Source organism: Pungitius pungitius, chromosome 4, assembly GCF_949316345.1.
Source record: "Pungitius pungitius chromosome 4, fPunPun2.1, whole genome shotgun sequence".
NCBI classification, from domain to species: domain Eukaryota; kingdom Metazoa; phylum Chordata; class Actinopteri; order Perciformes; family Gasterosteidae; genus Pungitius; species Pungitius pungitius.
The window spans coordinates 20,466,957-20,539,045 of NC_084903.1; positions in this window are offsets into that span (position 1 = coordinate 20,466,957).

The following is a 72,089-nucleotide window of genomic DNA, read 5'->3' on the forward strand; positions in this document are numbered from 1 at the left end:
ACTCACCACAGTGGCACAAACAAACTGTAAAATCCATATTTTGTGCACCAAAATGATGATAAAGAACTCGATTTTAAACTCACAATTGAAGCAATGTGGTTTTACCTTTTGTATTTTCCAAATTCTGTGTGTGTGTGTACCTGCTTTGATACAAAAATAATAATAATAGAAACTGCATGATGTTACAGCACAGGGTAACAGAGGTCCCACTGACACAAAAAGAAAGATAATGATCTTCTTCCTCTCAGCACGGAACGGCCTCTAAAATGCAAATCGCATTGACTCATATTCAAATGTGCCTCCGCAAACCACAAAACAGATGAGACCCGAAGGCTGAAACAAATTCTCGATTCCACATCGTGGACGGTTCACATTTCTCTGGAGGTGACATCTTCAACGAGATGCTCGCACATGTGTGATCCTAACAGCTTTTGGCACGCAGAGAGGACTTTTCGTGAAGATCAGTGTGGACTCCAGAGTACACATCCAGGAACAAAAATAGCCGAGTAGAGCAGAGTGATGGGCCGTCTTTGTTGCGGGTTAATCATCATCTTATAGGGCGTATTGATTTGATGTTGGAACAGTGCTTGGTGGGTTTGAGTGGGCCAGTGTGTGTTTGTGTGCGTGTCTAAGCTTACATGCCTGCAGCACTAATTGCTTGTGATAAGGAGATCTACTTGTTTTCTGGAGAGCGCTGTGAGAACGTGGAGGACATCGGAGGACATCAGCGCGTATCCTCACGCTGCGTTTCGTTCTCTTCTAAAATTGCGACCGTCCACAAACACAAGCGGTTTCTCTCATCATAAATGGTAAAAAAAAGAGCGCGCTGATTGTCGATCAAACCAGCCTTCCTATGACCTGAATTGTGTAAAACATGAAAAATGTGCACAAAACCGGAACAGGCCAAAGGCTAAATGTTCTTCCTTTGACACTCGCCCGAACTTTATGTTAAATCGTTACGCTCCAGAGAGAGCGCATGATGCAATATCTGAACATAACTCAGCAATATAACCACAATTAAAAGCAGGAGCACCATCCTAGCGTCTCGTCCCCCCTGACCCCCCCCCCCCCCCCCCCCCCCCCGTTCAGTGACGTTGCTTTCCTATTCACATCTAAATAATTCCCTCTCATGGGTCCAACCTCGGTGAGGACGGGCTCCTTCGGGGAGCTTGACTCAGGGGTTTCTCCAGAGTGAGTGAGAGCGCCACATGTTAGCATGCTAGCTAGCATGCTAGCAAGGGTGCGCATGACGAGGACGCGGTTTGGCCGACCTAGGTAAGACACGCAGGTACCTGCACTGCGTGTGTGTGTGTGTGTTTTTGTGTGTGTGTGTGTTGAGCAGAGATGGGCCAGAGAGCTCAACCCCCCCCCCCCCCCCTCTCAGGCCTCTAATGAGGGTCTCCACCCCAGAGATCCCTTCACACCCACGGTGAAGACTGACCCAGTCGGTGGAATGACTGCTTCCTGTATTGCTTCTGCCATGACTTTGTCTTTGATGTAGCGCGTGTGTGTGTGTCTGTGTGCGTGTGTGTGAAACCTTTTTAAGGCCGTGATTAAAACAGACAGATTTAGCTGGTACGCTGATGTAAGACAGGACAAACTGTTTGGATTTGAGGATTGCCGGGCTAATTGGGACCCTGTAACACGACGTGACCTGTCACACCACCTTCTTTTCAAAGGGCCACAGTTTTGCTGGTGGAGTTTCTTCCCCCTTTTGTTTTATTTCGCCCCCCCCCCCAACCTGTAAATGTCTACGACTATAAACCCCAAACTAGAGGGCAGCATGGATAGTAGAAGATGTAGATTTCTTTAAGATAAGAGATAAGATAAGTCCCACCGCGGGGAAATTAGCAGTATTAGAGCATCAAAGGGAATACGCATTGGTATAAAACAAAAGTATTTATATAATAAAAAAGTATAATAATGTCATAAAACAACAAGAAATAAGTAAATGAACAGAGGATGTAGAAAATATCAGTAAACAGCAAAGAGCTAAAGTGTAAAATATAATTGTTGCCAGGCTATAAGTTTACACTTTGTTGCACATGAAATAGGAAATGTTAATATTTCAAAGAATAATGATGATTGCAAACTGGTATAACACTGAAATTGATATTGCACATGAATAAATGAATAATTTAGTCACTCCTGGTGTTTGAGGTCTATTGATGATTACGGAGGTTTGTCGAGGATTAAAGAGTCGTGCAAAGCATGAAGGGATGAATGCAAGCCTCTTTTCTGGCGACGATTGATTTGACTTGATTTGAAGTTGTTGAAAAACAAGTTTGCTTCGACAAAAGATCAATTGCTCCGTTTCAAACACACAACCTGTCTTTTGGAATAAAAGTCCTCAACCCCTGGTCCTTATCTTTCTACCTCTTCAGCCAAGAATTCCCCGCAGGTCAATGATTGTGAGACTGTTTATCTCCTCTCTCTCTCTGCGCCGTTTAACTTTAAAGTTAAACCATTACCCGACTCTGTCCCCTGATAAACTATCCTGTACCATCTTTCCCCGTCTCAAATGCTTTACCAGCGTCAAGTTACTGCGGCACGGGAAACAAGAGCAAAACGCAAATATAGATATACAGGTGAAACTCGAAAAATTAGAATATCATGCAAAAGCTCATTACTTAACTTAAAGAGTGAAACTAATATATATACATTATATAGCCATAATCATCAAAATTATATCAAATAAAGGCTTGAAATATCTCACTTTGCATGTAATGAGTCTATATAAGATATTAGTTCACCTTTTAAGTTGAATTACTGAAAGTAATGAGCTTTTTGCACGATATTCTAATTTTTTGAGTTTCACCTATAGATGCAGATAGCAAATACCAAAACACAGAACAACAAACACTGTTAATTCACGTGCAATTGATCAATAAAACTACCTTCCCTCTGTGACCGTCCTTGATTTGATTAACATAAAATGAAGCGATAAGACCGGAGAGGCCGTGGTCTGCAGGGGACTTGAGAACATCTAGTGTGCTGCTACGTGCACTCGGTGTGACTCACAGCCTTTAGTGGCTAATTGCTTTGTGTACAATACCTAACACACACCTGGTAATGTTTCATAAAATAAACGCACAGCAACAAAACAATCATCGACGATGACCAAGCAGTGTTCTTCGGCGACATCGGCAAAACAGTTGCCAAGCAACACACAGACGAAGCAGCACACAGACCCGGGGGAGGACAACATGCTTAAAGGTTGGGGTTATTATCCACATTTGTCTGGATGCAGTCGTCATTTGGTTTTCCAGCAGCCATCAGTGTGCACACCACTCGCAAACGAGAAAAATACTACATGTCAGGACCAGATCTGAAATTTTGAAGCACCAAGTGGCGCCGTAATGCAAAATGAACGCGCCCCCCCCCCCCCCGTGCTGTGTGTTCATAAAGTTTTATGTATAGAGTTTATATTATAAGTGACAACCAGAAATATCGGTGTTATAACAGCTGGATTAAAGCATTTTTCACGTGTTACGCCTCCATTGTCGCCCCCTCCCTTTAGCAAATTGCTGAATTGATGTACAAGCCGGGGTGATGTATTATTGGTTTAGCGTGCTGAAATAAAAGAGAAACCTTGCCGCCATTAAGCATTGAGGAAACCGCATTTATCATTCTTTAATGAAACGTGATTTCATTTCACTCTTAAATGAACGTCCTTCATTGTTTGTGAATGTGAAACAAGAGCCCCCCCCAGCCGCTCGTCTCTCTATTTTGGCTCTCTGTCCTCTTTGTCTCGTCTCTGACCACAAGCGCACTCACTCACGCACACACACACTCACTCACACACAACTGTGACGCGCACACACTCGACTCACAGAGAGGCTTTCGGGCCCAAAAGTGGCCCGAAAGTGTTCCATTGTGTTTTTCCTCCCCTAATCTGAAACATCTGGTGATTGTAAAGACGTCGGCTGGAGCCAGAGCCGAGTGGCTGGTGGAGGATTTACAACGTTGTGCGTTTAGACGTGGTTAAATACACACAAGTGTAGAACGTGAGCTGCGGATAAATAATGATCGCCGGCTATTCTTGGACAGGGTTAGGAAACACTTTTTGAGGCGGTTAATGTCTAAGCTGCAGAAACAGAGCAGGTCAGGGGTCGCAGGGCCCCAATCTTCCCCCCCTCCCCCCCTCCTTTAAGTCAAACTCTAGGAATCGAGAACCAATGGTTAACAGGAAACGCAGAGGGAGGAATCAGAGGTGAAGCAGTTTGGAGACTGTTAATAGAATCATCACGTGTTGCCCCGACATTTTAATGCAGCAATTTCCTAAGGTTCTACTTTGCTCTAGTTGTGCAGTCAATTCATTCACCGCAGCTATTTCTACTACGTTTTTAACCTTATCTTAAGGCAGCATTAATAGAGCGGAAAATAAACACTCCATGTGAGATGGCATTTGAATTTACAGTAAGGGTGATTTAGCACGTACCGATTAAATGGACAAGATTATTTTCATTATTATTATTATAACCATTAGCAGTAGTGCTGCATGTCTCATGATGCCGATGTGGTATTAAATGTGCTCTAGTAGGTCATTCCATTCTCTGCTTAGCATGCATGCCGCGTGTGTGTAGAGTTAATTCTTCATAGTGTACATTTAAAAACATTTATCTGTGGAAAAAAACGGTTTGTTCTCAATCAAATGAAAACTTGTCAAATTCACCCACTTTTCTCAGTAGATTAAATCATAAGCCGGGAGATGTGACTACTCTCCCATCTCTCCGGGGTCAAGGGTCACATCATAGGAGTTTATCTTAAGTGGGCCCGAGATGAGCAGAGCAGCGGTCGATTGTGATGAAACAACTTTTGGTTCAATCAAATGATCTGCTCAGTGACAAAAACACAGCATAGAACTACGCCTGCCTTCACCTTTCTCACCTCAATTATTTCCCCTACCAACCTCCCGAGTGTGTCTGCTCCCAACACGCACACACACACACGCACACACTCACACACGCACACACTCCAATTAGTTCCTCCAACACATTTTTCTAGTGCCCCATTGACCCCTTTCCGTCCTCCCTAATAAGAACCGCGCGACCCGGCAGTGGTATGAAATCTGATGTAATCACAAGTCAAGAGAGCCAAACAGTCCAGTGTGTGCGTGAGTAGATTCACGGGGAGCAGCCGGAGTTATTTAATCAGCAAAACCGAAAAAACGAGGCCGAGAGAATACGGAATGAAAAGATCTACAGAGCCGCGCTTCATTTGCTCGTGACGCGGCGGACGCACTTTTGCAAGATTTTCTCCTTGTGTTCACGCCGGGGACAAAACTTTAATCAAAATGTTCTAATGCCAAATACCACCATGCATTCGCAGATCCTGCCTGATTTAAGACATTTCACTTATTTCATCACAGCTCGACTTGGAGTTAAAATAAAAAAAACTCACTTGTTTTGGTTAGAAATCCCTTAACAAAAAGAGTGCAAGTAATGAGACAGACACTTGTATTGAGGCAGGGAAACAACAAGGCCGTTTCATTCTCCGTTGTCTGAGACTGCAACAGCTGCACGACTCTTCACCGCGCTGCCTGGAGAGATCGTCCTCGGTCCTGCTGAGACTCTCTCCCAGCTGCGCGCTGACAGGCCGAGTCCACACACCGCGAAAAGGTGTCTTCCCTCCAGATGCACGCTGCAAATGGCTCTTTCTCATATTTGGCTCTTGTCTCTTATTGAGCTGTCCAAGGAGAAATTGCGAGTCGTCGTTTGTAAAATCTTCACGTACTGCAAAAAACCACAGACATTTACAAACAATGTATGGGAGTTTTTTCCCACTTGGGTGCATGCAAACATTTATCCGTTTGCATGTTTACATTATGGAACTTCTAAGAGCAAAGCGTGGTCAGTGCAACACAAGTATTGCCTTCATTTCATATCATGAATAACAAATGTAGTGGCGTAAGCAGCAAACTTCATTATTCACCAACGTGAACGCTTTGCAAATGAGGCTGATGAGGCAGAGGTTTAAATTTAGCTCGCTAATTTGCTGTGTAAATGGGAAGTTTCCAAATAACCAAACCCCATTACGAAGCGCCATCGAGACTCAGTGTGGGAAAAGAGAGAGAGAGAGAGAGAGATGGAAACATAATTTGGTGCTATCTTATAATTTTACTGGTGTCCCCGCTGCTTCACAGACACGATACACGCGGCCTTTCGAGGCCGAATTAATTTTTTTTATTTCAACAGCTTTCCTCAAACAATGAGCTCCTGCGAGGGTAGCTTTCACACTTTGACGGCCTTCGAGATGGACCTTCAGGCACTGACACACTGCGAAACGGCAGCATGGAGGGAAGCATGGCGACGGTAGGAACAACGCTGCCATGAAGCGATGCAGCGGATGGAAACGGTAACATCAGTAGCAACAGTCCACGGTGGTGAAGTGACCTGAAGCACGGCCATGTGAGCTGTATATGCACACGTAAACTAATAGGTGATCTTTACTTTTATTTTTTGGGGGGAAGAGAGCACCTGCCGGAGCACGGAGGCTGTGTCTCGGCTGTGTGGATTTTTTTCCATCCAGTCGGCTTTTTTTTTTGTTGTTGCACTGAACATTGCTGCTGGATCCGTCAACACGCTGACAGGTAGAACGTTCGCCTGCATCGAAGCCCGATCCCAAATCATGTTCCTGTCTTTTTGAGTGGCCTTCACTTTTTTTTTTTGTTCGAGAGGCTGTTCTCAAGCCGACGCTTGTCTAGACCCGTTCTCGCAAAAATGATGTTTCATACAATGAAACCGCACTGTCAGTTTTAATGTTTTTTAAAATACACTTTCACCCAAGAGGCCGTTATGCTTTTTAATTTAATAAAAATCAAACCTCTTTTCTTTTCTCCTTAAAAAGTGACCATTGCTTGGGAGGAAATATGTCTCCCCTGAAATGTTCTTGATAATGCAATCCAGTGTAATAGGAAAATAATTTAGCAGGAGACAGGCTTATTTTTGTCCATCCCATTTGGTTTATTTTATGTGCACCTTGCAGAGGGTTGGAGCTCCAGAGAGGGGCTCTAGCAGAAAACTACAATAACAATTCACTTTCAACTCTAATAATGTTAAATGGAGATGGAAAACTAACTTCATTTAAACCTTCCCGAGGGCTCTGCCCGTGCACGCGCCCTGGTCTATAGACGGGTTTGATTATAATTGAGAACAATTCGATCTGTGAAGTGCATCGTGTCCTCTGCTTGCACCAAGTTGGGCTGCATGGTACATTTCAGCACCACAGTACAGTACAATTTCAGAAAGAGTTAACAGAACAGTTATTAAATCCCACCAACAATCGGTGTGTTTACACCCACCAATATGTATGAACATATTGATGTGTGTCAGTAAGCACTGCTGGCCCGGCTGGCAGGTTAAGCCTGACAAAGATGCTCATGCAAATGCATCATGGGCCAGGAAAGCAATAACCGTTAGGTAGGATTGCTGCGCCATCTTGGAAGACCTCATCCAAAACTCACATTACATCCATTATTAGGAAAGCCGTCAAGAAAACACACTCCCTGCTACCTTGCGTTTTATGTACTTTTGCAACATCCGAGAATAATTCATTCTACCCTCCATGTCAAGAGAATGTGTTCTCTGTACCGAGGTTTTTGTAAATATGGGATGTATGAGATGATTCACACAGCCAAGTAGTCATTGTACCCAAAGGAATAAGCATGTTATTAGTGGTATCGGAAGCAGCCCATAAACCTCATTCAAAGGATTCTAGAAATGCATTATTGTTAGCAGCCTCATTGCTATTTCTGCAATTCATTTTTGGTAATTCGATTTTTGGTGGTTCTGCCCAGATAGTCCTGTTGCGGTGGAATATTAACATCACGATGCTTTCGCTTCTTCTGCTTAATCAATGCATTCATGAGAAAAACTCACTTTTCCCCACGATGTAAACTAAAACAATTTTACGGTTCTCAACATTCCTGACGTATTTCCCTCACAGCATTGGCCTCCACGTCGTCATGTTTGCTTCATCACGAAGCGGTGAAAGCTAATGAGAAGAGCGCGGCTCAGCTTCCCATCAGGCTGACATTGTGAGCACAGTGACTCATTGCTGATCCGCTGCTCCGGCTCTGCTCTGCTCAAGAAGGAAAGAAAGAAATGCATTTCGTGTTCCTGGTGGTGCACGGCGGCACGCTCACATCCATTGTGCCCACACATGTGTGAAATTAAAGCCATCACGACCTCACATCTGACTGAGAACGCTATTTCTCTCGGTAAAACATTTCGGTCGCGGAAGTATCGGCGGAGACACATTTTCTTGCTTTGATTGTCACGAGGAGGGCAATAGCAACAAGATGCATCTACATGCACCGTGGGTGGTGTCATCGGGATGCGGGTGTGCGTGTGTTTTTCCATATGTGTGTGTGTGTGTGTGTACACTAGCTGGCGTGTATGTGTATCCATATTCATTAGAAGTACGAGGGAGATTCCAATAACGGTTGTGTCAGTTGAGATTAAAGAGATTGACCTTTGGTGACTTCAAGTGGAGCATGTGTGTATTTGTGTGTGTATCTGTGTGTGTGTTTGTGTGTGTGTGTGTGTGTGTATGTGTGTGTGTGTGTGTGAGACAGGGAGAGACAGAGAGAAATTCTGAAGATGAAGGAGGGGAGGAAATAAAAGGAGGAGGTAAGGAAGTGGAAAGGCACACAGGAGTGTCACCCGCAGGTACAGGACGTATCCTAGGCAACGCTGGCTAGTTTTGTTTCCCGCAGGTGCGATGCAAGCTGTTCTGTCGACAACTGTGGAAAACACAGAGAATTGACCGAATGGCCTCACATTTATTCCGGGGCGGAGTGACAAATTATAACGCAGGGGACATTTACATCGTTAATTGATTGTTTTTTTTGGCTTTGGATCAAGCGGTAAACACAACGTTGTTATCACCTCGTACAGTTCTTACGAAGAAAAGGTTTGAAGAACAGGTCGCCTGTTACGCATTCCACACGCGGGAGGCGGTATTAGCATTCATCCCAGTTGTGTTTCTGGCCACCTGATTGATCTACACCCAATATCGACTTTATTCAAAGCTCCGTTCTGACCTCGGACAACTCTTGGGGGAAATATCTGACTGTTTAGACGCTCCGTCGTGTTTGCCAGCCCGTCGCTAACTTCGTCAGCGTGACACGCGGCGGCTTTATCAGAGCTTTTTCACTCAATACAGCTGCCTGCTGCAGCTGAAAGGGAAGTTGATGAGAGAAGTGTCTGAAAACCAAACAATGAGCTGAAAGATGACGAAACACTCCCACAATCTTGAGTACATAGAGTTGGGTGGTAATTGTGATCATCCCGGGGAGCCGACACTTTTGCACTGCGTGATTAGTTTGGCTTTAAACAGATTACATGCAATGCGTTCTCATCATTTCCCATTGCTTTTGCTTCTTTGGTAGATATTCTTTCTAGTACCATTTGTGAACATTTGCATTACATTTCACTAACATTTGTTAACTCGATATCTAACGGCTTTGGAAATTCCCGCTGCAGCCGAACCCATTCATTTTCAACCTCTTTCCATTCTGCTCCATGAACACGGCGGGGCACGTTGGAAGCCAGTCTATTCTGGGAATAGTTAATGCAGTTTCAGCTTAGATCTCACACGCACAAACACACACACACACACACGCACATGAATGCCGGGATGACGTTACTCTTCCATCAGAGGCAAAGTACTTTTGAGCGTTGTGCCGAGGCCCAAATTGGCACTCAGTTAATCGAATGGTCTGTGTGTTTGTCTGAGTCAGTTGACCGGGTCGAAACGGGGTGGTCATTATTTTGTGGTGTGCAGAAAGAGAAGGGGGGGGGGGGGGGGGGGGGGGCAGAGTGAAAGAGCGTCAGACGGGCCCAGATGTAAGTGGTGATGTAAGTGGTGAAATGTGGCGACCGTGGTGTAAACACTCCCCTTGGTGCTCCTCGGTGTTCCAGCACACAAATGGCACCCAAGGCTCTCTGTCTTTTTTTTTTTTTTTGCTCCTACCTACCTGTGACCTCTACCTGCCCTGCTCTTCTACCGCAGAGCCAAAGCGGTGGGAGGGGTGGGGGGGGGATGAATGGCCTCCCTCCGTCATCCGTCACACACACACACACACACACACATTACGAAGTCCAAACCGACGCGCACACTCGCGTCACGCCGATGCAGCAGGTGGGGGACATGGAGTCGGCGCTTGTCACCCCCGGCGTCCCCTCCCCCCCCCCCAGCAGCCGGTGTGTCCTCTGTCAGACGGCCCGACATTCAGCACAGCGGCGGGCTCATCGACCCACGTACAACGGGGAGGGAGAGAGAGAGAGAGAGACACCGCTGTGGAGGGTCAAGGAGGTTGTGGAGGAGGGAGAGGATCCGCTGCGGGTGCTGATGGAACGATAGCCGGCTGAACGACAGATAGAGAGCTATCAGGGAGAAGGCGGAGAGGGGGGGTGGGGGGGGCTACCGCTGTAAAAGCTGACCGAGCGTTTCACTGGTGAGAGCAGGACGGCCTGTCACCGGGCTGACAGGGAGGCTGTCAGCTCCGAACAAAGCACCTGGCTGTTGCATCAGAAATACTGGCTGCTGGGATGTTTTTTTTTTTTTTTTCTGTCTTGTGTCGTCCAGATGAGTGACGCGTCGTGTAGGTTACGCTGGCTTGGCTTCTCTGTGGTACTGTAAACAAGCTCATGTATGTTTAAGAGCAGTGTTTCACAGTAAAAAGGAATGTGTACGTTTATTTTACGGTGCTGTTGAACTCCAGCCTGCTTCTGGCCTTCAAAGGGTGCTCGTGCAAAGCTAAGAATGCTGCATCTCTGCAACTAAAAGGTGTATCTGAGAATGTATTTTGGTCCTAGGATAAAAAAAATGTGTAAAGATGTGTCTGTCCTTTGCAAGACAGAGACATTGAGCACAGAATAATCTGTACAAAGGGGTCAAAACCTCCACAGAGTACCTGTAAGTACACAAGAGGATAATGTAGAACAAGGTCTGAATTCTTTTTTTTTACCTCTAGACCAAACTTGTTGACATTTACAAATACACTGATTCCATATCTTATATGTCTGGCTCCTTATGTGTAAATGTATAAATTTGCACTCACATCTCCATGGTTTTTCCTCCCAATGTCACTACTACCATTAATTAATTTCCCTGGCTATATTATATATCTCGTTGTTTTTGGAGTGTATTTCATCATGCTGGATTCTATTACAATTCAGACTTCATCCACTCTGTTGAGCCTTTGCTTTTACCCTTGATCTTTTCTGTTGCTGTTTTGTCTGTTTGTAGTTTTCAGAGAAATGCTTTCGACTGTTCGGAGGTTTTCTCTTCCACACACTTATTATTGATCACGTCTCTCCACTCTGCAGGTTTTACCATCATGATTGAGCACTTTTTTTTAGCTCTGTCATTTCTTTGTGCAAATGTGCCACGCCATTGAAAAGGACGCATTCATCTTTTTCTTTTTACACCAGATTCGATTTGACCAATTAACAAATAACACAGAGGATGGTCATTTAAACACAGTCCAGTCTTTTTTTATATCTTGCCTTCTCATCAGCCTGCACAACCTTCCATTTGAGCTAAAACTTGTTCTTGTCATCCTTTCCTGGTTCAGCTGCAGACAGAGGGCTGCTAATGACTGCTGCTCTCAAAATCATCCTGGATTATTAGGACTCTGACCTTTAGCAGAGCCTGATGATTCAGAGCTTACTGATTTTCATCCTTCTCTAAATTCTGACAGTGAGAGATAGAGGGAAAGAGACGGGCACATCGGAGCTTATCAGAAAGGAGGAGGGATCAGATCGGAGAAACAAGGTGAAGAGGAGAGGACGAGGAGAGAAACAAAAAGGGTGGGGAGGGGGGGGGGGGGGGTGATCTCACTGTGCCACTCACCCCCGAAGGCACTGACATTATCTGGGATGGACCGGCACCAGGGAGAGGGACTGCGATGAAAGGAGAAAGGGAGGAGCGAAACGGTGGACTAAAAGAGAGTCAAATGTAGTTTCTGACGGACCATTTGACATTGATCTGTTGGTCACGTGTTGGGGACGGACAGTTGGAGTCCAGTAAATGCCAGTAAAGTCTCTCTTCTCGCATGTCTGCTGTGTCCATTCCCTTTTCATTCAAACAACCGGAGTGGTTTGTCACGGATTTAGACCAGCCGGAGAACAGGAGGGTCTCGTTATTTCATAAGCGAGGCCAGGACGAGTGAGAAGTGCCGATGAATGTGTCGCTTCAGTGAGTGTGATACGTTGCTTCCAATCGGAGTGGCTGCACACCACTGACTTGTGACTTTTCAAGGTTTTATAATTGCAAAAGAAACAACATATGAAAAGAAAGGAATGTACTGTATGTAACAAACCGAGAAAAGAAAAGGCATCGCACAAATGAGATGCACCCACCCGCTAACCTTCAAATCAGACGCATAAAGCATTTATTTTGCATGACCCTTTATTATAAACCGCGTCCTTCCGCGCCCCAAATTGACGGCCCAGGTCTGATGAATCAGCAGTTGTGGACGGATCTGTGGAGGAGAGCAGCTTCACCTCAACCTGCTCGAGCAAACATCATTTCATCGTGATTGGAACTCAGTGGTTTGAGACCCTGTCAGATGCCACACAATTAGCCTATACGGCAAACTGCCAAGTGCGCAGCATGTGTGTGTGTGTGTGTGTGTGGTCGGGCACATGTACAATTGTGCATGCATGTGTGTGTGTCTGCCATAAGGAAAGCCTGCACTCCTCCGATAAATGCTGATTGTCAATCTTGGCTGTCGCTGAGAGGAGAAAAATGTTAGAAATGAGGGCAACTGGTGGGAAGAAATAAGAGGTGTTGAGTCACGGTTTGGTCGTGTTCTGCAGCTACTGTACATCTCAGTGAACCCAACCGCTGATGCAACGTCAATAATTTACCCGACAACAGCGACACCGTGATGTACAGATGTATGGGCGGGTGACTTGAGATGAGCCACGTCGCCGTAGTCCTTATGTTAGCGACAGGCATTTTGTCTGACAGAAGAGAGACAATAGCAAGCAGATTCCGAAAAAAAAACATAACAATGTTTAATGCTGATGGAATATATGTCTGCGGTGAGGAGATGGAGCTGGAATGGCTGTAACTTGGTTAGTTGCACTCATGATATGATGGATGTTACCTTTGGTGCATTACGTAGGCAAAACACAACAAAGATATACATATTAAAAGAAGGGGGGGGGGGAAACTGCTCCAAGCCGTTGAAATATAAATTTAAAAGGGCATAAAATACATGTTATGACTGATCGGCTTATTATTGGAAATCATTGGTGAATTGAAACAATGTTCATAACACTGTTTTGCTTTGATATCCCGCTCTTGCACAGCCCAAATCCCTCCAGTGCCCCTGAGTCACAGAGCCCTTTATTTGACACAAACAACAAAGTTACACAGAAGAAAAGGGAGCCTGTTAATTGGAAAAACACATTAAACAGCAATGTCGGGAGAATGAAATATATTACAGTGCAAAATAGCAAAACTTCGCTCCCTCGTTTTGGCTTTTAAGTGAAATGCCTCATGAAGTTCAGGGGGGGGGGGCGAGCACGTGGTCTCCATCATCGATCTGCTAAATGTTGCAGTGCCTAACGAGTTAATGCGAACACTCAAACGTTTGGTCACATTCAACAACGGCGGAACTGCGACTGAAACACAACTGAAATCACCCAGAATGACAATATATGACTATTCTCCATCGGATACGGCTTCATTTCCATCTCGTTTTACCCTTCACTCCGTTTCAAATGAGCTGTGTGTGTGTGTGCGCGCGCGTGTGTGTGTGTGCGTGTGTGTGTGTGTGCGACCTCAACAGCAAGTTCATTGTGTTCTGTCGAGGTTTATTTTAAAAAAAAGGGAAGCCAGAGGAGATGAGAGTCAAATATCCGAGTTGACCTGTGAGTGTGCGTCTCTCCGAGTGCTGGCGCCGCGCCATCTGCAGCCGCCCACTCGGTGAGACCCTACCAACGCCGAGAGCCCCCCCCCCCCCTCCAGCCGCTTCAATAATTCATGGATTATACAGCCAAAATCCTTCCCTTATTGACCGGCCAGGTGCAGCGGAGTGAAGCCGGCGCAAAAAGAGAGAGAGATGATGATGATGTAATCCAAAACTTTGGAAACAGCGTGGCGGAAGAGAAGATTCGGTTTGTTGCCTTTCCCTCTCGGAGCGAAGGGAAGGAAAGGCACAAACGACAAGAGACACACTTTCTTATGCATCCCCCCCCCCTCCCCCCCCCCCCCCCCCCCCCCGTGGCATGTAGCCATGCGGACAGTTCGGATTTGACTTCCCCTCCGCTGTTGAAACGCCAGCCTCTACGTGTTGTTGCGAGCGTTGAAAAAGTGCTTTGAAAAAAAAAAATGGCGCAGCTCCTCGAGGTCTCATCTTTCTACAAAAACACCAAGAACAGCAACGTTGCATGCGTCCTGATTGCATCGCAGGGGCAGCAGAAATGTCAAGTATCTTTCGGGGGCAAATAAAAAACCCAACCCGTCTGGCTGTGGTGGAAGTGGAAGCGGCCTTGTTGTTTTTGTAAAGTTAACGCCGAGGCTTAACATTCCAGGGGAAATGGAGCCTCGCCAGCTAAACTTAGCCATGAGACCATCACTCTCCTTTCGACATCTTTTTTTTCGACAATATTTTGTTACTAAATTACAAACAAAAAAAACCCATCCGACCGTCACACCAATGGATTTGTGGGAGACGGCTGCTAAACGACCATTGAGTGGTGCATACGTTGAATACTCTCATAAACGCTGCTAGGCCCGACTGCTAATATAAACAGTATTTATCTTTCTCTCCATCCGTAGAACAACCTTGTACTCTGTGTGTGTGTGCGTGTGTGTGTGTGTGCGCGCATGGCACAGAGTGAGAGAGAGAGAGAGAGAGTGTAGAGATTGATGCAATTGACACCACTGGTATGGGTTTGTCTGGGATCCAGTAACATTTGGTTCATTAACCTCCCTGACACATGATTGGTTAAAGATGTCCGTCTGCTGGTTCTTCAGAACCAATTCGCCCCCCACCAATCAAAAGCCGTTAGCCTCCCTCCCTCGGCGACAACTCAGCTGTCACGGTGAGATCTCACCGCCCTCTGCTCTGATCCCAAAACCTTCCCCATTACTGGTAATTTGGACCGTTAGATCGGGAGTGCCATATGGGTCCCGTAATTATCCTCTTATGTTTCCCAGCTCCTCTGAGCCGTTCCCGCCTCGTCTTCGTCTTCCTCTCATTCTGTGTGAACACAGTTTTAGGCCACGGGAGGGAGGGGGGGGGATCAAAGTGCTGAAGGTGAGCGACGTTTCGGAAAAGCGAAGAGAGGGGAAGTGGAAGGAATGAGATTTGATGAAATTACAAACGGGAAGATGAAACTGATCATCACCTGGTTTCCCCCCCCCCGGGCTGCCTGCGCTGTTTGCTCATGGCTTGTCGGATGATGTCATGGGAACCCACACATCAAACTACATGGTAAAAAGAGAGCAGGCTCTGTACATGCTTCATTAAAAGGGGCCCTTTCTGTGTGATATTATGGGGTTTTTTAAATAAAGAATTTGTGTCATTGATGTTCGAAATATTACACACACACACACACACACACAGACACACACACCAGCAAGCAAACAAAACAGCGCTTTCTGGCTTGTGGACAGCCGACGGAATCATCATTCCAGAGCAAACCAATCATTATGTGTTCATCATGAAGCAAACGATGAGCAGCAACTAAACCAACATTTAGAGGGGGGGATCATGTCGGGGGGGGGGCAAACTGCCTAGATTGAAATGTGTTCGATGTTAGCTCTACTCAGCTGGCTCACCTTTGGCTCTCCAACAGCTTGTAAGTGAGATATGTGACTGTACAGTAGGTAAATAGCACTTTGAAGAGCACTGAGCTAAATCAAGCTTTGTTGCTAAAAAGAGAAGTTGCTTGCTGCAGTTAAAAATTTGACTTTTTTAATAGAGGTGAGAACCAAAAACAGTACAAACCAAAAACAACAAAAAACTGAAAGACAATGAAATGCTTTCAGGAAGCCGAGAGGCGCGTCAGTCAATGGTCTTTATTCACACAAACAGCGACAACTAAGTCACTTGAATTTGATTGTCCAAATGCTGATAAGTGTAACTCTATGTTGCGTCTCTCTGTTCCCCAAATTGGGTTTTGACATATGCGATATGAGAAAAGTCTACTTTGATATGATGAACTAAAAGTCCTTTATCTACAGATTAATAAATGACCTCTTTCTCTCATTCATATTTTGGGCCCATGGTTAAAAACCTTATTTAAAAAGTTTCACGAATAGCTTTTTTTCCACTTCCAGAGCAATGCAATTCAAAGAAATGATTTGGAGGGGAGTACGGGCACTTATTATTATTTTTTTTTTACACTTCTAGCACTCAAAGCTCAGAGAAACAGTTAAATTGATTCAAATTCAAGGTAACAAGCGCCAGCGTACCCGAGGCGTCAGCTTTCCTGACAAGCAGCTCGCCGTGTCTCTTTGTGCCCAATTGTCTGCTTCAAACCAGATGGATTGGGGTGGAGAGGAACACTGTTGGATCAATGTGATGTCTAGGAGAAAAAAAACGTGGGGGAATGAAAGTGATAATGGTAAGAAGTGTACAAGACACACACACACACACACACACACACACACACACACACAGACAGTCATTTTTTCAGGCCACAGTCTCACATGCCGACTGAAAGACTCGCTGTTCTTTTCAATCACCCACTCGGCTTGTCGTACCTTCACACATCCACACACACACACACACACACACACCGACACAGAAGTGGGTTCAGTCTTGATTTGAGCTGTTATGTCAGTCTCTCACAACTGATTTTTTATTCCAGCTTTTGTGCTGCCAAGAAAACAACAAAAGTTTTTTTTCCGCGCTCTCCTTTTTATTCTCTCAGACAAACAGCTGTCTGTCACCCATGCACGCACACACACACACACACACGCACACACACACACACACACACACACACACGCGCGCGTCGACACACGCTGATGAATTCCCCTGGTTGCCTTATTGCATCTGCCAATCAAATCCCCCTTCATTCTTGTGGCGTTTTGCATCCGGGAACCAAAGGATTTGTTTTGTGTGGGTGGACAAAGCAGCAATGTTACTATTTCTTTTTTTTTTTTTTGATTCACCGTAACCCCCCCGACCCCTCCATCATATACGTTCTGTTGGCCTCTTCCCCTCTACGTGGAAGCCGTAAGCTACAGAGCTCAATGCCTGTCCGTGGGAGGGAAGGGGTTGCGTACATTCATGAATTTTTGTCTCTTCTCGCGCCGCTGTCACATTGTACCTCTCAGTTTATCTGCTTTTTTCTGCATTTGTGACACCAGTGACAGCACAACAGGCACCAGCACCGTGTCACAGCGGCAGATCGTTACATTATTGAAGCTTTTTTTTTTTTTTTTTCTCAAAGGAGCGGGCCATAACGGTTTGAACTCGCCCTCGGATCCTGACAGTCACACACCCTTTATCTCTCTCGCGGATGCCCCCCCCGCTCCCCCCCCGGGGCGGCTCTGCTATCATACAGGCGGAGGGAGCATCGAGCTGGGAAAGAATACAGAAAGTCCAGTGAAAAGTCTCTGAGAGAGAGAGAGAGTGAGAGAGAGAGAGAGGAAAAAGAGCAGCTTTGTTCACCGATCCACAAAGCGGCACAAACACACAGAAACACGGGCAAATAAAAAAATGATTTTTTTGAGTTTGTGAGCTTTAGAGCGTCTCTGTGTATCGACGCAACTCACCTGCTCCCTCTGCTGGGATTATTTTTTACAGAACGTGACCCACCGGGGTGGGGGGGGGTTGGCTGCATTTGTTTATTTACTCTGAGCCGTAACAGGAGAGAGTGGCCCGATACTTGGGGCCTCGATCAAAGAGCCCAAGCTGTTTTTTGTTTTTTTTCAAGGATAACTACCCGTAAAGATGTGAGGCCAGGGGCTGTAATGGTGTGCAGGGCGGGGGGGGGGGAGTTAAGACATCAGAGGTTTGCGGCTTAAAGACGCTGCCAGGACGCACAGCTGTTGGCTGGTTGGGCCAGTGGGAGATTTTTTTGTACCTTTTGTGTAAAACGTGCATATTTTTGGAGCGACTGTGTTTTTGGACACACGAGGCCGTCCACATTAACGGTTATGGAGATTTAGAGCATCTCTTGAGCCTGGACGGGGGGGGGGGGGGGGGGTGAAAACCAAGCTGCGTTTCCTGCAGCTTCACGGCGTTACAGTATAGTATCTGCAGCACAAGTGTAATCAGGGGTGTGTTTGTGTGTGTGTGTGTGTGTCCTCTGGGGCTCTAAGTGAGGGATGCTGTCATTCTATACAGAGCCGGGGCCGGCTAGTTTTTGCCAGAGATGGCCTGATCATTTACATTGACACTGATGGCTCCATTAGCCAGCTGCTAGGAAGCCCGTCAGACATGTTTCACGAGGCACAGCGAGCCTCTCAACTCGCCCCCTTTTTTTTTCCCGCTCTGTGTGTGTGTGTGTCTTTCCTGTTGGTTTATTTAACAATTTGAAGGTCGGGATTCAATGAAAGCAGCTTCGCCGTGAGAAAGACGTGCCGTTACGACAGCAGACTTGTCATTTTCAAAATGTCAGAAGAGATTGGTTATCATCACCGCTGGAGGCCTCTGTTTACCGATTACTGACAAACAGCAGCTCGGGTCTTGATGTGAAGGCGCAAATGTGGTCTTAATGAAACAGTCACGGAGTACTGCGCTGAATTTTGATTGGTCAATCCGAAAGTTAGTCTCGCTCTATTTCCCTCAACTCAAAGCCAATGGGATATTTCCTTTGGATTTTGGACTATTGAAGGATATAAGCTCTGTGGCAAAAAAAAAAAAAGCGGGTCTGATACTTCAGCGGGATTAATCACAAATGAGGACCACTTAGATGATTTTTGAAGCGTGGACGGATTTGTTGGGAGTAAAAAGTGATGATGTTTAGTATTCTCATTCTGCTGCTTGTCAGTCAGCAAAACAGCTTTTCAAGAGGGGCTAAAAAGTTTTTATTTTTTTTTACAGACATATTTTATATTTTAGAATATTAAGTTGATCTCTTAAGCTTTAGTGGAGAACATACCTTATTTCAGGTATAATAGAAAACTCAATCAGAAAAAGCGTGACTCTGAGATGAAGGAACTGGAAGTGCTAGAATCATTTTCGGATTGCAGGACTCGTATCTGCAGCTTTCTCCAACTCGTCGAGCAGATATGTGACTGAAAAAAACAAAACTGAAGCACTCTATGGATTTATCTTTAAAATGAAATCGTTGCAAACAACACTACAGGAACATTAAAGCCCATCAACAAAGCGTATTCTCCCCTCTTAAATGACAAGTCTCTTTAAGGTTGCCTCCTCAGATCTCCAAACCATCTGCTTAATGCTAGATTACATCTCAAAATGCCAACATGCAGAACTGATGCTGTAAACGACGGTACCTCGGAGGGGGGAGGGGGGGGTCCTCCCTCAGTCACTAAGTCTGGCCACATTGCAAGTATATAACAAAGCAGCCAAATACTTGAAAGGCAGATCTCCCTGTGACAGATCACAGGATGATATGTGTGTCTGAGTATGTGTTAGTTAATGGTGGGGAGATAAAGATGAGAGGAGAAACCTTAATGCGGCGCACTTTCGAGGAATCTCATTTTGATCACCACCTTTTGATGTATGTGACAAGATACAAGATACAAGTCAGGAAAGTTCAGCGTGGCTTTTTCTCACACGTTGCTGATTAAATTGGCTGCAAAAGCTCACATTGGTGGATTCTGCGTTACAGCAAGACTGGCAGCGCAGTTGAGTTTTCTCCACGGGTGTTTGTACAGCAGCCCACTGCTCCTAAATGCCAGGGGTGGATTGAATGCAGAGGTCAAATGTCATGTGAGTACCGGAAGCTCTGGAGTCAAAGCGGCTCACAGATGTTTGAGGACCTTTTGGCCAAATGTGGTTTTAAAGGTGAGGCTTTACCAGAAAACAGGACATTTTGTAGCAAGGCTTGGGTACCCATTCACTTGGGTTCATATGATGCATAAATTATTATGTTGTAAAACATAATATGTGACAAATGTAAACCCAGTTAGCCGATTTGTCGGAGTATACTCTGGCTTGGAACGGTTACCAGGCAACCAGCGGAGATGCCTGGAAATGACTGGTTAAGAAATATAAATCAACCAAACTAAATATTAAATTGTTAAGATTATTATTTTTTTGCTTACAGATGTTATGGTTTTGTACCTGAAACTAAGCCTCTTTTTCTCAATGCATGTGCTCAACAGTTTCAAAGTAATTTCCATCAGGCCAAAGTCAATTAGTTCTTTTGTTAAGTTAATGTCAGTCACCCAGACACAGCAAATAACCGCTCTTTTAATTGGAAACGCCGCAACCTTTGTGGGAGGATTTATGTACGGGGGGAGTTTCATTTGAGAGAAATGAGTCATAGAGCGTTTCATTTTTTAAAAAAGGGTAGCGTGAGGCTGACTTAGGGTGGATTTAAAAGTAATGGTTTGTCAAAGCTCAGCAGCGGAGCTTAATGTGTCATCAGTTGTCGGCTTCAAAGGGGATTGATATAAGTCTGAGGTTTATCACAGTCGAAAAAAACTATGGAAACACGCTTTAATAATCACAAATGACTTCTCTAATTTATTCTAGGTCACACTTAATGCATGAGAGTGTGCTAACTTATTTGTCTCTGCTTTACGGCCTCATTTTAAACGTCGGGCCAAGATCGTTGTTACATTAACTGCACATCTGCATTGTGCTCGTATAAATTTCCATCAGCTTGTGCATGAGGTGATGTTTTTTTTTTTTTTAACCGCAAACAAATGGACAATCCGGGTACACAGTATTTTTTTTTTCCACATGTATTATGCATCCTGGTTGACCTCATATTACTACAGGTCTTACTCCCAAGGGATTAGCACGTCCCATTCTCCTCTGCTGTTGCAGCCTCAGTGAATGTAAATGCAGACACCGTCTAACTGCGTCCATAAGGGCACAGGGGAGATTGTCCTGCTCTCCAGCCCATTAAAGAGGACTCCATTATCTGCACTCTCTACTACACACACACACACACACACACAAACGACAGCAATGCAGACTATGAGCACATAAAGTAGTCGACCTTAAGTAGCTCCCTTCCACGCCACGCCATGCATATTTTATAAGAGCCGGCATTAAAAGCCAAAGGAATAAGCAATGGCTGGCTAGGTAGCTGGGTTAGCTCCGCGCCCTACTTCTTCTCCTAGCTCAGTCACCTTTTGCCTTTGTGGCGAACGCGGTGAGAGCCGGACACAGGATCAGTTGAGCGAGCGAAAGCGGTGTAGATCGGGATCAAAGACGAAGAGGACCAACGGCCCCAACGATTCCTCACCCGGGACAGGGATTGTCACGGTTTGGGTCTGCTCTGTCTTATTTTGTAGTTTTTAATGTCTCTTGTGTTCCTGGGTGGCTTCACTTCCTGCCTTGTCCTGTCTTCCCCTGTGATTGTCTGCCGTGCCTGATCGTTTCCACCTGTGTTCAATCACCTGCACCTCCCTTGTGTATTTAAGCCCTGTGAGTCCCTTGTCTGGTGTGGCGTCATTACATGTCGACCGTGTCATGTGTTCTTGTCAAGTAAGTTTGTTTCGTGTTCTCAAGTCCAGGTCCCTGTTTTTGTCTCTTTTGTTTTCTCCTCCTTCCTGTTTTTTCGGTTGGCGTGATTTTGAGTTCGAGTACTTTGACCATTAAAATCCTTTTATTTTTCATCATCTCCGCGACTGAGTCCTCCCTCCTTGCCCTCGCACCCCGCGTTGTGACAGGGATTGGTCGTTGAATAAAGATGCTTGAAGCATCTCTTTTCTCTGTATTTTTTCCTTTCCCCTTCATTTACAACCTGTCCCCCATCCCGCTGCCTCTCCCCCGAGTTGTCATACCAACAGTAAGTGGAGGCAAGGTCAAACCTGGAGATGTGTTAATACTGGTGGGGGGGGCCTCCAGCTGAGAGGCAGTGCTGTGCATTTCAACCAGAACGATGGGATGACTGGGCGATCGTAGCTGGTGTTTACCTGCATGCGCCTCATCAGGTGTAAAACCCTTTGGAGTACCGGTGAGCGGGGGATTGGGAGGTCAGCCACGAGTCAGTTCTGTCGTGACACACTTTGAACACTCAAAAAGGCTCTCTCTCGCTCTCTTTTCGCCGTCTCCCTCTTCTCGGAGAATAAATATTTAACTTTGACCCTCGCTTTGTCCTTCAGTCAGGAAGCGTGTATCTCTGTGTGTATACTTGCTCATAAAAGACTGGAACTGTAGGTGAACCATTTAGTTTATTTTGGTTTTACTTGCAATTGATTCATTGTAAATAAACACAGATTTCCCCTCGTGTTTCCCAACATCTCGAACCCGCTCATGAATTTCCCAGCCAATTTGAATGAATCGGGCCAATACTCAGCTTGTAGCAGCCTGCACATCCCAGCGTCCTTGATGTGTTCATTTAATAAGCAGTAATCACTCTTCATAGGTGCGACTAAGCCTAAACACTTCTTACACAACGTTACTTAAGAAAGTCCACTAAAGTGAGTTTTTTGAGTGCATTGTGTCTTCTTACATTATTTGAATCCAAACCACAATGTTTTTTTTAATCCCAACCAAGTACTTTTGTTGCCTAAACCTAGCCAATGGTTTCAAAATGTCAACCACATGACATTGTGTTTTCTACAAGCGTGGAACAAGGCTCACATGAAAGCATATATTTGACCTCGGAAATGACATTCAACAAATCCTGGGGATTGCAGGAAAGTGCAAAGCCAACATTCCTTTTCTGGCATCTGGGTTTCATAGAGCTGCAAATGAAGAACAGCGTATTCCTGACCGCCATGACACACAAAAGAGCTTGCTTATGTTCAGGGAAAGGCCGTGGTTTGGTTTGGAACAAACACTTGGGGGATGGTTAGGAGACCTCTGCCGCCCTCGTTGACAATAGAAGCCGCTTTGGTTACGGGGTGGAGAACAAGAGGGCTTTGACACTTGGATTTAACGGTTTTGGCCAATTCTGAAACATTGTGTCTATGGAGAACAGTTTCCATTTGACTTCCTTTTATTTCCAACACCGACACATGCAGACATTATTTCCTTCATTACGTTCTCAGACCGTACCTTTTCCCACACTATAGAGTACTTTGGTTGTATTGGCTGTGTCTTGTTGGCCCAGTTTGTTACGGTTCTGCAGAGATCAGGGAGGCAGTTTGGCGTCTTGGAAAACCGAACGGTCCAATAGAGATGTAACCTGGCAGCGCGCACCTCCCTGACTCCAGGTTGGCTACGAAGGTGTGTGTATGTACGACTGGCATGTTTGGTCGCCATCTGCAAGCCACAAGGGCTCCGGCCAAGGTGTGCGCACACACACACACAGAAACACACAGGGAGTCACCTACATGCAAGCATATGTACACACCCTTGTCGCTGCAACTTGTCGGGTCTGGGCATGTGTGAACCAAGTGAGAAATAATCACTCTCAATGCAATGATCAAAATCCTCTTTCCAGGAAAATAGAAAGCCCTCTCCTGAACAAAAGCCCCCCAGCAAAAACATTCGCTCCGTCTCTGGAGATCCCGCGCACACACACACACACACACACACACACACACACACACACACACACACACACACACACAGACACACAAATGTACGTTCTGCAATATTAAGGAATGAGAGTAATATCCCTGCAGGCAAATCAGTTATATTGGCCAGCGCAGATCTAAGATGTTGTATTATTCAAATCCTCTGCCTCCTGCAATCAGCTAGAAGAAATATATAAAACATGAAATATAAATGTTTGGGATTTCGATGCGAAACGGATGGTGTTGCCAAGGGGACATAAAAGGTTCATTACAGACGTTTAAGTGATTTTGGCAGCAACGGCGATACTTCATTTGGCGATGTTGTTGTTTGAAAAGTCCAGATCAGCACCTTTGATACCGCGGGTCTATTGATAGTGATTACGAGCTTAGCTGAACAAAGAGATGGGTGATCGTTCACATTCAGGCGATGGAAACGATGCCAAATCAAGGCGGTCCAATCAAAGCCGCCATCCTGCAGCTCTTTTATGTTGATCCCCTGGTGCATGGCCACTGAAGATACTCGGAATCGGTGCTAACACCAGTAAAAAAAAAAAAAAAAAAGACAAAGATCCCGACCCCCGCCTGTCCTCTCCGGTCGTAAGTTTCCGTTTGTTTTGCACGGACGCAAAGTGATGCAGTTACAGATCCCATTTGTTGAATACACTGAAGCTGATTAGTGAGGGAAGAATTGAAGGCCCCAAAGCTGCTTTTCCTAAACCCGAGATTAGTGAAATAGTAAGACGCATGTCTTCCTGCTTGCACACTCACACACACACACACACACACACACACACACGGAGGAAAATGCCGCCTTTGGCTCAGTCGTGAAAACGGAGCCGGTATCTCCGCTCTCTCAGAGCCGTCCCTTGGCCCCGGTAGTGACAGCCTTTGACTGGGAGAAGTCGCGGCCAGCCAGTAAGGCTTATTGGCGGACCAGTGTTTCCAGTGTGAGACGTGCCCGAGGAACCTAGCTAGCGTGTCGCGCAGTGTGCAGTGGAAGATTAACCTAGTAGCACAATTGAAGAAGTTCCAAGCCTTTTTTTTTTTCTTCCACTCAGAAGCTGCTGGATTTATTGGGTCGTCTTTTGTCTACTACGGTTCACTCATTCAAATGATGACTAGAAAGACGCACACAAACAGACCCACTATTTTACACACTGTTAACCCCGGGGTGAACCTTTTGGTTATATTGTGAAAGCAAAAGAATTTACCAAGGTTACAGTTGAAGTTAGTGATGTAACTACTTCTTTTCATTGAGATGAGAAGTAAAAATGTAGAGCTCCACTATCATGCTCCAGCTGTAATATATTTTTGGAATTTTCATCTATTCTACCATGTCTGGAATGAAAAAAAGGGACAAAAAAGATACAGATGATAAACACAGATATAAAGCCAATGAACATGCAAAGGGAAGCAAAGCAGAGCAAATAGAAAATACAATTATCCGTGTCTGTTTGACCCGGGGGGGGGGGGGGGGGGGGGGGTTCACAGCATAATGCCGGTGGATCTAATTCACTTGCAAAAGAGTTGAGCGGGATGTTGAAGCTCGATTCACAGCCAACTCTGACCATGAAAAAGCCTCTTTTCCTCCAACTGTTCACACAGACAAAGAGCTGCTGCATCTCCACTCCGTGTGAGAACGACTGCTTTGAATCTGCACGTGGGGCAGAGGCACCCTGGGTAAAAAACAAACACTCAGCAATGAATATGTATATATATAAATATATATAGGTTTTCCTTATACTGATTGTCCTTTTGAGCAAACACTGTGAAAGAGGACAGGACGGCATATGGTTTTCGAGGAGCGGCTACTCGTCCGACATAAGAGGGAGATCAGGGAGTGCAGCCATTAATATATTCTTTTCAAAGGAAAAAAAAGAAAAAGAGAGAGAGTCTACTCGCTGGACCGTGCATCGAGCCCCTTTCAAAGGAGCCCATCTCATACTGGTGTGAAATGAGGTGAAAATAAGCAGACTTAAAAAGAGACGGGCTTGGGAGGGAAGCCGTTCCCCCGGATGTCTGCGGAGGTTCGCTGAGGTGACCCAAACAAATCAGCTTTTTGAAGGGAGTCGAGGATGAATCCGGCGCGCTGGGAAACAAACACACGCGCCGGCTCGGGCCTTCGCTGTCAGCGGATATGCATGTCAGAGCCGGCGCTGTCACTTTCTCACTGTGAGGGCTTTTCATCTCGTGGTTCGCTTCCTCCTCCTCCTCCTCCCCCTCCTCCCGCCGCTTGCCCGGGCTCTCCTTGTCCCTGGACTGCCATCCCTGAAACGACGACGCGCCGCAGCCTCTCAAGGCTTATTGCACACATATCAAAAGAAAAGAGACCCGACGAGGCTGTGGTTTCTGAACTCAAAAATAGTCGTAGCAATTAAACAAAAACAAAAAAATTGCGCGGGACACAATGAACCAAACAGGCACCTGTGTCTGCGGCAGAGATCTGTTGCACCGGAAGCTCCCGTGCTCGCTGCATATTTATCAAAGTGACAGCAGGCGTCAGGGATACAGGGGGGAGGGGGGGGGCTCCAACATAACCACCTACTCACTAATGGCTTACACAGCCACGGATCATTATCCCTCACAGCACAGCACGGCACGGCACAACACAACGCAACGCGGCACCGTGCTGCACGGCGCCCTGCTGCACGACGCCCCTCCGGGGGGGGGGGGGCGGGGGAGGGGGGGGGGGGGGGGAGCATTGCATTGGCTCGACTGCAGTGTGAATTTTTGCAGGTCTATATGTGGCTCCGGCATTCAAATAGTGCACGTGGTTTTTGAAGTTACGAGTGCTGCTGTAAATAGCAAGTCTCCCCTCTGAAACGCCGTAGCTGTAACAATCTCGTAGTTGTAGGCCTACAACTGCTGGGTCAGACAGCTGAAGAAGTGTGATTGGTCAGATGGTCAGTCAGTCTGTAAACAAGCCAACAGTCGGTCAGATTGTTTCATACCAACCAAACAACGTTGATGTTGGCGATATATCTGTCACGTGCAGCTACAGAAAGTAAGGCCCGGTTGGATCAGGAAGTCCATCTGTGAACTATCGGGTGTTTACAAGAGAGCGTTTTGGGCAATTATTTTACCATTTACCAAATGTTCCCATCCCAATCCGTTTGGCTTAACAGGAGGCCCCCGTGTTTACGAAATCACCCGCGCCTCTCCGTTTTTTTCCTACGTGGCCACGTTTCTGTTTGGCGCCATCCCTCTCATCTCGGCAATTAACTTGGCAAGTAGGAAGTTGTCACCGATAGGAATGGGCAATTTTCCCCCTTTGTCAGGTGGAATTAACAACATTAATGATGGATGCACGCCACTTTCGTTGAGCCGGTTCCACGGCTGTGGTGCATGTCCGTGTGACATTGCTTACTGGGAGCGCCTGTGCATTTCCTGTTTTGACAAGTTGTGAAAGGGGTCCATGATCGCAACAAACTACAAAATAACATGTTGTTGTAAACAGGAATTATTCACCATTCCCTTTCATCCTGACGGTGACAAATAAAAGCTGTCACTTCATTCCGGGTGAAATGCTTCAGGGAATCCAGCTTCCAATCCGACACTGTCAGAGCTCTTGTTTGTATTAACAATGAGATGAACAGATGTAGACCTTTCATGTTCAAATTGCAAATGCAGCACTTTTTGAATTTTTGACGGTGCATGTTTTTCTTCCCTTCGTTTTCTGCTATTTCCCATTCATGCAAAATGCATCACAAATATTTTCTTTTTAGATTGTTGGCCCAACACACAACCCCCCCCCCCCCCCCCCCCCCCCCCGCAGCTGTGACCATGGTGTGTTAGTATGAATGTTAGTTATACTGATGGGCAGGTGTCACACTGATGGGCAGGTGTCACTCCTGTCACCAGCGTCTGGCTGGGTGAACGTTAACGTGTTGACATAAAGATGACAGAAGACTAGAAAAGACAAATTCCTGTTTAGACTTTAGTGAGGACTACAGTCATTCATTTTTCTGGTTTCATTTTTTGTGTGTTTTGGTTTCTTTTGGTTGCCTGTGAGCAAAGTAAAGTATTCAATTACAACAATTAAATAACACTTAATCCATCCTGACAGCCAAGAACTGTGCTATTCATCAGGATACAAGATGGTAAGCCATGAAGGTGATGGAAACCCTTTAAAGCTGCCTATTCAGCCATTTCTCTTGGCGGGCATAAAAAGGGCTAAATACGTTAGCCAAACTAAACTTGATCCATAACATCATTAGAGACGACTCCGAAACTGTGCCGAAATGATTTATAGACCAAATTAAAACGTAATGTTTTGCACAAGTGTCTCTTCTTTGTTGGTCATCGGTGCGTTTGAGAGGCTGAGTGAGTAAAGCAGTCAGCCGCGGACGCAGGAAAATGAGATGAAAGCCTTTTGTATTCATTGGAGCAGGTGATGGACAGAAAGGGTGTGCGCCAGGTAGATTCGAGGCCGGGTGGTGACAGGGTTAGATGTGAAGGGACGTAAAGACGAAGAAAAAAAAAGGGACTTGCAATGCCCCATCTGTTTGCTACAGGCGAGGGAAATAATGACGGATTCATTGTTCACTCAATTAGAATTCAAAGAGACAGCGGGGGGGGGGGGGGGGCAGGAAGGGGAGAGAGAGAGGGAGCCTGGCGTGTTGAAGAGCCCCTGTGAAGAGAGTGTGATTTCACAGGCCAAGTGTGAATGGCTAACACGGCTGAGCGAGGGAGGTGAGAGCAGAGCCCGAGGTGAGAGAGGCAGAGGAGATCAGCTGAGTGAGGAGGGAGGGAGAGGGAGAGAGAGGGAGAGAGAGAGAGAGAGAGAGAGAGAGGCTTTCATACAGCGGGAACTTTTACAAGAAAAAAACAATCTGCGAATTTCCTTCTTTCAGGTTTTGGGCTCCACTGGACTGCAGTTCAAAATGCCATCGTCCTTGTGCAAGAAGTTTCCAATGGCCAGTTAAATGCTTTTAATGTGACCTGGCAGCAGGAGGAAATGTTCCGTTTGCATTAAGAGCAACTTAATACGTCCCTGGTATGGCTTTAGGAACAGTGAAAGGAGGTTTGCCTTCAGGGGCTTCCCACTAAAAGAGATTCATTTAACCCCAAAAGCCGAATCAGTTCCTTAAACTAACCACTTCGATTTGTTTCCCGATCCTACGAAGGACCATCGGGCAGAAATCCACGAGGGAAAAAACGTCGCCCAATGTGAACTGATCTTGTGAATGTGAGCAACTCAAATCCAAACTCAACCACTGGAATTAAAACCAACCGAGTTGAGAGATAATTTTAAAATAACTGAAAGAATACTAACAAAAAGTAGTATAATTACGTTTTTTTTTTTTCCCCATAGAAATAATTCGAGACTCAAATGAGTTTGACATTTAAACCCAATTACAGGAAAAACTCCCTAACTAGTCTAAAAGTAAGTCAGACGTATAGTTTGCTACTGAAAGAGTGCCAGGCAGCAGATGATTACGGGTATTTTGCGTGTCTGGCATTTTACCTTTCAACATCTGCCCAATTTCTGTATTCAACACGTATTCAAGCATCACTACAAAAGGACTTTGCCGTCTCATCACCTACAAAAACACAAAAACATCCCATTTATATCAATGAGCGGCTGATGTGTTTCTGCTTTCACTTAAAGTTATGGTCTCTGGGCCCGGTGACGTGTACCCGCAGTGTTCAACGTGGAGGGAAAGAAGAGCGACCCTGCGGGGGGGGGGCGCTGGCGGGACAAGAGGTGAGCAAAAGAGTGTTAGAAGACAACGAGTGTTTCCGCAGGAAAGGTGCCTGTAAGAAGTGAGAATGGCGATGGGACGTTTTGAAACGAAAGGGAAATAACAGCCCAGCCCCATTTCTGACAGCTTTGCCCTCCCAGACGACCACGGCGAGGAGCATAACGATATACGCCTCCCTGGGGCTGGGGGGACGGGGGGGGGGGGGACACACACGACTGTTTTCTCTTACTTCTGCCCTGCTCGGTAACACTGGAGCCATATTGCCGGCACAGCACTCGTCTCCGCTGAGACTCTCAGTGCTAATTCAATCAAACCAGGCACTTTGTTGGGGGCTCGGCGTCATGTGTCTGTATGCAAATCAACTCTCAAATCTTATGAGATCTAAACGATTGCATCTTGCAAGCTGCTGCACCACATATGGGTCGCAAACATGATCTGGTTGCAGCATGTGCATTTAATGCCGTGGGCCTTTTTTTTTTTTTCGCGGTAGAGAACACACAACGCGCCGAGTTCGTGGCGAGCAGGGCGAGTCGCGTCCACCCCCCCGCTCCACCCTCCCTTCCCTTCACTCCTCCACTTGACTGAAACAGGGAATAGAGTTGCACTAGCACTCCGTCCTTACAAGTCTTCAAGGTCCCACACTGGTGGGCAGTGAGAACAGATTCCTTTCTCTGACCAATGAGCCTTGAAGAATAGAGAAAATGACCTCTGAGAGCTGCTGAGACAGAGATGGAGGAGAGAGAGGAGGGGGGGCGTGGGGGGGGGGGGGTGCAGCATGAGAGACCAAACACCAAAGTTGCAGAGGGAGAAACTTAGAACGATCGTAACTGTGGTAACGCTGCCTCCGAGGGGAAGAGATATGACACACACCGAGTCCCCTAATGAGACATGTCACATGACGGCTGAAGACGATTGGGAAAAGAGGACATCTTAATACGCCCTTAAATATTTGAAATGGCGGCAGGGCCAAGCAAAACCGCGCCACATTCTAAGCCTTTTTCTCATGAATTAGTCAGAAATGTGTCACGTTTATACAGTAGATGGATAGTGACTTTTATTATAACTTCCTGGCCAAAAAGTATCAACTTGTCTGTTCGTCTTTAAGGATGAAACAGTTCACGAGTTGAAGTGTCTCGGCCCACAGGGGGGGGGGGGGGTTGGAAGCTGGCATCCAGCAGCTGGATGCGGTGGCGGGATTTGTGCGAACAGCTGGATTTGCCGTGCCAACTTTCCCAAGCTGGGCCGCGCTTGAGAAACTGCGGCTCAGAACGTCACGCACAATGAATCGTAGGCACTCCGGGCATTGTGGGACATGTAGTTTTAATTACCAACATGCTGCAGACCATCAGCACAGATGGACGTCCTCCTAATTGTGTGGTCACGCGTTCCTTTAATCTCGTCAAGCTAAAACAAGCGTTTCCCCCCCCCCCCCTCCCCCGGTAAAACATTTTATTTTTCACATTTGCTGCCTTGCGGATGTTTTTGTGGAATTTATTAAGATGGTGTATTGTGAGGGTTTTTGTGCCAGAAAAAAATGTGTCCCTTTTGGGAGGGATAGGGTTCAGATACACAGTCAAACTTATCTATGCTCATGTTTATGTCTGAGGGGGAGGCGGTTGCCAAGCAGCACACTGCCATTTTGGAACCACTAGTCATTTTCGGAGTGTTTTTTCCTGGGTTTAGCTGGAGGGGGGAGTGCACACACTGTACCACCATCAGCATTTCAGATACACGTGTTTGGATGCATGATGGAGTACTTTAAAAGGCCCCCTGTGGACCACCGATACTTCTATTTTGCATGTTATTTAACATTATAGATGCGGGAGAACCATTAATGTGGGACCAAAACATGATTCTATTGTGCATGATCGATTTTCTTATGACGGAGGACGTTTCTCTGAGGAGAACTCTGGACAAAAGCTGGTTTCTTGTGAGTTTTTTTTCATGCTGCTGTTTTATCATCACTTAAAAAAACAAATAATTGTGCAATAACTTTTATTTGGTGCCTGTGATCACTCCACTATAATTGAAATGTTCCTTTTTTATAGATAAATGCAATTAATAGCAATTGTAATAAATGCAATTGCTAAGGTGTCTCACTAAAACCTACATCATGTTTATCTTTTATTCATTGGGTCCAAGAAACAACCGTTGTTATCTCGTTGTTTACTGGTTAGTCAAAGTGACACGAAAGAAGAAAGAAAGCCAGACAAGGACACAGACAACAATAGACAGAGACACTGGAGAAGGAAAGATGGAGCCACGGTGGGGGTGGTGTCACTCTGCCCCGCCGCCCTTCCATGAGGCTGAAAGATCATCCGTATCCATTAGCAACAGATGAGGAGAAGCACTGATATTCTTCATTCCTTGCACCCATTCTATCATCTGCACTCACTCCTCTTCTTCTTCATCATTAATCCAGAAGACATGAAATGTGCAGCTGATCACCTCAAAATACTCCTCCTGTCCACTCACTGCGCAGGCGGGATTTGTCCGTCACAGCAGTCCCCACGACGACTCCCTCCCATGGCAACCAAGGTCAAAGTGGACATTCAACTACTGCGAAGCTAGCAAGCGAACAATTCATCCCCATTAACATACGTGTGAGAACACATAGACAAACACACGTCGGAAAACGAATGGTCATGAACGCAATGCCCGTGTGGAGAGTTGTTACACACACAAACTGCCCCCCCCCACACACACACAGTTTATCTGTTGACCCATCTTAATTGGAGCCGCCATTCCTGTCCGATGGGTCCTCTTCCTGCCTCGTCTCTCCCCTCCTCTTCTTCTTCCTCCTCCTCAGTCTTCCAAACACTTATGCCTCCTCTTTTGTCCTCCACCCTCCTCCTCCGTGTTTCTATTTTGGCAGAGTCGGGCCGACCTCTCTCTCTCTCTCTCTGGCTATTATCTGCAGGAGATCCAGAGTCCTCATCAAACATGACCTCCCAGCACGGCCTCTCCCTGTTATCGCTCCGCTCTTCCCCTCACTTTCTTCTCCCTCCGCCTCTCCTCTGCCCGTCCTTCTCTCGGCTCGCCTTTGTTCTCCCCTGCCTCAAGTGAGAGGGACAGAGGGTCGGGACCTGCAGAGGGGGGCGGGGGGGCTGCTGGTCAGGAGGCTTTTGATCAGACGGACAGACTGTTAGAGCTCATCCTCTGCCGCTTCAAGACGTGAACTGTTGCTGGATCCACTGGAGGAGCGTGCGTTTCAAAGAAAACAGCTTGTTGGTGCAGCTAGCTGTGTTCCTCACATTATTACACTCCCCCCCCCCCCCCCCTCTCCCCCCTTTTGGTACGTCCTCCATTTCTAGTCTGAGTTTTCAAAGCGGCCCTCTTGCGGCTTGTTGAAATGACAGTTTCTGTTTTTACCAACGTTTTCTCACAAATAATTTCGAGGCTAAATTGTGCAAATGATGCAATTGGCTAATTCCACGGAGGCTATTTTTAACAAACAATTCTCTGGTGAAGGTTTTTGAGAAAAGGATCTGATGTCAGAAACGGCCCTTTTAAAAAAAAAATGTATTGACAATTTGTCTGCTATTTGATTTAATTTTCAATCCAGAAATCCCCATGGATTATTCCTTCTTGTTTTTTTTGAAGTTGTGAATAATGGAACATGACGGCGTGTAAAGTAGCAGTTCTATTTCAGCTGACCGCATGACGAAGCCATTTGAACGTTCAAAGCAATTATTTAGTACCGAGAAACAGAGGTAAACTTCCATTAACACGAGGAATAATCTTTAAACAATCTGTTACAGCCCACCCTGTTTAATTAGTAGCTTAATTAAGATGGGTGCGCATGAGCTGGGATCATTGCCTCTCTCCACACGACGCCGCACAAGTAACAGGTTCATTTTTTTTCACGCTCTTTTAAGCTTTCACACTGCTGACTCTGCAAAAAGGCTCTCTCCATCAAACGTTCAATGGCTGCCTTCGCATAAAAGTTTCTGTCCAAAAACGCACAAGTTTTGGGATCACAAAGGCGTCGTCGTTTTCGCACACCGAACCATAAAAAAAAAAACACACGGCGTCGCTGCTTGAAGTCCGGGGCTCGTTCGCTGGAGGCTGTTCAGAAATATAGATCACAAAGGCGATGTCGGGTTGGAGCTTGAGGCTGTTGTAGTAGTGTGTATCAGCTTCAACCGGGAATACCTGCTGAATGCTGTTTTCATGTCGTTCGTAATTACCTTTGGGTTCAGTGCTATGGCCCGGAATTCAATTCACTCTGTGATGAGGAGTGTCCTGTTTTTTGGTGGATGTTTTATGCTGAATAAATTTCATTTAAATATACAATATACAGGATTCTGATTATGAACATAGCAGTAAACATCTATCAGCTATGTAAAGAAATCCCAGAGGGGCGTCATCCTGAACATGACGATGAAGTCCTCTCCCTCTGCGTGTGTTGTTACACGAGCTTAACTTTCCATTATCAGGCCTTTGAAACTCATGTAGGTCTTTGTACTCAATATTTCTATTATCAAGTTATATATATATATATATATATATATATATATATAACTGTGGCTGTGTGCTGACCCCAGTGCTGGCTAGAGAGAGTATTTATTTGGTCCTTTTAACAGAATGCGAAAGGTTGACGGGACAAATGAGTATCCAAGATGATGCAAAATGCAGGAACTGGCATTCCTCCACTCACATACAGAGAGGCATGGCGTCCACACAGCTGGTTATCTATATATCATATCCAGAAATACAAAATGCTGTGTTTTGTGTGTTTGACAGCGCGCGCTTGCTTGCGCGTGTGTGTGTGTGTGTGTTTGTATCAACATCCTAAGTGCTGAGTCCAACAAAGGAGGCCTGTTGAGACACCGCAGAAGTCGGCCAAAGGCTGGGGGAAAAAACGAGGACGCCAAGAAAGGCATCGGGAGGACGAGGGAAGGGAGGAAAGGTAAACATCGGGAAGGCGAGGAGAGAGCGGCCCGGGCAGCTTGTGTGAAAAGTGGTGTGGAGAGTTTCTCTCCCTCTGGGCAGCAGGTGCTGACTCAGGACGGAGCGCGGATGATTGCTGGCCCAGGTGAGGATGTAATTTCCTGTCCGCAGGGCGTGTGGGCTTCGCACCTGCCGAGAGGCATCCTGAAACACAGCTGCTCCCCCCTCAACGAGGCCCGGGCCAGGCAGGTAATGAGGGATGCTAACGGTACTGACGGACCCGCACTTCAATCGGAGGGGGGGGCTTTTCAAACCTCCGCTCCGATCGACTTTAGAGAGGAGGAGGTGCCAGATTAAATGTTTATGCTAAATGAAAGAGACACGGCGAGCCTTTCGGTGAACATTAGGGGCAAAATGCTTTGAACGGGGCAGCGTAAAAAGAAACCAATCTAAAGCGCCGGACCGGGAAAGAATACTAATGGCCGCTCTCGACCGCTTGAGCATGAGAGGACGATCTAGTCGACGCCTGCAGAAATCAAATAAAAGGACACTTGAAGACGATCAGGCAAAGAGTGGGCTTTCGGTGCTTTTGTCTAATTAGAAATGCCTGGGTAACTTACATCCTTAAAAACATTCTCGATTTTTGTTCTCAGTCTCTAAAAATTACCTCTTGCATATATTAATTGAACACATGTTACGCCACGGCTGTGTTGAAGTGAATCGCTGACGTATTAGCCTCATAAATTGCTTATTATATCTAGTTCCATCCAGAAAATGCTAATCACCACGCGATGTTTTACAACATCTGGAGGAGAATACCAAACGGCACCACTGCACACAGCCCACCTTGATCCGCCTTCACTAGTATGAATATTAAAACCGACACATCCACATGATAAAATAGTGATGAATGAGGGGAGGGGAGGGGGGCTGCTGGATGTGGCTTGTGTCAAGGATTGTCAGTGTTGAGCATTTGGTTACGTTTGTAGGGAACATCAACAGACAATGTGGCCCCGAGGTTGGGATTGAATTATTCACACAGAGTGTGTGTGTGTGTGCTCTTTCACTCCGAGACACGGCGCAGGCGAAAGCGTTGACTTTGATCGCTTCCCTGCTAAAGAATACGTTTTAGCGCAAAGTCCGTCCGTTGGTCTTAATTTTGCGCTTTTTTTCGTCGTCGCCGTCGGAGACGTTGAACTTCGGCCGCCGAAGACCAGCCGGACATTTTGAGATTCACGGGTCTGGCGACGCACAGGGACGACGCCGTCTTCCTCACACTGTGGCTGTTGCTATTTTTTTGGGGGGGGGATGGCGGCAGATTGCGTTTGCATCGGGTCACTCGGCGGTTTGTTCCTCTGCAGGCTGCGCGAAGCCGACCTTTTCTAGCGCTGCATCGTCTGATCCGCCCCAAAACACAATTTGGTTTTTAACATTTCTTGAGTTCCTGTCAATCTTGTGAGTCTAACGCATGCACCAAACTCCACTCAAGCATCCTCGACACACACAAGAAAAGAAAAAGAAAAAAGGGGTGGGGGGGGGGGCAGACTGGAGGTATTAGGGGCTGGAATGTGTGGAGGGGACAGACCGAGGATGAAAGAAAAGGCAAAGAGTCGAGGAGGAGGAGGAGGAGGAGGAGGAAACTTCACGTCAAGTGGCGCTCCTGCACTGAAGAGGCGGGTTAAGGAGTTCAGCAGAGGGCTAAGTGAGGTAATTGGAACAGGATGCAGGTGCAGGTGTTTTCTCAGCTTCTCGACTCGAAAGCTCAGACCTGCACACAAACTTGACTGCAGTCTTGTTAAAGCCAAAGCCTGCCTACGCCAATTAGCCGGTGAAGGTCACCGAAGGTCACTGTGTGTTCGAGGGAGATAAGTTTCCCATTAATGGCCGAGTGCCTGTGCTTTACTGTATAAGGGTCTGAGTCACTTTAAGTCACACCCCGACCTGCACAACGACTTCTCTTCAAAAATAAGACAAAGTTGTCCGTTATTTCATTTATCGCTGACAAAACATGATGGAAATACCTTATGAAGCTGCACATAATCACCTTCCTATCCAAATTAGAAATCTCTTTAAATGCAGTCGAGCCTGGTTGATTTTTATGTTGTCTTTGCAATGTTCTGCATTGTTCACAGCCTTTAATGGATTCATGTTAGGAACCGGCTGGGCATGAACGTAATCACAACCTGTGGCTTAATTTGATGCATATACACTACAAACGTGTTAGGTTACTGCAAACATACTCGATCTGCCTCTGCTTCACGACCCCGTGACGTTGTGTCTTTGTACCAAGACTTTAAGACTCATTTGTCTCGAATGTGGAACAATGTTTTTCATGCAGAGCTACAAAGTACCGCCCAAACACACACACACACACACACACACACACACACACACACACACACACACACACACCAACATCTCTCTCTCCCAACCCTTGTCCTCTGCCAACTATATTTACCACCCTCTCAAACTCGCTTCACACCAATCCGACTGCTCCCCTACATTTTCATGTCATCTCATGTCTCCCTTCATCTCTCTCTCTCTCTCTCTCTCTCTCTCTCTCTCTCTGCTACTTTTAAACGTACAACAGGTTTTGCACCATCTGGTCACCGAAGGGGGGAGAAGACAGGAAGTGAGAGCTCCAATCAATAGCCTCTTTGCTCTGCCTGGTGGCGGCGGAGCTAGAAATCAATGGTAACGGGGAATTATGCTGTGGTCTTTGAATAAATTGAAGACACCGGAGCACGCAGCGAAACCACTTTGCCGCAAAAAGAGTAAACCGCTTCGGATTAGAATGTAAAGGACGTTTTGTTGGTCCATGCTCCGAGAATACCTTGAGTCACGTGTACTCTATTTTCTTCAGCCAGCTGGCTTAGGGGAGACTACTAAGGCCTTTCTAATGCTGGTGTCCTGAAATGAAGTGAAGGCAGACGCATCCACTCTCCAAAGAGGAACAAGCTGAAAGAATCGGATGTGCTTTGTGGCCGCAGGAGGCCATTTTTGGTATTCGCGCAGAGAAAAGGCAGAGAAAAGGCTTGATGGAGAAGACAGCGTTGTGACTGAGCTGTTTCTCGCCTCGGCATGCAGTTTCATTTCTCCTTTTATGAGGAGAAAAAAAAAAAAAAGAAGAAAAAAATCTGTTTATAAAGGACAACTCCCCTGGGATTCATATTAGTACGATGGAGGTTCAGCCTGGCATCTGTTCAAGAGCAGAAAAAGAGGAAAAGAAAACATATTGTGTGCGGTAAATATTGACGGGAGATGGAAGTGAAGAGGTCAATGATCTATTCAGAAAAGCAAAGGAGCATGGATGCACGTTTAAAAGCAAGAAATACTGTTCATTTATTATTTTACTGCTGCAGTCATGACAGGAAACAGAGCATTGATGATTTAGGTTGGTATTTTCTTTTTGCTAATTAAAAGATAACTGTAACCTACTGAAAGCAGTGATTATCAGGACTTTTACCCATCCTGTAAAAGTCTGCACCACGGTCAATAATTCATTTCGACCCTGACAGTTAGCTTTGAAAAACAACATAAACATTAAAAAAAAGGGGGGAACTAGAAAGACAACAAGAGAGAAGGGGATGGACCGGAATCAGAAAGAGCACAACGGGAGAGAGACAGCCGACGATGAGACAGAGAAGGGAAAGAAAGTCAAAGAGAGACGCTGACAGCATGTTGAGTGAGACAGAAAGAGTTAGAGAGAGGTAAGCTCTGTTATTTCTCCGAGGACCTGTGTGAAGTAGCTCACACTGAGGCCTCTGGCACCGCATCACTCCAACCAGCCTAATTGCAGTCCGACGGGAGTGGAAAAGCCTTGTGCGGACCCAGAGGATTCCTGCATTAAAAAAAAAGGACCAGAAACCAGCAACCTCGTGTTGCATAACCAAGTCGAAGTTGCGCAGTTTTCAGGGTTTTGAGAATATTTCATACCCTGTATTTTTTTCAAAGTGGTCCCAGCATTATTTACCTGCGGTGGCTCATTAAAGACTACAAAGACGAAGGCCGCACCCAGAACTGTGGATTGAGATTAGGGCTCATAGATGACAGTTGTCTTATGGATGCAATGAATGAATGAATATCAAGACTCAAATCACCTTTGTATATTTAATTTAAAAATATATATATATATACTGTATATATAATCAGCTGCAAGCAACTTCAGGCCTTGTGAAAATCACTTCATGCCGGCGCCACGTTCCAACATTTCGTCACCAGTCACGCATTTTCACAGCACCACAAAGCTCAACTTCTGCAATCTCTGTTTTCAGTCTGTTGTCTTTGCTGGTAACAACCCGCAAAAGCCGTTTCGGCGACTGTGACGCGAATGATTGGGACATCCTTCCTGCGCGATGGTTGTGGCGCCCCGGAGAGAGACCAAAGGTTGCCATCTGGAGGAAAAGCGATGGGTTTTGGCTTTTGAGACGAGGAGAAAGGGCTGCGGGGTAAGAGTCGGATGTGAAGCAGAGTGGCAGAAGATATCACTCCAGTTACTCAATATTCATTACTGTCATCCCCCCACATAGAGACATCTGTGACCTGTGGGCTGGTGGTCGCCAGCCAAAGTCTGCCAGCGTGCGTGTGTGTGTGTGTGTGTGTGTGTGTGTGCTATGATGGATAGCAAGGGGCGCGGTTGGGTGTCTGGACTGAGTGGAGGTGTCTGAGAGTTGGGGGAGTGGAGGCGTATTACGCCAAGCATGGGTGGCACCTCCCTTGCACCGGAAGCTCGTTTACACTCGTTTACCCCCCCACCCCGCCATCAACATCTGTAAGACGGAGGTCAGGGGTTACGAGGTGTGACATTTTCAGACCATGGAACTCTTTTTTCTGTGATAATCATGTAGCAGATGCCTGGAGTTATCTAACATCCATTCCCAGCTCCTCTCCACCCACAGTATGAGACGATTTTGAAAAATGTGAGACAGTGGGTGTGAAGAACGGAAGAGTGGAGGGGAGGGGGGGGGGGGGGTAGAGGGGGTCTGAGACTGGGCCATGTGCAAGAGAAAATAAACCCTTTTCTGATTTTACACGCCATCTAAACTCGACATTCACAGCGGCAGAGGCCCTGGTTTTCTTCCCACATAATGAAACTCAAGCCAGTTGAGCCCTGGCTGCTCTTTTTTTTTTTTTTGTTGCCAATTTTAAAGTAACTACAGTGAAATAAACGACCTCTGACATCTGCTGAGTTTTCATTTCGTTGGTACCTCACGGCTCCAGGAAGCAAACCCATACCCACTAACACCGACTTCTGAGGGCAGCGGGTACACTTAACGTCACAGACACAGTTCTGAGTGTTGAAGTGAATCCCACGATACTTCACAGACTGTGGAGGAACACAGAGTTGTAAGTTATTAATAAAGAAAGCTAATTACTTGAACATAGGTTCTGTCTTTATGCCAACGGTAATAAGGTACGAGAGGCTGTACTTTATTTATATTATTATAATATAATAATAATAAGTTCGAGTGTGTAGTTAGGCTCTCAACCAATCAGAGCGCTGGATTTCATCTACCCGTGTTATAATGAGTATAATGATTTAAAAAAAAATCAACATTTTCGACATTCTGAAATTCATGAAACTGATGTTTCTGTTGAGGGATTAGATCAGATTAGATTACAAAACATAACAACCATAAGCATTCAGTTCATTACGTCTTTGTCAAGTAAAAGGCCTTCACAGTGTTCAGCATCTCATTAATCACAGTAATGGAGGAAGTTCCATTTTCTATTGAATGTTCCCACATTTGTGTAAATATTACTCATCTGCAAGATTTGGTTTATAAATCAGTACAAACTGAGGATGGTGGAACAATATTGGAATATTGTTATGCATAATCAATGTTTTTGCCCCCCCATGGACGCGCGTATGTGTTTAGTCAGGGAGGGTGCACATTAGAAATGTATTTATCTAGACCCCCACCCCCCCAAACCCTGTGCCCCCTACCCACCTTTCCCTCGATTAAAATTCAGCTCTACAAAGAACTATTATTGACCAGGCAAACTCAGCATATTACATCTAAATGAAAAATAGTATAATAATATCTTTGTTTAAAAAATATAGATGGTAAAACAAAAGGTTTAAAATGAACAACCTACTAAAGGAAAGACCAATTTCCATTGATCGTCAATCCCGACAGTTTACAGCAGCCTTTCTATGACAAAGATTTTGATTAAGTTAATTACTTGAAAGTTGTTCAGGTCTTTGCATCAGATCGATGCGGCGCTCACTTCTACAACAAAATGATTCTTCATGAGTCCGTTGATTTAACCGGAAAGCCGAAATGTGCTTTGGGCTGGATTTCACTTTCACACTCGTCAATAGCCTCATTTTATTTCCGATTTAAGTCACATTAAAGTGTTGTAGGAAACAGCAAACCGCTGATCCATGAAACACATCGTCTTTTGAAAGCAAACATATTTCTCTGCCACGCAGGGCAGAAAAAGACGAATTAGGGGGGAATGTTTCCGTGTGACTAAACAGAAAAGGTGAATAGCTATCAGGTCTCACTTCAGTTTTAGCAGGTTTGTGGTAAATTAGAAAAAGTTTTTTTTTCTTCTTTTTTTTCGTAAAAATCTCTCCGTCAAAATCGACTCTTTCATCCGAGAGGATCTGATGAAATCTCACGGAGCCTCCGGTCTTTGCTTTAATACTGAGCGGGACTCAACTCCAACTTCACCAAGGCCAATCACGCTCGCATGAAAGAGGTCAGAACCTCGGCGCCGGGACTCGCTGTGTGAATTATGCCATCGTGATACTCAGAACCTTTTTTCATGGTGGACTTTTTTTTTTTTCCTCCTCTCCTTAATGTTGCTAAACATCCGTCAGTGGTGGAGGAATATAGTGGTGGAGCCGCGGCTGATCGATTGGAGCGGCAGCTCTTTTTCTCCTCTTCGACCGCGCGTATCTGCTGACGAGGCAGAAGAGGTCAACAGGAAAAAGGTGTCGGGTTTCCGGTCCGCGTGACTTTGTGTTTACAGCAATGGGCTCATTTGTCATGAGTCAGTGCAAAGTCTAAATAAACTCAAAGGGGAAGGCGACAATGACCTTTTGGACTGAAGCGATGGGACCACGCAGCCCTGTGTGTGTGTGTGTGTGTGTGTGTGTGTGTGTGTGTGTGGGTCGTTTCAATCCCTTTAAAAACTGAAAATATATTGTGACTGCATGGAACCATGTTTATCATGTAGAAAATTAGCATCAAGTAAGTAAACACGTTGGAGCAATTTAGCAGCTGAAGGGACGTACAACATGAAGAAGAGCAACACAGAAGTCAAATGAATTATTTAGACATGTATTATTTATTCAGTTGACTAATTAAGTCATGCAAATTATTTATTAGGGAACGCAAATTTAGTGTCCGATGAATCTAACTCTTGATATCTGCCAAGCTCCTCAGTATCAGAAAGAAAAACGCTGGACGAGAACCACGTCTTACAGCCACCAGTCTGCTGCCCGCTTTGCCCAGTTTGGTGTAAAATGAACAGCACTCAATACATATTGTTGTGACGAGACGACACGCTTTGCACTGAAATGCTCCAGCTGCACACAGCTGGCGACTCGGCGTCATGGTTTATGAAGACAATCCAGCACTTGGTTTACGACTCTGTCAAGACCTGGCTGTCACACTCTGAGTTGCACCCAAACACGGTAGACACCATCATTATTCCCCTGCAGTGGTACCCTCAGGCATATCAAGTGAGGTATATAAATGCTGATTACAGATCTCACCAGGGAGAGGGGGGGGGGGGGGGGGTCATGCTATCACAGACTTGGAGTGAGTTTTATGATTCTCATTACAGGCTTGTATCTCCAGGAGGGGGAAGGTTCCCCAGCGTGGCGAAGCAGACAGCAGATGTGTGGTGCTCCGCCGCCGCATCTTCTGCGGCGATCCTCGCGATAGATGTGATTTATCTGTTGCATGTGGGTTGGGGGGAGGGGGGGGGGGGGGGACACTTCTCCCCTCTGACATTCACACTCACAACACTCACAAATACCGAGAAAAAAAACAAACAGCCGTGCTTCGCCGTCTGTTCGCAATTCCCAGCGCTGACATTTTGTTTCCGCTGTTCTCGTTTTTTGAGAACCTGGGTTGAGATAACTCTGGCTTCCCTTTTCCCCTCCCGCCCTCTCCTCCGTCCCAGCGGGATAGGGGGGTGGGGGGGGCACCACAAGGTGACAGCATCCATCACCCGTCAACCGTCGGAAGATGTCATCTGCTGACTGCCGTCCCCGAGCGGAGGAGTCGTGAGATTAAAGTCACGCTACTTTCCAGGAATTAGACACAAAAAAACTTTTAAGTGGGTGTCTGTGCGTGTGCATAATTGCGCTGAATCTGTCCAATCAGTGTGTGTGTGTGTGTTTTTTTTTATCCCCCCGCGGATCACACGCCAGGACACACGCACGCGTCTCGCAGTCCCTCCCGTCCTTGTCAGATAGCTGTCAATTGTGTCTTTGCCTGACCCCCAAGTCTGCTTGCACACGTCTTTTTCTTTCGCCCCATTAGCATGATCAATACGGCATACACTCCACGGCCTTCTACTTTAGAGGAAGAGTGAAGTCTGGAGTGTGTGGGCAGAGAGCACAGAGTACAGAGGGGGGAGGGAAAGCAGCAGCATGAGAAAAAGTTCACTACTTCAAATGTATTTTGTGCATCCGGTGTCAACGCACAAACACACACACACGCACACACGCACACACACACACACACACACACACACTTGACAAATTAATAAACCACCTTGCAGTCTTTTTTGTCAAAATGAGTATGATTATACCTTGAAAATGACAGAAAATTATAGTCTTTCAGTGTTACAGACGAGAGGTGAAGGGGGACAAAAGGCCTGTCAAAATGCATTTGGCAAAGGGGCTGCTTCCTCCTCAGAATTATTGTGTTTTGTCCTTCTAAGGCAAGCTTCCCAGTTGAGTCGACGCCCCGACTGGCACAACGAAGTGGAGGAAGACAAATTCCATACCCTTTGGTGGTAAGCAGAAAGACAACTGGACAACAGAAATGCACGTGGAAGAGCGCCGGGAAGCGGAGACGAAGTGCCAAATGCAAACGTCACCGAGGCTGGGTTAAAATCTCGGAAAAAAAGCGCCTTTTGTAGCAGAGAGGAATATACAAGCAGACGGGTATAGACACATGAACACGTGTACTGCTTTTTAATGGGGACTATTTCATTGCTACGAAAAATGAGTTCCGATGGCAGCTGTTTGCAGTGCGGGTTTGTAACCTTGTTGTGCGACCTAAACCCTTCTAAAAGCAAACATGCGGGTTGGATGTGAGCGGCGTGCTTCCTCTCAGGTTGCACACTGATTCCAATGCATACGTAATGCTGTTTACAGCTGCGACAGCAGCGGCGGATTGTTTTTCACCTCGCTGGTGGCAAAAACGTGCTCCTGGAGACGCCTACTAAAGCAAAAAAAAATTCTGTGTGTGTTTGTGCTTCACCCTCAAAGCGTCGCGATCGTTTGTTAAAGCAAAGATGACCGTGCACGGGAAGTTTTTCACCTGCACATCTTACACCCGTTTCCCAATTAGGCTTCACAAAGCTTCCGGTGTGCAGATGAGATCCAAATGACGGAATGAACCGTATGAGTATGGGACCAATTCCTCATTTAATGTTGTGCACTGGTCCTCACGCCGTTAGTGCCGACAATGCGAGTGTGTATTTTTTTTTTGCCGTGCAATGAAGTGCGTCATAGCCGGGTTATGTCTACATTTAAATTTGCTGTCTTTTGTTTGTTTTGTTGGTGTCTCTGTGAGGGATCAGTTCCGGAGGCCTCTGCAGCCTCAGCTCCCGGCATGAAGACAGCCAGCTTTCCGGCGGGATCATCTGACGTACAAAAACCCACAGTCGCACAACCTTTGTCAGTGGGACAACACATTTTTTCTGATTACAAACAAAGGAAATCTGAAATTTGGATGAAACTGTTGAGAGCGGGAGGGAGAGAGAGAGAGAGAGAGCAGTGGGAGGAGATAAGGAAGAAGGGAGCTCTGCACTGGTATTCCCAGGTGCTTGAAAATGTGGAAACAGATAGAAGATTAGAATAAGACTTTGACATTTCTTGCCTACTTGAGGGAAACAACATTGCAGAGCTATTTAAAAACAAGACAAAAAAACTTAAACATTGAAATTAACCACAAAGAGCACACGGTATATCTTTATTTCACACTAAATCAATTGCAATGTTGTCAGCCGCCTCAGGAGATTAAAACAACTCGCTGTGGTCTTTCTTTTGTTTGATGTGTTGTATTTTAGACCTTCTCACTGCAGGGAGTTTCCAAACTAAAATGCACAAACAATTGTTTGTCACACTCTCTTATCCCACACTTGCATGCCTACAGCCTGTTAGTTGGAATAAATAGCCTTTACCTCGGCCTATATTGAGCTTCTCATTGTATTCGCGGGAAAATGACATCCTCTGAGAAGACTCAGAGCAGCAAGCTAAATCTATGTGTAATTGTTTGTCTAATAAGCTCAGAGCATGAATGAATGGGTTGAGGAGAGGTTGGTGGTGGTGGTGATCTGTTTCAAGGGAAACAAGGAGATAAGATAAAGTCATGCTAACATGCTTCCTTTCTAACATGGTAGTGTTTACCATTGTCAACATTTTAGTTTAGACGGATGGAAATATCACATGTTTATAATGTGTAATGGTGTGGGTTTTATTTTGTAGGTTCCTGCCTCTCGTTGTTCCTGGGTTAGCTTCACTTCCATGCATGTCACGTCAAATGTTCTCAAAGAACCTTTATGGAAACACGTGAGTAATCAAGCGTCATCCTCTTGAAACCATGCATGTTTTGTCAAAGTTTTTTTTTTACCAATCCCCCTTGTAGATGTTAACTTTTTATTAGATGAGGGAAATGTTCACTCACTCTGGTAGTTCAACCTATCAACTAATGATGATACCGGACAATTTCGGTTTAGCTTGTTGCTTGATGTACATTTACAACTTAGATCACAGTGGGCTCCAGTGGGCTGACGAAGCCTCAGCTGTGCATCTCTGGTGGCTTTCATCAAGGCAAACCTGCTGCTAACATCCAGCCAATAATCTGCATACGTTAGTATTCTCATAAGGGTTACACTGCACTCCCACAGCTAGAGAAGACCTGTGATTAAATGACCCATCCACACATAGCTCACTGTCATCCGTCCTAACGAAGCCCTGCCAGAGGAGCGCCAGGCCTCCGCCATGCATTTTTCTTTCATTCCCGTGCCCCGGTGCGATGGAAACCCTCCCACCGAATGAGTTCAAATATCAACACATATTAGCATTCAATCAAAAAAAACGGCAATTCTGCCTCCGGGCTTCCAAACATGACGTATTCCACCATTTAAGCAAAGGCTCCTCGGTACAATTACTCACTGCCCACAAGAGTTAAATTCAGAAATAATTACAGGAGTCAATGGGTGCCACTATCTCTGTGATTGGTTGAGTGCTCAGGCGAAAGCTATTAAGTTTTCCTTTTCTATTTTTTTTCACAGGATTTCAATTAAAAGCTCTGCGAACTGGTGGGCCTATCTTGCAACGATAGTACTCCAGAAATCCCTTCTCGAGGGAGGTCCTATTGTTGCGTCCTCATCAAGACTCCAATTAGAGCTTTTATGATAAAAAAGGGTATGATCACAAAAGCACCTTATCGCCCTTTCCTAAAATAACTCTTGAGTTTTTCAACCCATAATTTTATTATAGGGAGATAGTAATTCATCAGTTAGAATGGTAATTTTCTTTTATAATGCCTAGTCTTACTGCATATTGAATAGATTGTCCATTCATTTGGATGTCATGCTTTGGTTACGTAATATCTCATGAATTTAACAGAAGAAACTCAGAAATGTCTGACTTGAAATGTGAAGAAGAGAAAACCATAGACAGAAGGAAATATAGAGTAAACGATTGCAGCATGGCTTTAATATTCATATTTCCAATAAAACATTTATTTGCTCAGCTTTCTGTTTCCAGCAACGTTACATTTTTAACAAATACTCTTTGACATACCTAATGTCTTGGTACTAAATGGGCTTCCTCTAATACATTTCCTAAAACGTATTTGTTGGAGTTAGTTCTTGTAAATACTTTTCAACTATTGTGTTTCCTCTCACAGAACTGCTCAAGGCCGAAGTAAGGTTTGCTTGGTCGTCCGAATGTCAGGGAGCTTTTGATGCGGTGAAATCACCGCTTATGCTCTCGTCCCGTGTTAGTCGCTCCCCGTTTTGATGGAGCATTTATGCTCTAAGTAGATGGGAGCAGGTGCCATCTTGCTCCAGGATGATGACCAGGGATTAGTGAGGTTTTTTTTTTTCAGAGAAGTTTAACAAGTACCAGGCAAATATCATATTTCAGCTCTTGGCTTTGTTAGATGATGCAGTCAGTTTCCACACGGGCACTTTTGAAAATCAAATCATATCATGTTTTTCCACTGTGCAGGTCCCGGCTTCTTGGGATTGACACTTTTTCAGCAAAGCCGTTTGAAATTTCCATTTTTTAAAATTCATTTAAGCTTCCAGCATTCCAACGCATTTTCTGCAGGAAATGCACTTTCTAGTTCTTTTTAAGTACATTACAATCAAACAATTATTGAATCAATTAAAACCCTTACCTCTTGTATGATTTTAGCAATCACTGAAGCTGATGAAGAGGGCAGATGTTGCTCAAGTACTTTTCCCGCCTTCAAGCTTTGAATAGTTTGTCATTTTAAATGATTTAATTACATTCTACTGACACGGAGCTGGCCCTCAAATGTGAAAATGTCTAATGTGAGAAATTAATGAATTATGTTCAGATAACGTAACACATCAGTAGATGATGTTATTTGTTAATTTAAAAAAAAATTTCAGCTTTTCTTTTAGTAAAATAAAAAAGAGGTATTGAACTTCACAAAGACTAAAAACCTCTGGGAATACCTTCTTGAAATTATAAATTATGTAACGTTCATTATTTCTATATGAATTTTGTAGACTAAGAGGAAGTATATTGAGCATCCTCGTCGGTTCTTAAAGTCTCTATAAAACAATGCATACTGCGTAAATATTTATCAGGGCACCTGAAAACGCTTTAATTTTCTGTGCCATGTCACATGGAGAAAAAATAAAAACTAGAGGAGAAGGTGTCGCGATGGCAACACGAGCAATGTTGCTGGACTCTTTGTACAAACTGAAGTAGTTTGGAATGAATGAAAGACAGATGCCACCTCGTGTGCAACAAGATGTCCTCAGATGCACACACACACCACACCGAGGGATATGTGTTATCAGTCGTGACACGCGCTGCTTATTTGTTTGTCTCCAGTAATGTGCCGCACAACACTATTCATCAGCCCTCATATTCCCTGTGGCAAGCAGGTTTGTGCACATGTGCGAGTTGTGTGTGTGTGTGTGTGTGTGTGTTAGTGTGTGTCCTGCTGAGGCACCAGTCTGGGTGTTTATTGGTTCCCCGGAGCAAAGGTTCCCAGCCTCATTTAAAGTAGGTTTATTGCGCTTTCTGAGATGTGGTTTCCAGTGTGTGATTACCTGAACAGACTCATTTGCTGTCCAAAGTTATTCTCCTCATACAAAGCCTTAAGCTAACCAGTGCACCAAGTGTTTTGGTACGTACTTCGAATTTTTGTCATGCCTTTTTGCCTAGCGATGCATTCATTTTCAGTTTCTCCCTGATCTTAAAAGTGAAGAGCTGCTTTAATTGCATCGAGATCAAGAAAAAAAAAAAAGAATCCAGTCCTTCTTCTCTTTTTTTAAAACCTTATAGAAATGTGAGCAAAATCCAATTTCACCAACTGTCATTTAGTGCACGCTGGTGTGATCACATGATAAATGTGGCATTGACACTAGTGGGGTGGGTGACCCCTGTGAGACATCGCCAGTCCAGCCACGCGACTATCCATCACCCGCGCATCGTGGATCCGCCACCCGCTCCGGGAAAACGAGCGACACCTTCCCCACCTGTTTCTGTAGGAAAGCAGGAGAGCGAGGAGAGTCTGGAGCTGGAGGCGGCTAAGGGGCTGAAGTCGTGCTAATGGGGAGCGAGAGTACGTTCTCCCACACATCCATTCCCGGTGCTGTCAAGGAGCATCATGGTGGAACGCTGACGATGGGAACCTCAGTCCCTCCCCACCCCAACACCTGCTGCTCCTCCATCTGCTGCAGCCGAAAAAGCCTCCCGCTTCTCTTGTTTATGCCCCCATTTACACCTCCGTCCATGCACCCCTTACATCCATCCCCCCCCCCCCCCCCCCCCTCTATCCATAGAGAAAACAGAAGTTGTGGTCTGCAAAGCTCCTCCAGACCTGCAAGAGGCCGACACTATGTTATTGTGAAACCCTTCAGCCACTGCTGCAAATCTCTAAAGGCTTTGTCGCAGCTGCTCTCGTCTCGTACTGGAAGAGTGACACTGAATTCACAAGCAGGAAGTCACACATGGACCGCGGCGCGCACAGTCGAGCTCAACCGTTGATGAGCACACGACTTGGACCTCGAGGAGACCACGGGATGTCAGGAACAGTATCTGCATCAGCGCCTCCGTCTGAGGAAGATGAGAAGGGGACCAGGTGAGAAGGGTGCTCCCTGATGAAGTTCAAAAAAGATATTAAGCTAAAAATGTCCCCAAGTACTAGAAAAAAAATGTTCATCCTTCAGGGCAGAAATACCAGGATTAGTGTTTAGTATGAACACACCAAAAAAAAAAGCCACCCTCTGTGGGTGAAGTCTGTTGCCCGGAGGACTGAAAAGAAGAAAATGGCATTCATTGTGTTTGCCCTTTGCATCTAAAACGTGTTGCTCTCTCAATGGCATAGCACCGGCGTCTTTTCATTTACAGGCACAACGGATCCACGATGATTGTATGACCCCCCCCCCCCCCCCCCCCTCAACTAAATCAGTCCGATGAGAAGCTCGAGGTCTCTTGCAGAGCTCCGGTGGCGGCGGTGAGAGGCTTCACTGAAGCAGTCGTCCTCCATTGTGAGATGGAGACCATCAAAAAGTATCATTAGTATTGAAGCGACTGCGTGTTCTATAACGTCTTCTCTAATGAGAATGATGGGCAGAGTTTCCTTTTATGACCACAGGTGGCCGTTTTCGGGACCAAAGTGAAGGGATGATTTTCTCACATAAAAGCAAGCTTTATCAGTTTCTCATTCAAAAATGACAAATACCCAATTCATCGTTGAAAAACCCACCGAGGCGTGATCGAACATTTTTGTCACCCCACCAACGTAAAACAATGTTCTTTGTAATCCAAAATGTCACACACTCAATCTCAGCTGTAATAACGCATCGTTTTTGGTGAATGCCGACTCTACATAAGCTTTGTTAACAATGCTGCTGTATTTATTTACATTAGATAATTCAATATACTTGTGTGTGTGTGTGTGTGTGTGTGTCTGTGGGGGTCATTTTGTCTGGTACAGGGAAATAAGTGTGGTTTGTTAGCATAAGGTCCGGCTGAGGTCACCTCTCCTGACTGCGTCTGTCTTAACTCCTGCTTTGTGGTTGTTGTTTTTTTGGAGGGGAAACAGTTGACACCGTCTCCCTGAGGTTAGTCTCAGCGGTTCAAGGGTAAGGCTACCTTGGGTTTCACACACACACACACACACACACACACACACACGCACGCACACAGACTTATGCACGCAGAGACACTCTGTGACAGGCAAAGATGCCCTCATTTTGACCTGTGAGCCATGCGGAGGGTGTCTGACAACCTCATTGCCCCCCCCCCCCCCCGCTCCCCGCTCCCCCCTTGTATCTATCGCGGCTGGATCACTTGGGAGACACGCATTCGGCTGAAAGCTCTGATGCGCACACAGACCCATGCAGTGTATTCCAATGCTTACACAAACAACAAAGTCTAGCCCACCAGCTGCCGCTCTTTGCGTTGACGCAACGGCGGTTCGAGCCGAAGCTCGAACGCCAGCGTGCCGCCGCAACGTGCTGATAACGCTAATTTCAACATGCCGATGATTAGCAGGTAATCTTCACTGTTTTCGTTTAGCATTAAGCGTGCCAAAATGAATGTGCTAAGCGCTAATTATCACCAGACACAGCGGGCTTCATCCCGGGGTGCCGTTGATGTTTGTTTTTGTCTGAATTGTCAGTATATTTATGTTAGACAGTGTAACTGTTAATGTCCTTTTTATGATATATTGTAGTCATTTGGACAAGGAAGTGGGTCATTCCTGACTCACTGGTCTAGAATTCCTTCCCAATATTGCTTCGTAATCATACACCCTAGACGTAATTGCAGCTCAATCATTTATCGTTCCTCAAACCCGTTAATCTTTGTTTGCTTTGGGGTTTTATCAGAGAGACTTTACCTTGTGATGGAAATCTAAATGTAGCAGCTGATGAAGGGATGTGTGCGTGTATACCATTATCAAAACCCCCCACTGACGAACCCATTCTGTGCCTCCCTGGCTCAGGTGTTCTCATCCCCGAAGATGAAACCCAATGAGTGTTCCGATTATTACAGTGCTGAGGGGCTGGGGGGGGTCAGAAGCAGCAGGTGCCCTGAGGGGCTGAAGCCATGCACAGCAAATGTTTGGTCTCCACGTCTCACAGGATGAGTCAACAGGACCAGAGTAACCCACCTGACCTTCTCAAATATCATAAGGATGGGGATAGATAGAGATAACGCCACAATTTTCGGGGCGAAATGAAATGCACATCCTCAGAAATGGGTACAAACAAGTTTACTGCTTGAGTCTGTCTGGGAACACTGCAGATGTGGTGCTCATGAAATGCTCACACGACCTTGCCCGAGTGTGCGTGTGTGTGTGTGTGTGTGCGTGTGTGTGTGTGTGTGTGTGTGTGTAGCCGATAGTCGCGGCTTGGCATGTGACACGTGGCTTTGTCTTCATCATCCACAACATCAGGCTGTGCACCACAATGGCTTCATTTAGCCGGCTGATCTGCCGAGAGCCGCTCCGCAATAACACGGGTCAGGACCTGAGTGGGAGCGAACCGCCGCCGCCCTCCCCCCCCTGATGAAAGACGCTGTCAACAATCCCCCTCTGCTGCCGCGCTAATCTACGTTGCTAATACGTCCCGCTAATACGCCCCTGCTCCATCTCTCGCTTCGGAACGTCTCGCTCTTTGCTGTTTTGCAGGCCTCGCTCTGTTTTCTGTCTCCCTCCCCTTCCTGATGTGCCGCACTTAATCGTTCTTTTATTCTGTAATCTTCCTTTACATTCAGTCCCAATGGTGTTCTCGAGCCCCTCTTTCATCTTTCCTTCTTTTCTCTTTTGTTTAAATTTTGTTCAGCCTTTATGAGTTGACTCCCCTTGTGACTTTTCCTCAAAATCTGTGCGAAATAAAGCATCGGCTTCACATTGGAGTGAAGGTACGTCTATTGTTCTGCTCAGCTGGCTTCATCATCATCCCTGAAGGTGGAGACGGCAACGCAGCCTGTGTAGATCCTGTGATTCCCATGGACCACACATTGTTTTAAGTTGTTGTACTTTCTTGCTAATAGCGCGGGGGACGGGGGGGGGGGTCTGCTCATGACATCAGAGAAAGAGGCATTGGAATTAGACTGAGAACATCATCGGCTGTGACTTATTCGGATCAAAGTGCCGGAACGCCACCAAAGGTGAAGGAAAAATAGCACCATCATTGTCAACAAAAAAAAAATTATAGTGTGCCACAAAAAAAAAACTCTTTTAAAATGATTTGCCATCAAAAAAAATGTATTAGGTAAAAAAAAGTTGTGGAAAGACATTTTTTTATATATATTTCAGGTCAAAAGAGTTTATGGAAGATAAAGTCTAAATATATTAGGTCAAAAAATGTAATGGAAAAAAAGTCTAAATATATGAGGTTGAAAATTGGATGAAAGTCAAGATACATACAAGATAAATGTATGACAAACCATGCTATGATTTCTATGACTTTTTTATGATGATGTTTATTACATTTCTAAGATATTGTTATTGCATTATTTCAAAGATTTGTCATATATTATGAGCTGCTATTTCATGAGATTTTCACAAAAAATATGATTGCATGCTTTACTGTGACTTTTTATTGAGTTTTTTATGACACACTATATCATGACATTACATTACATACTAAACATCCTGAAGCAATAATCAAAGTATCTGGATCCTTGTTTTTTTGCTGCATCGGTTTATTCCTCATTCCCATTTCGTCCAGCATCTACATCTCCAGGTGCCTCCGTGGCTTTGTGGCTGCTTCTCCAGTACTTTCTTGAGGATGGAGACACAAAAGATAACAAATGAGCTCCTGAAATCGGCTGTAATTACAGCTTCTGGAACTAATAAGTTCTGGACATCAGAGATAATGGTTTTCTTGGGAAGCGTAAGTCACACCTAATGGTGTCCGAATGACCACGTCTATTACAAACCACAACCATCATAACCATCATGTTTCATCCATTTCCTAGTTCATAACAAAGCTGAAGAGAGCCCTGGATCCACGATAACATTAAACACACCACAGCTGGTAATGACAAAAACATACCTCCCATTAAAGCTCGAATAAGATGCCCTCCCCCTGCTGGTGTGTATAATGGTCCTCCTCTTCTCAGATGACATATCTAAACGTGTGACAGTTAAAGCAGCTTTATTTTGCATTCAAAATAAGTAAGTAAAGTAAAAATCATGTCAACACAATACATTTTTATGAAATGTGGATTTCCTGCCTTTGATACTGAAATGCATTTCTGCTAACACTTATTTATATCTATTCTGGTCCTAAGGCTACCTGTGCCTCCAGGATAAGTAAAATATCTGAATACTTCACCTTCTTGTCCTTTCGAGGTAACATCTGAGTATTGTGCTTTATAGTAAGTCCTTGTTCAAGGCTGTGAAAATACCCCCTGATGGATGAAAAGGTTTTACTCCAGATAGTAGCTTTCGTAGACATTCATGACCATGCTTGTGCAGACACACAAACCCCCCCCCCCCCCCCACACACATGCACGTGCGCACACTGACAGCCTGAAAGATGGGTGAGCTTGAAAGGAGGCTTGGGACCGGGGGGGGGGGTACGAAAGGAAAAAGGAGATTGGAGCAGAAAGGCGACCTGTGAGCTACTGAGATATAAACAAGTGTGAATGATTTTCTGTTCCCCCTCAGATTGTCTCCTCATCTCTCAAGCCGACCCCGGTCCTTCCAAGAGATGAGCCGGGCCCGCAAGTCCCTCCCTGACTTTGGCACGGACGTGTCGCTCAACCGCTGCCGCGTCTCCGCCGCCACTCGCCAAAGGCCCGCGTTCTGCCCTGAACCCGCCTTGGCTGTGGGGGTTTGTTGTTAAACGGGATACGAGCCGAAGCCCTTAAACGTACGTACGTACCGTCAAGCGGAAGCAACCTTTGTTGCTCCAACGCACTCCAACACACATGCGTGAGATTTGGACTGCAAGCAAAAAAACACGAGGAGCGTCCCGCAGGAACAAACACTCTGACCTTTTACAAAGATTCATTTTTCTTTTCCCCTCAAAGCGCTTTTTTTTTTTTTTTTTTTTATACCTTCTCCATTCCCCATTTCGTTTGGCAGGCTTGAAAAAGAATAAATAAAGGCACGATTTCGAAGAGAAATCCAAGAGTGGTTTTCCATTTGTTTAGTAGATGGAATCAGAGAGTTACCCTATATGGACAACAATGAGATGGCCCACCACCCGCCTGCTGCATCCACTGCATATGGAGGACCGCGACATCTTCTCTGATAGAAGAGACGGGCGGCGCCGTATCATGACATGAATCTTTTTTCACGTCAGATGACAAATTTACAGTCACACTTTCCCACTCTGCCCAAGATGCGTGAGCTGGTGCTTGCTTAATTGCGTACGGGAAGCCGGTCCTTTGAAACTTGGAATAATACTTTTATATGTTTCACAATTCGAACTCCCCCCTCTGCTGCTATGTTATTTGTCTCCAGGTAAAAATGAGAAACCACCCAAAACAAGATGTTTAAACAGGGATTTGTGAGGTTCTATTCTGTCCCGTCCACAGCGAAGAGAAGTGAACCAACAGCCAGCCTTTCACACGCGGCGGCGCCAGTGGCACCTCTCTCGGCCCGTCTCCAAGCTGCCAGTCCCCGAACTGGCCCGTCGCCTCCCCTCCGTCCGTATCATTGACTCGCCACTGACTTCAACGCACTTTCGCCAGGCCCCCCTCTGAAATGACGCATTGTGCTCGGGGGAGTTATCAGAGGGGACGATATTCTCCTGAAACAGTCTTAAAGTGGACTTTAGAGAAAGGGAGCTGCCTGCTTCACTTTCTCTCCGCGGTTGCTAGGCTATAGTCCCCCCCCCCCCCACACACACACACACACACAGGAATCACTGGGGGCCTTTATGGGCGGCTGGCAGCGTCCCAGCCGCCTTCGCCCTCGGACGGTGCCCCTGACTGTGTGTGGGAGAGAGAGAGAGAGAGAGAGAGAGAGAGAGAGAGGGAAAAGCCCTCCTCTCACTCAGGGTGGCGTGGTAGGACTTCCGATGTTCCAGCGTCCCCCCCCCCCCCCCGGCCCCCCGCTGCTCCCGGGCCCTGACCTCAATCCGTCTCGTTTAAACCGTAATTGGAAATGAGCTGGGCGGTTACCTCTCTCCGGATATATATCTGTGAACTCGCCCCCCCCCCCCCCCCCCCCCCCCCTCTGGGAAATCGGCACCTGCACGCTGCCCTTTATGAATCAAAACGTTGGGATTTCTCACCTACCGCTAAACTCCTCTAAGCAGATCTGAGGTTTTCACCGTCACTAGGGGGGAGGGGGTGGGTGGGTGGGGGGAGGGGGGGGGGGGTATATTTCAGAGAGCTTGCCCCGAGGCCCTACTTTACCGCTGAGGAGACAGAGTGGACGAAGTGACACTCACTACCCGCACTTCATTCTTTGAGGGTGATGTATTGAGGTGGGATGCCGCACTTCTTCATCGGTGTGAATGACTTGTAATCAATGGTTTGCTGTGCATTTTGGGGATAGGAGTCATACTGCTGCTGCTCAATATCTGGCTGTGCTGCATTTTACATGAGAGGGAGTTTCCCGTTGGCAGAACAAAGGGGGATTCTCATCACCCCGAAGGCAACAATGATACACACAAAAAAACAAAAAGACTTCTGCATTTGAATGTTCATTAGCGTGAATGCAATGCAATAAACTCTCAATGTCCTCAAGTCTCCTCTATAGAGGAGACAAGGACACGTGCAGGAACAAAACGAGGCGGTACACGCAGTACACAAACGCACACCAACGCACACTCTGTGGCGCTGTCTTTCCCAGCCGCTTCAGACTAATCCAGTCGAACACCTGCAGACAGACCGCCTCCACCGGATCGAAGGCGGTGTCCTTGGAAACGAAAACCTCAAGGTCGGCTTCCACTGTTTTTCCCCACCTCCACCTGAGGGGGGCTGCGTTTGTGTACTAAACGCAGTTCTTGTTCGGTCATGTGTGTTTGGCGTCCGGGTTAATAACAACTCAATAATCTAACAGCTAAAACATCATCATCATTTAACCAAAATGATGATGATTTAACCAAAAACCAAGTTTTTTCTTCGTTTTTTTTTTAAAGGCAGAAATATAAAACAATGACTCTTTCATCTTGGTTCTGAACATCAAAGAAGACACAGCTTTCTATCAGTTTGAAGCACCCTGAGATGAATCTCATACTTGAATAATAATCACATTTTCTAAATATACAGCCGTGTTTATCCCCATGGCTGAGTCAAATACATATTTATATGCGCATTCCCGTACATTCATCCATGGTGTAAAATGAATTTATATCTAATCCATATTTTGTCTACATTATTTTCTAAGCAATAAAGAATGCTTCTAGCCCTGAAAAAGAGCCGCCGTGTGCGCATTATCAAACAGGTGGAGTCAAATAAAGCTATGATTGGTGTGCGAAATGAAATTTATGTTTGATCCCGGAGCACCTTTACCGTCTCAGAGAATATAACATATCCCGTGTCCCATGTCTTTTGGCAGCGGGGGATACTTTGTGTGGCTACGAGGTATATAAAAGGGACTTTTATCATATTTCACATCTGTTGCGATCCTTTGTTATCTGAGCGAGCAAGCTGCAATCTGCAAACACTGGGTCACTACTATCAATAATAATAATGAATATGAAACGTGTCCGGTGAGTAAGCTGATCACAATGTAATGGACGACTTTCATAAAAACGCAAATGAATGATTGCAACATGACCACAACAAAGTCCTTCCTTTTTCCAGAAACAAGCGCTTCCTCGCCCCTCTGAAGCCAGTGGCTGACCTATTTAAGTCTCATAATGATGATGAACTTGCCATACTAATGACCATTTCCCTACTGCATTAGGAAGTACTTCCTCTCACTGTGGCACGATGGCGTCGGGTAACTGCAATAAGCCAGCAGCAATCAGTCTGACACAGAATCATCCACCCACACAGCCCGGCAGGACGGAGCAAGAGGGCCACAACAAATGACTCACTCAGGATCATTTTTAAATGCAATGAACCCGCTGTATATTCTGCTCTGCAAGCTAGGTTCCAGATCCAGAGTGAAAACAAAGACTAGGAAGAGATTGCGGAGAGATAAGAAGAGGGTAGATATCTGTTGGGTGGATTCTTAATTCTGCATTTCCTTATTCTATGTCTGCAAACTCCAAAAACAGCCCTCGTGAAGACAGGTAACGTGTTTAACATCATCTGTGTCTCGGGTTGGAGGTTTTGTCTTCATCAACCATTGCTAATGATGTGCAAGGTGTGCAAGGCAATCTCCCCAGTTAAATCTCGCACATACCCTGTGAGGTGTGAGCAATCACTGTGTGAATGAACAATAGATGCGATTCTTGGGCTGTTTCTGAGACGCCGTCACCGCCCGTCAGTGACTGGGCTCTCAGCTTCTCCGCCATATTGACGGCGGCATCCGAAAGGCTACGCCTCAAACCCCCGAGTCCTTCAGCGGAGCGGAGCTTCACAGACGTGGACGGTCCCACAACATGCTTTCCAGAGTGACGCAGGCTGTCAGAGCTAGTGGAGCAGACGAGAGGAGCCGGGAAACCGATTAGTCCATTTTGATCTGCTTAGCTGCTACTCAGGGGAACACAGGCGGGCCCACACGAGTAGACGAAGCATACCGGAATACTGAGGAAGGATTGAAGGAATTGGCTGACGCAATGTAGATACAAGAAATAACCAGAGTAAAAAAAAACTAAGGGAGGGGATACGTAACGCCAGGAACAAGTGACATCGTGACCTCAACAGAAGCTTGAGGCAAGGGGAAGGTCACCCGTCTCTAAACAGAGAAGGGGAATAGGACCTTTGGTGACCCTGGTTGGGTTGTTTAAGCGTCGGGCCCATGTGCTTGATGGTTAGGGTTAGGGTTACCTGGTGACATGGCGGGATATCCAGGTGAGAGCTGCTGCATCGTCTCTTTGAAACTGCAGGACACATTTTGAACTGTAAACTAAGCGAAGTGAGCGCCTCAATGAATGATTTGACTATCGCGTTCAGTATCAGGTTAAACGGTTCTAGTGATTACCTTTTGGTGGATAATTCATTGCGTTACCATGTGACTCACCCATGGCCAAGCCTTTCATCCACAGACTCAACCAAGTAGCTGCCTTTTTGTTACCTAACATGCACCTATACCAACAAGAAGGAAAGCATGACCTCAGTTCACCCCTTTTCTTCAATAACGGACTGTCCCACCCCACCGTCTCCGATTCATTTCTTCCTTTATACTAACCATTACTCATCCATCCAATCCCAAATGTTCAGTCAGACTGAGCCCGGACCACTGGGACGGTGCTGCGACGCGTCTCCCTGACAGGAGCCATCTGCCTGCTTCTCCCCTCCTGTCATTAGTCCATCTACGAGATGTAACCAACACATATCATTGGCTGCAATCTGCCTGTCTGCCTTCGCCCGCCAAGCGAACATCTGAGCAGCTGAACTCTCCGATGGGTGGAGGGCCGGATATTCTTTTCTGCCCGTCTGCCTACTCAGCAACAACTTCCCCTCCTTCTCTTCATTCCGTCTCCAGTGGAACAAAAAAAAAAACACACACACACATTTTTCTTTGCTTTGTTTCATCCTCAGAGTCGTAATGATCTCTTTCTTGTTTCTGGCCTTCTCTTGTTTCTACTTCCTTGTTCTCGCTCCACCCAGCCGCCCCCGCCCCCGCCCCCCCCCCCTCCCCCGCCCTCCGACCGCCTCCTTCCTACTTGCCCATTTATTAGCCTGTTCCTGCGAGGGAGTGAGCGATGCGCGCGTCGCCCGTGGTGGCAGAGGGAGCAGCAGAGCTTGACGTGAACATACGCTGTGAGAGCTCCCATTTATAACTCAGAACTCCAAATGAACAAAACGCCAAATGCAACACGGACGCAATTACCTTCAGGAACTCATTTTCAAAAAAGGAGGAGCTAAAGTACTTGCTCTCACAATGTGCAAAAGTCAGAATGGATGCTAAATGGCCCATTGGCGAAAGAAAATGATGAGGAAATTGAACTTCCATGTTAAAGAGGTTGGTGCTTGGACTGTGCAATATGTTCTGCTCTCTGGCTCCAGCTCTGGCAAACCCGAAGCGGAGGGAGGCACCGCCAGCTTTGGCCATCTGCATCTCGAGCCTCACGGTTTGTGTCAGGGGGCCAGTTTGCACCTCCCTCCCTGGCTCCACCATCATTTCTTTGTCACCTCCCTTTGGTAAATTCTTTTGAAAACGTCTTTCTTCACGCGTGGTTTATTCTCCCGTATTTACTTGTGTCACGTTGGGTTCATCCGGAACAAATTAAGAAAAGTAGTCGCCAGGTAAACTGTCTAAACGTATTCATGTCTATATCTTTGCGTGAGAACCGTTTGTCAGATCCACTTCCCACTTGGTGGGTGTGTATTCGGGCAGAATGGTGGCACTACACCAACTTTCTTTAAGTTTTTGACCGTTTCAAAATGAAGAAAAATACCAACATTTCGACCAATGGCCACTGCACTAGTCTGTAAAACACAGGTGTGCACAAGTTTGCGAACGTGTGGCTGAGAAAAAGGAGACGGGGTCCAATTAATCCACAAGCTTTAGTGCTCAACTCGCCAGTTGTCAGCTGTGCCTCCATCCACCTCCCCAAAATGTAAATGGTAAGGAGGTGTCAGCAGGTTAATGAGCAGGAAGGCTACGGCTCGGGGCTTGGGGAGACGGCGGAGAGACAAACAGGAGGCGCTCCCTCTCCTTGGCCCCTTCCTCACTGACAGATGCCGCTACCGCCAACGCCACGACCCCACAACCCCACTCAGCACACTTCTGGGAGGGAGAAAGAGACGACAGACATTCGGGGGGGACAGGAAGGCCGTCGGAGTGCTGGAGAGATTTTATCAGCTCCTGAAAAGGAATTTGTCTCGCTGTTGTTTACGCCCATAAAGCGCCTCAGTGGTGGAGTGGTAGCCTACGGGGGGCTACTGGTTTGGTGAGGTACTGTAGTCAGAGGTAGAAAGGCCCCCCCGGGATCCTGACTGACTTCAGCAAAGGACAACGCAACCTGACTGGAGACAATAGAATATTAAGCGCTATCAGTGACACGCGACAGCTGTAATTTCCTTCTTTTTTTAAAGCGACTTTGAGCTATTGTGGAAACATCAAACTTAAGACAAAAGATCCAGATCGAATGGTGTCTTTAAGCCGCGCCGTGTAGTGCAGCTTGACCGGTGGTCTATTGTGCTTCGGGCAGGAAGTGGGAGGTAGGCGGCAGGCGGTGCAGTCCTTTGATGGAGTGGCTTCATTACCTCAAGTGAAGGGCAATCTGGCATCATGTAGAGAGAGAGAGAGAGAGAGAGAAGTAAAGGAAGAAGTGAAAAGAGGGAGAAGGGTCTATTAGTACGGAGGGACTTCCTATTGAATATGAGTTTAAAACAAACAGCCCACAAACCTGCAGACACAACGGGCCATCTTTAACGTCTTTATTGTAAACTCAATGGTGGTGCGAATAAAGTAAATCGGCGAGACAGAACCTCCCTGAGAAGATAAAAGGTTTAGAAAGTCCTTAAAAATGTTTTACATGCCCGACCTGAAGGTTTAAATGTTGCTTTCAGGGTCAACAAACATGTCACACTACACTTATTCCACCACGACAGGTCAACTTTTTATCTTTTCATTGATCCGAGCTCCCTCTGTCTCGAGCCGCCAATCCGGTAAACAAGATGCTACGGGCATTACCCTGCACGGCTGCAGCGGTTCTGGTTACATTATCATGGGCACACACACACACACACACACACACACACACACGGAGTGGAAAAGTAAAGCAATACCTCCGTGGATAAAGCTTTGTCGATGGAGTAATGGGCTTTCCTCATGGCAAGGGACCATAATATCCTCTAAAGGGGTTTAAGCTGCAGACCGGGGAATGAGGAATATGGTGCTGTGTGGAGGATGTGAAATGCGGAGACAGACTGTGAAACACCCAGGGACTGGATTTCGGTTTAACATCTATGATAAATTGATGTCTTTGTCTTCACTTTCTCCTCGTTGCTGTTGTTATTCTCCTTCACTGCCTCCTGTGTCCTTGCCTGTAAGGAGGGAGCCCTACTCAGTGCCCAGTAATGAGCTTGTCCATCAATGCTCGCCCACTGGCCACAGTTCATTCCACTGGACGGACAGTCGGACACGGAGGAGGAGGGTGGGGGTAGAAATCTAACGGCGGAATAATCAATGCTGCTATATCTGATGACTTCATGCACTCCGCCTGTTTGCTTTGATTTAACGGTTCATAATTCCTGAAGTAAATACAGCAGGTCCAACAGTGAATCGATAGGACCGTAAACCGCGCTGAAGAGAGCGCCGCCGCGCGCGAGAAAGCGATATACACGAAGGCGTTCTCATCTGGGGCCGACCTCGCGCTCGGGTGAACATCACACTTCAAACTGCATCGGCACCGTCAGCGCAGGCCGCTTTTCCGGGGGCCTCTTTCCACCTGCTCGCTTTGCAGCTAGCGATATTTCTCATTATCGCGGGAACAGATTGAAACTCGACCAAACGGCATTTTGAGTAGAGAGAACCCAGACTAGACACCCCCCCCCCCCCCTCTCCCCTCTTGATTTGCAGCGACAAAGAAGACAAAACAGAATGGAGCCAGCGGAGACAATACGTAATCATCATCTTTTTTTTTGTTGGGCTTCTTAGTGTGAGGCCGGATGTCCCTGACAAGGCGTGGCATTTACAAAGAATGATGGCGACCCAGTGCGTTCCTCCCGGTGAATCTCGGGGCTGGTGGTGCTGCACAATTCCATCAGCAGATCCTCTCCTCCGTTCACAAACGTTCCTCCTCCGATTCCCCTCGCGGTCTTTACTCCACGAGCGAAATAAAACGGACGACATCTGGCCCGAGCGACGCTCCCTCTCGAAAGTTAGAAAATTTGAAATGGCTATTCTACAGGAGAGAGACCTTCACACGGGATGCGTCTCTCTGTGAGGGGGCGGGGGGGGGGGGGGGGGGGGCAGTGTGTAAAGCCGTGTGTCTCCGTGAAAAAGAACACGCAACTGGGTGTAACTCAGCGTTGGAGTTTCAGCACACAGAGCTTCTGTAAAATACTCTTTGAACACTCTCTCTCTCTCTCTGCTTTGTGTGTTTCTTATTATTTCCTCCTCACTCTCTGACTCTCACCTCTATTTTTCTTTTTTCTATCTAGGAATTGCTCTCTTTCCCATTTTGCTCCTCCCGCCTTTCCTTGGTCTCCCTTTTTGCGGTTTGAGTGACAGCTTTGGTTTGGGGTTCTGACGCTGAGAGGCTGGTTCTATTTCACGGGGTTTCAGTCTCTTCCAGTTGGGTCACGACTCTGACAGTTGGAGTGTGATCTGATCCTTGTCTCCGCCATGGTTAGGTTGATCCAGAACATCACACCGTAAGCATCTGTCTGGACGCCTGAAGGTCACGTATCTCAGCGTTGCTCCCAGCTGATGTCAAAGCACACACAAGGAGACAACTGTAGTTAATTAAAGGAAAAACAGCATCACAAACACACACACACGTGTGTGTACATGATCCTAACCAGCCAAGCTGAAATAAGGCTTTTATTCCTTTCAAACATTTCGACAAAATTCACCTGCTTTGCCCGCTGTGTGCTTGTTAAGTGTAAAAAAATGCTACGAGAGAGCCTTTCCGATGTGTGTGTGTGTGTTTGTGTGTGTGTGTGTGTGTGTGTGTGTGTACACGAGAATATACCTCACCGACTCTCACGTGGGCCACTGGATGGCCATAAACACAAGGACACAGTTAATTACCAGTCTGAATGAGTGTGAGGGGGAGCCTCGTCCCAGAGAGGCCGTCCATGTGCACGCGATGGGGAGGACAGCCTCTGTCTCTTGGGGGGTGGGGGTGGGGGTGGGGGGGGGGGGGAGAAGCAGAGCGGCCCCTGGCAGCTCGGAAAGGAGAACCGGTCCAAACGGTCCTTTGGCCCATTGTTTGGCGGCGGGATAATCCAAAATCTGGCAAGCAGCAGCGGCGCCGTGTGGTCCTGTCAAAACACACAGAAGAAGAAGATGGACTGGAAACGGGAGCAGAGCGTCCCGGGTGTCCCCCGGAGGACGCAGGACGCCTGAGAAACATCACCACTGGAGGACATGAGACAGTGTGGCGGGTAACTGTAAAAAATCAAACGGCGCACGGTTTTTAGATATCGGTGAGAACGACATGGACATATTTTTGTGTGTTAATATATACAAAGATGTTTGTGTAGGCGTTTGCAAGAATTCAAGTTTCAAAGAAAAAATTTGCATTTTAGTTTGTGTGTGTGTGTGTGTGTGTGTGTGTCTGTGCGCAGGGCGGAATTCCGGTAAATGAAGATTGCCGGGTTAAATCGCTCTGACAGGCACCGACTGAACCCCCCCCCCCCCCCCTGGGTGAGTGCGAAAGGGACAGTGCGATGTCCAGCGAGAGCCCCGAGATTGTACCACATTTCCCCAAGCTCGGGGGAACGTCCACTGCTCCGGCTCGTGAACACAACCAGAAACAAACAACAACAAACAACAACAACAACAACAACCCATGACCCACATGCAAAACAACCCCAAATCCTCCCACTCAAGCGGCTGACGCGAGCTGACGGCGCTTGCAATGGGTGGCAGGAAAGCAAGAAGGGACGATAGCTCTTTACCCGCGTCAGGTCACATGTTACTCCCCCCCCCCCCCCCCCCCCCCACCTGCATGTCACAGTGAAACAGGGACAAGGTGAGTCACCTCTGCGCTTTGTGCCATGCGCCTCGAGCCGCCGAGTGTGTCTCCGAATGGCTTTCAGACGCACATGTTTGTTCTCCACCAGGCTCAATATAAATGATTCAGCCGAGCGGCGGTGTCATCGCTCACAGGCCCGCGAGCTCCTGCGCCATTACTCAGCCCTGATCGGGCTGGATCACCTCCCCCCCCCCCCCCCCGAGAGAGAGAGAGAGGGAGAGAGAGAGAGAGAGGGAGGCAGGAGGAGAAACGAGCGGAGATAAACAACCAAACAGCCAGATTCCAAGTGGAGCGGCGGCAGGAGCGTGAAAGGGGGAGCGAAGAGGAAAACACACGAGAACGAGGGAGGGGGGGTGGTGGGGGGGGAGATGAGAGATGACGCGTGAGTCATTTACCTGGGAGAAACCGTGGTGTTTATTCTCCTGCTCGTCTCCGGAGAAAATAACTAATTGATCGGTCCGTCGTGTGATTCCGTCTCATCGCGGCCTGATTGACTGGGCTGTCGCACGCGCTCCCTCTCGCTCCGACACACAGTTGCATCCGTCACTATCAACGCTCCCCCCCCACCTATCACACCTCAGCTCCACTCCGACTCCCCCCCCCCCCCCCGCCCCTGCGCCCTGCGGACGCCTGGGGAAAAGGCGGGAGGCAGATAGAGGGGTTTGACAAATGACGCCAGCGTTGTTTGGGATGGGACATGTCAAGATTGGGAGCGTCTCCGGGCCTGCCGACACGTTGTGGGGTACGGGATGTCACTGTGGAGGACAGGGGGACAGGGGGGGGGAGGGGGGTCCAGAAAAACAAACGCTGGGACGTGGCAGATACATTTTTGTGCTGGATTGCCAGTCGGGGGAAACGAAAAAAACACCGACTCGAAGGCCGGCCATCAAGCCTTTGCTCCTTTGGGAAGGTTCCTCAGTTCAGATTGTCGGTAACTGACCTTGAAACAGCAGTTGGACAAGTTTCCTGGACTATAAAAGACAAAAGGATATATACGTGGAATAGCCTTGGTTTCGCAAGCGCAGCATTAGGCGGCGGCTGAGAAATGGGTTCGACCCCGACAGGCGGGGCCTGAGGTGAGCCTCGCCGCGTCAGGGTCAGCGGGGTCAAGGTTGTGTGCCGAAGGAGTGGTCGGCCGAGCCTGAGAAAAGACCCAAATGGAAGAATAAGGCATAAGGGAGGAAAAAAAAAAGTCCTCCTATAACAGCTGAATGTGACCCACAGAGGGGGGTTGTAGCCCTCTGTGGACGTTCAGAGAATTAGAGGTCGCACCAAAAATTGTACTTTTCTCCACCAGAGTCATTATTCAAATGTGCATTATTCAACTTTCTCCATAGCACCTATATTTACTTCTACACAAACGCACATTTAGACATATTTTATTATGGATGCCGGGGAAAAACGGCTGATTCTGAAACAAGGCAAGCCAGTCAGTAAGAAGGCATCTACGTTTGATGTCTGTTGACATCGGGGGGGGCCGCGAGCTTCCACGGAGGCAGAATGAGTGCAGCGGATAGGCCGCCAGAGGCTCCGCCTGTCAGGGTGACTGCAGGGTCAGAGGTCACGCTGGGATGCGGCGGATGGCGGAAGGAGAGCCGCCGCAGGACGCAGTGGACTCTTTGTGGGGGCACGCCGACTGACTTGTTTTCTTATCATTGCCCCCCCCCCCCTCCCCCCCTCCCCTCTCGCTGTCTACGTGACTGTTATCCTTCGGGTTTTTTCAGTCTGAACGGAGTCCCAGTGGACAGAGGGGATCCACATCATCCAACCCTAACCCTGACCCTACTCCTTGAGGAGAAGCAGAAGATGCCAAACCGAAACTGACCCGATCTGAGAGGGTCGATTCTTACTCTTCATCCTCTCGTCCTAGAAGTTCCAACCGCTGACGTTTCCCAGTGTGAAATCAACAAAATGATGGAAACCGATTTAGGGTAGAAAATGGCTACATTTTGTATCCTTTGAAAAGCTATTGACAATAATGAAAATAATAGTTGTGTCCTGATTGACATGGAAACCTGTCTGCACTTCTCTCCCAGGAAATAACTGCACAAAGGCAAAGAAAGGGGTTTAGTTTAAGAGACTCACATACGGCGCACACATCTGACATCTGTTTCCTTTTGCAACTTTGCCAAAACTTTTTCAAGGATAGTGAGGAGACTGGGACTGATGTGTTTGAGCTCCATTGGACTCCTGCAACAGGAAGGAAGGAAGAGGAAAAAACAGATAAAGGACGTGAATGCGCAGAAACACAAAGCCGCTCAATTGCAATTTACCACGCCGTGCCTGGCACAGCTGACAGTGTGAGAGCGGCGCTCTCAGCGCGTTTTATTCTTGCCAAACAAACGACAAAAGAAGTGAGCAACGCGCACAGCGCCCCGACTGCCAAAGCAGCCCACAAACCGGAGCCTATTGATGGAAAACAAGCCCAAGCTGATGACCTCGCACACGGACGCCGCGACCTCTCGCTCACCTCCAACATTGAGGCCGGGAAGGGTTGACTGTGAAATAGAGACACTATCATTCCTTCTTGCTCCGCTCCCCAAAAGTCAAATCTCGCCTCCCTTTTCTCCAAAACACCCGACCGCCACAAGCACCACCTCCACCGTTTCCGCCGGCGCGGGTCCGCCACGCCAGGATCGCGGGAAAAGAGACGCGGGGGGGGGAGGAAGTGGCAGGGAGCCGCGGTGTGGGCTGCGTCTCCGACGCCGCTACTAATGAGCTGTAATCTGGAGCAGCAGGAGGCGATGCCTCCTCAAAGAAATTTGCCATTGCTCGGTACATTTGTTCTCTAATGGCGGAGGCGGCGGCGGATCATAGGTGCTCATTTCAGAGAACAAAGGGGAAGCAGAGGGAGGAGGTGTTAGAAAACGACTTTTGGGTGGGGGGGCCTCCTGTGATGTGCATCCGTAGGACTCAAAGCAGGAGGGTGGATGTTGTAAAAAAAAAAAAAAAGTTCAAAAGTGGCTTCTCTATTTGTCAAATGTTTGGGGAGCAACGGGGGGGCCATTGTTTCTTTTTTTCCTGTGCGCATTCTCCGACAAACTAGCCCTAAAATTAATTAAAAAAAACATTCACCAGACCCTGCGCCGTCCCACCTCCCCACCATGTGTGTCCTTGTGTTTCACCCCCCCCATCCGGCTCGGATCTTATCTTATGAGGGAAACAATAGAAATGGTAAACAGGCCTGAGAGGTTTCCATTCTATATTAACCGTGTTATTTATCCACAGCCGTTTCAATATCACACCACCTGTTTTAAGGGGAGCAGGAAAAACTAAAGGTCTGCCGAGAAGAAATGCATTTATTTCCATTCGAACCTACCTCGGTGTCACAGGGGCACCGAAGGAAAATGCTTCGAAGGAGAAAGATGAAACGAGGAGAAGGCAAAGAGGGAGACTGAGCTGTATTTTCCACCCTCAGGGTAGCCTGCTAAAAGCTATCTGTTCCCCTGGTGACCGAGCACAGCACACTTTCCGAGGTTGGAGAACCGAAGCTTAAGCTGGTGCGCGCACACACACACACACACACACACACATATACGGACACACTCCTCCCTCGCCCTCATCTGTCTTTTCACCATCCATTTTTCCCCTCCTCTTTCAATCATTTCCTATACAGTAGCTTCGCCCGGCCCTTCACCCTGCCTGTCAACACTTCATTAGCAAGCATCTGTAAGTAAGTCATTTCATATCTCTGCTCCTTCTCTCTCTCTCTCTCTCCAGTCTGCTCACCAAATGCGGGAAATAAGCCAGGCCAGCCTCAGCCCCTTTTATTACATGTCAGCATCTCTTCCTTTTTCCTTTTTTTTTTTTTTTTTGTTGTCTGGGGAAGAGCTTATACCCCAGGCCAGAAAGGGATGCAGCAGCAGGGGGGTTGGAGGGGTGAAAGGGAAGTGGAGGATGAGTCGGTGTTGAGAGGAAGAGGAGGAAGAGGAGGGAGCCGTGGGTCTCTCATCGCTCAAACCACAGGTGTTTCTTTAATACCTTGCTTTGTCGGAGGTGATGAGGAAATGAGCTGGGGTGTATTTTTTTTTCCCTCTCTGCTTTTTACTCTTTGTCTTCCCTCCAGGACTCAAATTCTCTAGATTTCTCTCCATTTGAGACCAAGCCAATTTCATCCCCACTTTGCAACATATGGCGCAGTCACCGCCCCCCCCTGCCCCCCAATATGCCTCGTCGCCGCGCGCACACAAAGGCCACTTCCTTAATATATTCTAGCTATTACAGGATTCATCAAAAATTAAAGCCGCAGTCGGGGGAAAGGCTGCAGGGGGAACACCAAACTCCCGAAAGCGGGATTCACGCTTCAGATGCAAGATGGAGATGAAAATCTGGTGTGTTTTATCATATTCATACAGAAGCACACGTCCACATATGGTGGGAGAAAGCTCGGTCGCCCTGTTTGTAGCCGACAGGCTGTTATGTGTGACTCACTTTGTTCATATTCAACATGCCGCGCTGCTGCCTCCCGTCCTCCTTTTCTTTCTCATCTCACTTGATGATAAATTCGAGTAATAAAGGAGATACATTAGCAGAAGATTGTCTTTTTTTCATTTAACTGGGAGACAGAGATATATTGATCACGCGGTGAGACAGTGACTCACCGGGGCAATCCGTCTTGAATTTCAACTGGTTACACATCAGCTGTGATGTACAACTCTGGAGATGGAAATGTGCACCTTTTTTTTTTTCTTTAGCATGAAATCAGATATTAGACCTTTTTATGACCCTCGTGCAGATATACTATGCAAGATTCTGGGTTTTCCACCAGGAATCCCTGGATTTCATGAAAACAGCATGCTTACCGTGCACCACGCAGATTTACTGTTGCTTTGCTTCATATCCAATGCTCTCTGAAACACATTCTTCTTTTTTGTCAAGGGATGGTTGTGCTTATAAATCCTGCAGAACTATTGCCCCTGCAACACAGGTGAGGCCCAGAGCTCATGCATCCTCTCTCTGGTGCCGCCCAATGTAATTTGCATTATAGCCCAGTGTCTTTTGGTGTGACGACCAGACTCTGCGAAAACAAACAGACCCGTTTGAGAGGCAAGCTGGACACGTACTTCACAGAAAAAGAAAGAAGACCATTATGCGGGGAAATGATGGGATATTATGTGGGATATTTTACATCTACAGCAGCAGGGAGCACCTGCGCACAAGTGACCTGCACACCGCCCCCCCCCCCCCACCCACCCCCCTATCCGCCCCCTCCAGGTACCAGCGAAGCGTGTGTTTATGTGAGTGCACACGGCGTGAAAGCGCGATGTTAGAATCTTGTTGACTGAGTCTGCACACCTGTCTGCATTTGCAGGACAAGGAGATCAGTTTGTGTGGCACTTGTGACAGAGTGTGTGTGTGTGTGTGTGTGTGTGTCCAGAGCCCATGCACACCTGAAGGCAGCTAGGGGGATGTGTGCACTGGGCTGTGACCACCAACAGTTATGGAGGGCTTTACTGCGTCATTCCCTCCATCCCTTTCGTCCACACCGTCCCCCCCCCCCCCCTGTTCGGTGCGCGCGAGGACACAGACGGTCTCAGTCCATCAGCCATGACTGTCCGGCAGCAGAAACATCCCCCCCCCCACCCCCCGTTAACTGCTCTTGGCTCAAACAGGCGCAGCTATACTTCCTAACGCTGCGTGCTGGCAGTAAATAGGTAGTTCAAAACAGTGCATGACACGCAGTGCTCGTTAGATGTCTACAACGCTCGTGATTATTGATGTGAGCAGCTCATCGGTGTGAACGAAAGGGGAGAAAGTCTGACTTGGGAGCCGCGCCGCCGCGTGTCCAAATTTCACTGCCTGCCCCAGATCCACAGCGTCGAGAGACCAGTGCGCTGCCAGACACACACAAACACACACCCTCACACACACAAGCAGACAGACAACCCCCCCCCCCCCCCCCTGTTTATTCAAACCATCAAACCTAATTATATCCTAAACCACAATGGGTAAAAAAAGAAATGACATTGTGTTGTTGGGAAGGTTAAGTAGCACAACGGCAACACAATGCAACAACAATGTAATCATGATTGAAAAGAAACAGTTCTATCCACTGGTTGCATCATGGAACGAGTTTCATGATTTCGATTTCGAAACATCAAACATTAAAAATCGACAGCATGCGGCTCCATTTCCTAAACAGGAGCATTTGTCCTCCAAGAGAACTATGATAGATTTATTTATGTGTAAAATCTGCAGTGCTCTCATCCAAAGCACATTGTTTTGAACCTTTGCAAACTCCCGCTTCTCCGTAGCTCGGGGCAGTGGAGGAAACCACATTTTTGGATGGAATCCATTTTGGCTGTCAGCTAAAGGAGGAAATGTTCCTCACTTATCATTGGGAAGGCATTGCATTGTGAGGGAGGCAGTAGACGTCCTAGATCTCAAGCCATCATGTGTTTATTTTTGTCTTTGCATGATTGTGTTTACAATATTCATCCATGCGTGGATAAGGAGCTTCTTGGTGCAAGTGAATGTAGTCGTTTGATGACCTGTCCGAAAGGATTACATTATTAATTATAGAATGTACTGAATAGAACTCTACTTTCAAGCAATCAATTTGTGTAATGGCACATTTTAATTCTTCAGTCCAGCTGGGCCGACAGACCCGAGGCCACCTGGCAAACATTTACACACGTGCAAGACGGAAGTCAACTTGTATTTTATGTGACAAGATCTCTGTCCGCCTGCACTTGTAGAGAAATGAATCCACCCAACCATCCTTTTTATTTCTGGCTGAACATAAGGGGTGTTGATTTAAACGGATTCCTAAATGATATATAAAGCAGTAAATCTTCGTGCATGGAGAGCTGCAGAAAGTACACAAAGACTGCCAGGTGAAAATGGAAGGGAGAGGAGGGGGGGCATGTTATTTACGGTGACGATGACACTCTCTTTTTCCAGTCCAAGGGAAACGATGGGCGAGCTCCAAGTACACGCAGCAGGTAACGAGGAGACGTCTGCAGGGAGAAATTTCCCATCCGCGGGGGGACAAGTTTCCATTCACCAGTTAATTGTGGAACTGTGACACACTTTTACTCACGTTAAAAAAAAAAAAAAAAAAAAGCACACAAGTCAATCACAAAAACTCACCCCATTATAAGCTTGCTCCATCATTAGGGAAACGGAGGAGCAGTGTGTAGCAAGATATTCGTTCTAACGTCACCGGCCCCTATGCAGAGAGGCTGCGAAGCGAGAGGCAGAAAGGTGTCATAGATCATATTCATGCCCCACATCTTGAAAGCCATATCAATATTGCATGTCCATCCAAGTGTCCTGGCCATGAGAGATGATTGATGGCTCTCTGTGGCCGCGGTTTAGAAACAGAGCCCCGGGCTGGGGGGGGGAGACGCGGGGGCCATGCGTTGAGGGAGCACGCCTGCCTGTACAACACAGAACTCCATTTTACCCGCAAACACAAGCACAAGACAGATCACTCCGCCGGCCCCGGCGTTAACCACGGCCTACCTATATATGTGTGGGTGTCATTGTTGATGTATTCGCCGGGAGCATGCAGGTGGGGGGCGGGGGGGGGGGGGGACGCCTGGGTGATTCTGTGGACAACGTTGGAAATGTGGGCTGATAATGTATTCGTTTGGTCCGGGCTGCAGATATTACTCCTTCCTAATGGCACTTTAGATGATTGTTAATGTTTAGTATTCTGAAGTCAGCCACGCCGGATTAATTATTCACAGCAAAAAAAAAACATTATGTGCATATGATCCATTTCAGGGTTCCTGATATGCAAAATGAAAAAAATCATATGTTTTTGATTGTTGTTGCAGCGTGTCAGCGCACAAAGTATACAATATTAATGCATGGAGGAACAATGATAGATAGTGCAAAAGTAAACAGTCGTACAGTCACAATAGTGAAGGTATTACTTAACCATCCTTCACTACGGATCTATTTTAACAGTCAAAGACTGAAAACCGGGCCAGCTTTCCAGTGGACCTTTGCTTGTTTTGAACATATTTGGATGCATCTGTGAGAGAGAGAGTCACAAATATAAAACATTTATAAAGTTGCCTGAGTGAAGACATATGGCAGGTAATTTACAATGCAGCATGCGTAAATACTCAAGCTATTTTAAAGAGGCATTACTCTATTTGCATTGCACTTGTACAACTTGTATCTTTGCCCTGAAAGAAGCGGATGTTTGATGGTATCATCTGCACCACATGAATATTTTGTTTTGTTTTAATTTATTTACATCTTCATACTGCAAAAAAAAAAAAGCTTGGCTCCAGCAGCCAGATGAGCACATGGTGTACATTTCTGTATACTGTCTAAGTGTCTTTACCAGATATCACATTGATATACATTATGTTATGTCATGCAACAACCATCATTTTGACTCTTAACGTTCTCTGCTGCTGCACATTACACCTCAGGGACGTTCACCTGTTCTTTCTGCCTCTTCCTTGGACTTTCTACCCGGATCCTCACCTCCGGAAAAGAGTACGTCTAAAGAAATCTTAAGTAAAGAAGTAAAAGCAAAGCACCAATGTATCGTTTCCACTTTGAACTGCTTTAGTCATCAGCAGGTGCTGATATTATTGAAATTGTTGATTATTTATTATGTTACGCAACATCCAGTAACATCTCTTGAGCACTTATTCAGCTTCTCCAGTGCTCAGAAAGACCTCACCATGCCAGTCCTCTGCACCTGCACCGTTACAAAGGCGGTCTGTGCACAGGCGGCCTCGGGGTATGGACTCCCGCAGCGTGGCATCTGTGAGGGTC